Raw genomic sequence first — 60,948 nt, 5'->3', positions numbered from 1 at the left:
GATGAAGCTACCAGTTGACCAAATTGGCACAAAAAATGTGTTTTTAACCACGTTTAAGTACCCAAACAACTTGGCATTCTAATGGCTTCACTTGAGACCTTTAATATGGTTAAAACCTGCCTTGACACATCTATAAACATATAAACTACATCAAAATGTCACACAAGGAACATAGTTATGATTATAAGGCCATAAGTTATAGGCTTATACATGTCATGTTAAGGCTTTACAAAAATGAAATTCCAATTACAAAAGACGGCCAAAAATAGTCCTCTAATTCACCTAAGCTTGTGGTGGAACATAGTCTGCCACTTTTTTCTCATGACTTAAAAATAATGATGAAGGGGTGTGCACAACAGCTCAGTAGGAGGTGCCTAAGACACACCTCTTAATGACCCCATAAATCCAAACAAAACATAGAATATAAGGGGACGGGATCTGTAACGGCCTAAATCAGGGGTCCGGATCGCTAACCGGGTCCCAAACCCGAGGACACAGTATGGTTAAAATGGTCATTTTACAATATGAGAGGATAATCTATCCTTAAAATAGTCAAATGAGGTTTAAAACAACCATTTTAGTCGTTCCATGATGCTCGGTAAGGTTCTACGGTCATCGGATATGAACTCCCAAAAGCACCCTTACCGGTTCAAGGCAAATTCTGACATTGTTCCATTAAAACAACCATAACTCTCAACATGGATGGAATTTGAAGATAAGGTTGGTCTCATTAGAAAGCTAACTCAAAATAATTGAAAATGGACTCAAGAATGACCCTATTTGGGTTCAAAATGAAGAAGTTATGACCGTCCGAAATTAAATGATCAAAGCTGATAATTGAGAAGGCAATTTGTGCACACTGGAAGACTTGAACCGGTTTAAGAATCCTGAACTAGCTCAAGATGGGCAGTATGCCCACTCGAGAACCATTTTCCTTCCTTTGAATCGGTTCAGTGGGGTTGAACTGGTTCAACATGCCCAGAACCCTGAAAATGCCCTAGAAAGCTTAAAATCTTAGATTTTTGCATATAGGCACTACTTTGGTCCCTTTGTGACCTTACCCAAAGCCCAAACCTGCCCCAAATCTTTCATTCAACAGTATATAAAACATAATTAAAATCTTGTGCATTCAAATAATCCGAATACGAGTCCATTACATTGTTTAAAAACCGAGTTATACAAATATCATTTTATACAATTTCTAAAGAATTAAATACAAAAAATGAGGCCTCCACGGCCAAAATTACATACCTTTAATACAATTAAAATGAAATGAATTCCTAACTAGATCAATCACCACGGATGCATATCATTCACCGGCTCACCTCCGAATTCCTGAAAAATGTTAATAATAATAGGGTGAGCTCAACAGCTCAGTAGAGAAAGCCTAAAGTACTTTTCTATAAATCCCGTGAGCCACGACCAAAGAAAAGGGATCATGGGACTATAAGTCATTTCAACATACATGAATTTCACAAATTCATAAGCCATTCCATTACACATGAAATGCAAATGCTCCTTTCTTTATTTCCAACCAGCCTTATTAAGACCTTCCTAACCATCACCTTGGCTTACCACACAAAGCACCTTCTCATTTCCTAACCTTCTTTCCCACATCAACCTTTATCCTCTTAACTCACCCCCATGCCAAGAATATGCATGTCATACAACCATTATCATTGTACAAATCATGATATATATCATAATCATCTTATTAAAACATCCAAAACATGAAGTCAACCATACAAATCAAACTTTCACATTTCATCATAGAAAATTAGCATGCTTGGCACAAATAGAGAAACTATTATATTCTCAACCCATGTAATTAGATTAATACTATCTCATGCTTAACATCACAATAAAAAAAAAAATTACAAGCTAAGCAAGCTTCACAATATCAAGACTTTTATGTAAGGAAATACATAGAAACTCAATAAAACCATAGGAATTTGTAATTTAAACTTCCCCTACCTCAAGATAGCAAACCAAACAAGGCCTTAGCAAGCCTTAGATCCAACCCCCAAACTCAAATCCCACCAAAAGCGTGTAAGACCGGTACCAAAACGTAGCCCTTGCAACGATCTACAATTTGCTAACTCCGGCTTAAACCAAATCTTCTTCTAGCATGAAAAAATTTTAGAAAGAAGGGAGAGAGTAATATACAGAGAGAAAGAAAATAGAGAAAGAGAGAGCATGTGGTGTGTGGTCCGAAAATTAAAGGAACGAAAAGAGTGAGTCACAAATAAAGCCACGCTCTTGGTCTCTAGAATTTTCTAGGTTGGTCTATGAGTCCAAAATGACAAAAATGCCACTTAAACTTCTTTATAACTTCAACCATGCCATAAAATATCACCCTCCATTTAATACCACTAATACAACATACATACATGTAAATAAATACACACACACATGTGAAATGTCGATAATGCCCCTCACTTAAGATGAGAAAATCGGGAGAAGTTCCCGAGTCCAGAAATCGTTCCGACTTCCAAAAATTCTAAAAATAATACAATCACTTCTAATTGACTTAGAATGATTAAAAATACACTTCTAAAACCCTCGGCTAAAAAAAAATGACCAAAACACCCTTCGGGGCCCGCAAGGCACGCAAAAAGAGGCAAGGATTAAAATAATCCAGAAAAATCAAATAAATTCTCGAAATAAAAAATAGGGAAAATCGGTAACATTACAATCTCCCCAACTTCAAAAGATTTCGTCCTCAAAATCAACACACCTCACAAGAGAAAAACGAAAGGATACAAAAACGGAGTACGTCTCCGAGTACCCCACGAAACACGCTACGCCTCAAAATCCCAACATGAAAAATCCCACGTTCCATGTTACTCGCAAAACTATGCTTGTGACCCAACGCAATAATGACTAAACAGTGACCACAGTCACATGCGACCTTTCCCCCACGACAACTAACTGAACGAAAAAGGCATCGCAGTGCCAAACAAAACTCTCCACCGCCACCTACATGCACACGAGGCGCAAGCCTCCAACTAACTTCGTGACTCCACTGAGTCCTGACCACTGAGAACCATTAGGATTACCATCCTTCTAACCATAACATACCACTAGTCGATACTAAATTCACAAACAATGACTTCACTCAACTTACACGACAACACGCATCAGGAAAAGATTCCTTCAATCCAAGTCATCACGACACTCAACTATCTACTTCTGCACGTGAGATCAAGGGAAACACTCAACCCTGGTCAAAACCAACCCGATTCATAAAATTGTACTAACGCTGTCCACACAAGACATTCCACCAGAAAGCGGTTGGATGCCATACACAGTAGGTCCAACCAAAAGTGCCTCACACAATCCGCGCTAAACGTCTTAAGGCCCACAAAATAGTGGTTGCAAAATCGCTCAACGAGCCAATATGCGAGCTCAACCTGCGATTCCAAAGAAACTTTTAAAACCACTTCTGACAACTACTGCCTTCATTAACTACATCATAGCCGAACACCCACAACTGAAATCAAGAGAACCATTCAACTGATTAAATATACCATGGTACCTGAAAAAATAACCCATCAGCATAGCTCAAGGATCAACTGATCCAACAACTGAAACTCCTTGGACACGTAGGCCTATACCGAGTACACCACCATCCACGACAAATCGCCTGAACACGTACAAAGAAAACCATCATCCTCTAAGTGAGTCTCATTCTAGAATGAAATCATACTACCACATATATGCAACGCTCAACACCATACTCTGACTGTCACTAAGCATACTAAAATCAATGATCGTGATCTTTGACCCGGCATTGTGTTAAGGAAAGACTGACTCAGAGAAATGGTTGGCCAGGCCATTCCCATCATCGATTCGACCTCAACACCGACGTCGTTCTTGTCCTTAGGTCTAATCCTTAAGCACACACACACACATCATTCACTATGTCTACTCCAGACACACAGTTCACAACACACAGTCTAACCATTCCCAACACAAGAGTCACATCACAGTTACTAGATGCCACTGCTAGCTCTAAGACCCTAAAAAAATGTACACACCGGTAAACAAGTCATGCCACATGTCATGCCACACGTCACATCGGTCATAACCTTTTAGAACGAATCCCACAAAACCAAGGACTTCGCCTCCTACTATGGAGGTAAGTCGAACAATCAAGATCAAATCCTCACTCGGGATCCCTAATAAAAGAGGGAACTCTATAAAGTCCTTCCGTCCGCTAACACGCACAATCCCCTATGTGGAGACACGAAACTCACAGACAACAAAGTCCCTTGCCAGGTACCAAGACAATAAGGTGGAAGATCAAGTCCCTCTACTATAACAGAACTGAACACACACTAATCGACACCTCGCATACGAAATACCAAGAAAGAGGAACTATACGGAGGCGAAACAACTCGTTCTGCAACTCATACACCCAGCGTTCTTATGTAATACGGAATAGTGCCCATTTCCTAAAATGCTAGAGACTAGACAACGAATCCTAAGACATCATGTCCCATCCTACCCAAAAAAGAACCTAACAAGCGATAATCTACAGCTTCCATTCAGAGAAACAACTACGTAACGCCAACAACCACATTAAAAACCTTTAGAGTAGCATGGGTAAAAACCCTACTGTCACCAATCTATTAACAAAACTAATGCATAGGAGCTCAATTGCTCATGAAATACGCATCGTTATCCAATAAAACTGTCAGTGAATTCACATATAGTCTTACAAATATGTCATTGCTTTAATACATAGTGGTCACAACCGATACAACTTTACAACATGAAACCATTACAAAACATCTTAATCTATATCCTACCCCAAGAGCTCACACACTAACCATCATCAACATCACCCAGTTCAGAACCACACTACGGGATATGTCTACCATCCTGGCATAGATAAACCCGACACTGCATAAAGTGCACAGGCACCTATCTAAACTCACGGGTAGCCCCCGTTACCAGAACAACTATGTGCAGGCATCTCTTGTCACACCCAAACTCGCAGGTATCCCCTGCTACAGAACTCACAGGTATCCCTCGCTACAGAACTCGCAGGTATCCCTCGCTACAGAACTCTCAGGCATCCCCCGCTACAAAACTCGCAGGTATCCCCTGTTACACAGTCACATGTAACCCCCATTACTGTACTAGGCTCACAGGTATCCCCCGTTACGACAAGACATGACTCACAGGTAGCCCCCGTTATAACACGACACGATGCACTGACAACAACATGACAAGACGCACATATGATAATGCGATATGACTCCCAGGTAACTATGTAACACGATTGACAAACTACCATGCAACACGCGACTCACAAATAACCATGCATCGCAACTCACAAATGTCCCCCGCCACAACATGACATGACTCACAAGTAGCCCCCATTATAACACGACACGACTCACAAGTATCCCCATTACAACACGAGCCGGCTCATAGGTGTCCCCTGTTACAATCGACACGACTCACAGGTATCCCCCGTTACAACACATGTCGGCTCACAGGTGTCCCCAATTACAACCGACACGACTCACAGGTATCCTCCATTACAACACATGCTGGCTCATAGGTGTCCCCCGTTACAACCGACACGACTCACAGGTATCCCCTGTAACAACACAGTCATAGGTAACCCCCGTTATAAAACTCACAAGTAGCCCCCGTTACATCCAGCACAACTATGCACAGGCATCTACCTAATCTCACAGGTATCCCCTGTTACACAAGAATTAATCACAGAAATATCCTATCTCCTCTATGGACAATCCTTCTTCATGTGGCCCGGCTGACCACACCGAAAATAAACTCCGGAGCTAGGTCGATCAAGAGGACACTCCACCTTACGGTGTCCTGGCTACTTACAGTGATAACACACCAAACTCGTCCTAGAGGACTGTAATACCCCTAATTTTCAAAAGGATATAATTAGAATTTTAAATTTTTATTTCTTGTGCATTTTTACTTGATTATGTGGCTATATGTGTATTTGATTGATTGTTTATTTAATTATGTGATTTAATTATGTGTAAATTGTTTGTTTGATTGTGTGGTTAATTGATTGTTTATTTAATTATGTGATTTAACTGTGTGTAAATTACTTGTTTGATTATGTGGTTTAATTGTAATTAAGTTGTTAGGCTTAAATGATTAAGTTGTTAGGTTTAAATGATATATTGCTTTATGTTTTATTTTAATTTTATTTTAAAAAGGAGTTGGTTTTGGATAGTAGTAGTGGACCAACTAAATGGGTCACATGAACTACTTGGATGGACCTTCACGGATAGGGAGTATGACCCATGGGTACTGGAGGTGATTATTATTATTATTCTAATTAATAATGATAAGGAGGATTTAGTTATATATATATATATATATAACTATATTATATTTATAAATGGTTATATTTATATGTAAATACGTCATATGTAAGGGTAGTATTAGTATTACTATAGTAGGATTATTTGTTCCTCTTTTCTGTAAAAGCCGACTTAGGGTTAAACTAGGATTAAGGTTTTATGTTGTATGTGTATATTATTGCCTATATATATGTATTTAAGTCGGTAGAGGAGGAGGCTAGATTTATACAAGAGTTATTTTATACTTAGAAAAGAAAAGAGAAAAGAGAAAGAAAAAGAGAGAAATTGAGAGAGAAAGCTAGGGTTTTGGCCAAGGATTGTAGGCCGGACCAAAGAAGAAGGTTGAAGGTTGTTCAAGGGTTAGAACCAGAGCAGTAGGAGGCTTGGACAGCGGCCAAGGATCGCCAAAAAGAAATTAGGAAGACGACGTTAAGGTTTCAAAACTGAAATCAGAGGTAAGTTTTATTCTTACTCTCTCCCCTTGACTTGTGTTCTATGCATGCCTATGTAGTCTCTAGGATTTAAATCAACATTAAAATTGATCTTTTAATCATGTTTGAAGTGAATGGAATTGAACTGAATTGAATTGTATTAAAAACTGTGTTACGGTTAATTTATGTTCTTGATTCAATCTTGTTTTTCTTGAATATAAACTTGTTTTAATTCATGTTAGTGATGTATAATAAAGTTATATAATCTATGGGACATAGATTAAACTCTAGGAGTCGTAATAAAATAGTTATAGAGGGTTTAAACACCACCGGAGGCGAAGAAGAGGACCGGAAATAGGATGCAGCTCTCTGTGAGAGAGAGAGCCAGCTCCATGGAATTAGGGAGCTGGCTCCCTAAGCACAGAGCCGGCTCCCAAGGTTAGGGAGCTTGCTCCCTTGTGTAGGGAGTTTGCTCTCTCATTTTGAGAGCAAGCTCTCTTGCATAAACTTGCGGGATTTTTTTTAAAGTATGGTTTTAGTATTTTTTTTTGAGTTCTTGGACTGTTTTGGATTGTTAATAAGGATTCTAAACTATGTTTTATGATATATTAAAACTCAAATAGCATAATTAACATAAGTATGCTAGTGGATTTAACAGTATGGAAGTTTAAACAATTTTTGCATACTGTTAACGAATGTAAATGATTTAATCGTCTAGTCTTCTTTTAGCAATTTAAATGACTGGAATATGATTTTTAAATCTGTATTGGATGCATAATAGGGTCATATACTTATTAGATTTTATTATGCTTATTCTAGACTTTAATTGATGAACCATTAAATACTGTTCTATCAATTACATGGATGTTATTCTAGACTTTAATTGATGCACCATTAAATACTGTTCTATCACTTACAGGGATGTTATTCTGGATTTTGGTTGATGAATCATTAAATTCTGTTTCTATCAACTATATGGATTATGTGGATTTTATTTGATGTACTTTTTAAGTATTGCATCATTTATGGATCATATGCATTATATGCACCAGTATGGGACGGTGGCATATTATGGATGGATTAGATCAAAAAGTCAATTCCTACCTATTCATACATACGGAATGGATTAACTAAAACAGGTAAATCCTACATGGATTCAAGTCTTGTCAACTAAAACAGTTGAACGACATATTGGATATTTGTTTTATATTTCTGTATTAGGAAGGATTTATATATATATATATATATATATATATATATATATATATATATATATTTATTTATTTATGGTACCGTGATATGAGCTTGAGTCTCAGGATCATGGGTAGGGTGCGTATATCGCCTACGTTGAGTAACTAGACATAGTTGATGTTCCCTGGTAGGTCTAGGTATACATGCCACCGTGATGTGCGATTTAGATGTTACCTTCTATTCAGGCTGAGACAACGCTATAGGCTAGTGAGCGTCCTATAGTGTGTATTTATACATATATAGACTACTTTAGTTATTGCTGAGCTATCTAGGATATATCTGCGTATTGGGTCTCTGCTTGGATTGTAGTAGAGTATAACTTGCATGTGGGCCTGACCCACCTTCATTTTTCTGGTATTCGTCAGGAGGAAGGATTATTCATGCTGAGTAGGGATCGTCTATGTCATTCTTCTGGATTATGTTATTTAGGAGTTTCTTTATGTTTCAGCGTTCTGATGTAATCGCTTATTCAGTTGGGATTTTCTAGGGGTCCACATAGTATGGATTCCCGAGTTATATTAGTAATGGAGGATGGATGTATCAGAATATTTTCTTATTTATAAAAATTTATTCTGAGGATTTCATTAATGGATTATTGTTTTAGTTTTCTTTCAGCAATTTTATTTATTCTCATTTATCATGTTTGTATTTTGTGTTCGATAATTGCCATTTATTTTTGATATCCTCGGGTATTCGGGCGTGGGCCTGGCCAACCCGCATCCAGAAATCCGGGGGTATCACAACTACCCTGAAGAAACACCAACAATAGGAGTAGCACCTACCGTCCACTGCTCTTGAGAAAACGAAGCATCTCTGTACTTCTTTCTATCCTGGCTCCAGGAAGAAGTACCCACACTTATACCTCATCCCTGAGAACCCACAATACCACTCCTTTTTTTGCCAATCTTTGGCTTCTACTTCTGCCATCAGTGATTTCGTAACTGCTTCCGAATAATTCTCTAATCCCAAAAGTGTCACCCCCGGCCTAATATAATGATTTAGGCCGTACAAAAATCACCATGTCTTCTTTTCTTCATTCCCTAACACCTCTGTAGCAAAACGTGAAAGAGAAGTAAACTTATTCTCATACTCCATCACTGACATGTCACCTTGTTCGAGACTGTCAAACTGCGTCCTCAATTCTTATCTCTTGGTCTATGGGAAATACTTATCAAAGAAAAGATTCTTAAATGTATCCCAACTTATACTGTCAATATCATGCGCGCTAGTCATGGTCTTCCACCACGCTGCCGCGTTGCCAACAAACTTATACGTAGCTAAAGTGATCTTCAACCGATCATCAGGCACTGTTATTGCCTTGAAATGCTTTTCAACTTCATCTAACCAATCGTCTGCTACTAATGGGTCTGGACCTCCCTCAAATGCTACTTTCATGAGTTTGTTAAACTGAAGCAGATACCTAAGGTCCCGTTCCATCTCTGTCTCCTGTGGCTGAATAGCCAGTTGCTGTACCACTTGAGGAGTTGTAGTACTCGCTAAATTTTGAAAGGCTGAGGCTACAGCCCTTGCTAATGGAACATCGTCCTCCGATACTTATGAATTATCATCCACTTCTCTAACTCGGCCCTGTCCCAATGAAACCCTATCCGGTTGGGAGGGCCCTTCACCTGCTCGCTCCCCAACTTCATCCGGATCCATCACTTCGCGTAGTCTTTAAGTGTGGTACTACAAAAGCAACTAAACGATCAAGACAAAGATACATGATGTAGCTTAACCCTCGAGCTATGGTGCTCATACGATTCGTTCGATAAGAACTAAGACATTTACAAATGCATGAATGAACAAGCCCCTCACAAACGTGGGTCAAAACCCTTCGTAACCCAACACAACACTACCATGAAACCTCCAACTCGTCAACAACGGAATGCGCTAGTCATACATACATCCACTCCCTAGTGGATGGACGACCACAACGTAAACCTAAGCATGCAACTACGTCCTAAAACAAAATCATATCTATCATACTCGAATAAACGTCATCACGCCATATAATTCATGCTTTCATAGATAGTAAACACTTAACCATTAGGTGTGTAGTCAATCAAACATGTTTTCATTAACAGTAAACAATTAACAATTAACCACGTAGCAAGTTAAGCATGCTTTAAACAAATTTAATCATATAAGTAGTGGCACATATACATTTAACATTAAACAGTTGATCATGCTTTTAGATTCGACAATTAATAAACTCAATGAGTAATAAACACATAGACATATACTAAACATAGTAACATCTAAGCACATAAGCACATAGTAATAAGTCATGCTTTTGAATCAAAAAGTATTTAACCACATAAGCACGTAATGCCGTCAAACCCAATTCTAACTTTTCTAGGTCAACCCTACCCGTCGTCCTTAGGTTTTCAAACCTAAAGCTCTGATACCAATTTTGTAACGACCCAAACCGAGGGTCCGGATCGCTAAACGGGTCCTTACCCAGACCTTAGGACACACTAGGGTTAAAATGGTTATTTTACAATATGAAAGGATAATCTATCCTTCAAATAGTCAAATGAGGTTTCAAATAACCATTCTAGTCGTTCTATGATGCTCGGTGAGGTTCTACGGTCACCGGATATGAACTCCCAAAAGCGCCCTTATCGGTTCAAGGCAAATTATGGCACTATTCTACGAAAACAACCATAACTCCCAACATGGATGGAATTTGAAGATGAGGTTGGTCTCATTAGAAAGCTAACATCCTTGAAAATGGACTCAAGATTTAGGTTTGAAATGAAGAAGTTATGACCGTTCGAAATTAAGTGATCAAAGCTGATAAGTTGAGAAGGCAATTTGTGCACACTGGAGGACTTGAACTGGTTCAAGATGGGTAATATGCCCACTCGAGAACCATTTGCACCCCCTTGAACCGATTCAATGGGGCTGAACCGGTTCAAGATGCCCAGAACCCTGAAAATGCCCCAGAAAGCTTAAAATCTTGGATTTTTGCATATAGGCACTACTTTGGTCCCTTTGTGACCTTACCAAAGCCTAAACTTGCCCCAAATCTTTCATTTGACAGTATATAAAACATAATTAAACTCTCGTGCATTCAACCAGTCCATTACATCATTTAAAAATTGAGTTATACAAATCTCATTTTATACAATTTCCAAAGAATTAAATACAAAAAATGAGGCCTCAATGGCCAAAATTACATAGCTGTATAACAATTAAAATGAAATGAATTCCTAACTAGATCAATTCCTATGGATGCATATCATTCACCGACTCACCTCTGAATTCCTGAAAAATGTTAATAATAATAGGGTAAGCTCAACAGCTCAGTAGAGAAAGCCTAAAGTACTTTCCTACAAATCCCATGAGCCACAACCAAAGAAAGGGAATCAAAGAAAAGGGATCATGAGATTATAAGTCATTTCAACATACATGAATTTCACAAATTCACAAGCCATTCCATTACACATGAAATGCAAATGCTCCTTTCTTCCTTTCCTCACTAAGACCTTCCTAACCATCACCTTGACTTACCAACCACCCTCTCATTTCCTAACCTTCTTTCCCATATCAACCTTTATCCTCTCAACTCATCCCCATGCCAAGAATATGCATGTCATACAACCATTATCAATGTACAAATCATGATATACATCATAATCATCTTATTAAAACATCCAAAACATGAAGTCAACCATAAAAATCATACTTTCACATTTCATTATAGAAAATTAGCATGCTTGGCACAAATAGAGAAACCATTATATTCTCCACCCATGTAATTAGATCAATAATATCTCATGCTTAACATCACAATAAATAAAAAAAATATTACAAGCTAAGCAAGCTTCACAATATCAAGACTTTCATGTAAGGAAATACATAGAAACTCACTAAAACCATAGGAATTTGTAATTTAGACTTCCCCTACCTCAAGATAGCAAACCAAACAAGGCCTTAGCAAGCCCTAGCTCCAAGCCCCAAACTTAAATCCCACCAAAAGCTTGTAATATCGGTAACAAAATGTAGCCCTTGCAACGATCTACAATTTGCTAACTCCGGCTTAAACCAAATCTTCTTCTAGCATGAAGAAATTTTAGAAAGAAGAGAGAGAGTAATATAGAGAGAGAAAGAAAATAGAGAAAGAGAGAGCATGTGGTGTGTGGTCCAAAAATTGAAGGAAAGAAAAGAGTGAGTCAAAAACAAAGCCACCCTCTTGGCCTCTAGAATTTTCTAGGTTGGTCCATGAGTCCAAAATGACAAAAATGCCCCTTAAACTTCTTTATAACTTCAACCATGCCATAAAATATCACCCTCCATTTAATACCACTAATACAACATACATACATGTAAATAAATACACATACACATGTGAAATGTCGATAACGCCCCTCACTTAAGATGAAAAAACCGGGAGAAGTTCCCGAATGCGAAAATCTTCCCAACTTCCAAAAATTCTAAAAATAATACTGTCGCTTCTAATTGACTAAAATGATTAAAAATACACTTCTAAAACCCTCGGCTCAAAAAAATCACCAAAACGTCCCTCGGGGCCCTCATGGCACGCAAAATGAGGCAAGAATTAAAATAATTTAGAAAAATCAAATAAATTCCCGAAATAGAAAATAGAGAAAATCGGTAACATTACAGGATCATACCATTTTGGGGGAAAAAAAATACAATAACAATAACAACAACATCAGCCAAACCATAGGTAAACCATGCCATGCCAATGGAATGCATTGTCATGCAATATCGCTTCCCTTTTTCAAAATATTTTTGTTTTACCGTTCCAAACCATTAATGTAACTCGACCCATAACAGCTCTATAGCATCACAAGAAAAAGATTGGCTAACTATCCCTGACGCAGCTCCAGGGTGTCATTTCGGGCCTAGTTAGCTCAACCACGCTAGGGTATCTCTCTAATTCTCTCTAGATCACATTAACACCACGGACCACTAGGCAGCTCTTAGGCGCCCAGGTTTTCACAAAGCATTTCAAAACTTTTTTGCAAAATAATTTTTATTGCTGTTTAAAATATTTTTTCCCTTATTCATGCCCAATAGTAATGTATGAATTTTTGCAAGCCTTTCAATGCCATGATAATACAAACTTCTATACATAATATCAACATCATGCAAGCATGCTTAGAACATGAATTTTCACACAACATCACATTCTCATATTTATAAATCAGAGCATTTTAATAAGAAAGGCATATAATGATAATTCAATCAAGCTCATATATCTTTACCGCAACTCAACTAAACATGTAATTTAGCATATTCAACACATAGAATACCTCTTCATGCTTGATATACATACAAAATTATAATAGTCATAAAATAATTACACAATTTAGCATGCTTTTAGTCAAATTAAAAGGGAAATCCAAAAAGATGTGGCTTAGAAAACCCCTACCTCACAAATGGAGAGCAAACCAAGGAAAACCCCCAAAATTCGTAGATCTCAAGATGCTCCAAACGGAAGTTTGGTCCGATTAAAACGAAGCCTACGTCGTGCTGGTCAACTTTGCTTTCAGTGTCAAAGTCAAATTCACAATAGCTTGGTGTAGATCTAAGGTTAAATTGGTGGAAGAAAAAATAAAAATAAAAAAGAAACTATAATAACAGAGGGAAATGACATGGGATAGAGCCGATGAAAATGATCAACTAATGACCCTTTGGTCATTAGTTAAGGCTAAGGATGTTGGGTACGATGGCTTATATATATAAAAAATATATCTTCCTTAACATTAATATACATACACACACGCGCGCACACACACACACACACACACACATTAAACACTTGTAATCACATAATTAATCATACAACCAAGTAATCATACACAAAATAATAATGCATGAAATGCAACAAACCCGAAAAATAGTCCCCGTGCACTACAACTCCGGTTGTGGGTCCTGCCTAGGACCTCTCGGCCCGAAAATTAAAAAATGCCAACATGGCCAACAATGCATTTGTAAGAGTCTTGAACTCAAATAAATGCCCCAATCAACTCTCAAAACTCACTCGGCACACCCCCCGGTGGCCAACATGCAAAACGAGGCAGAGACTAAAATAATCCAGACAAATCAAAAAATCCCTGAAAAATGAAAAATAAGAAAAATGGGAAATATTACAAGGTGTGTGAGTACCAACTAGGGAAAAAAAATGACGGTGGTGATGGTGAAGCTAAAAGGCGGCGATAGTGTAAATAGTGATGTTGGAAAGCAGTGATGGTAGTAGTAGTGGAAGGCGGCAGTGGAGGCTGTGGTGGTAGTGGAAGATAGTAAAGGTGTAAGTGGTGGTGTAAAGTGGTGATGGTGTTGACGATAGCAGCAATGTAGGTGGAAGGTGAAGGCAGTGTTGGCGGTAACAGTGACGATGGTGGTGGGAATGACGATGGTAGAAGGCAGTGAAGGTGAAGGTGGCGGAAATTGATGTGGCAGTGGAGGTGGCGGTCAGGGCCGGCCTAGGGCCTCCAATTTGGGCAAAAAAAAAAAAAAAAAATACTAGGCCTAGGGCATCTCAAAATTTTGGGCCTCTCAAATTTAGGATATTAGCCTATGGCCTCCCAAAATATTGGGCCTCTCAGGGCCGACTCTGGTGGCGGTGGTATCGATGGCGAGAGAGGTTTGGTGATAGAAGAGAAAGGCGGCGACAATGGTTGTGGTGGCAATGACAATGGTAGAAATGGCGAATCGATGGTAGTGGAAAGTAGTGGAGGTGGCGATGGTAATTTTTATTCAACGGAAATGATCATTGCCCCTTTAAATTTCATATCAAACATAGAAATGATTAGAATGGTTCTCCAGTGTACACAACTGATAAGCGCCGAATATTGTATATTCAAGCGCCCTAAATTGCATTAGTAAAGTCCGTTGTATGTTAATTTATGTAGATTATCTTCATTTCTATGTTTTTATGCATTTTTAGGTTCATTGGCCAAAATGGAACAAGAATAAGGCCTTGTGGAATCTTGAGCAACAAAAGGTGCCAATGCTGAATTCTGGCAGCAGTAGAACCTGGACTTTGCTCGCCATTTTGACCTTCCAAACTCAAGAACTGGACTTCCCTCATAACATAAAATATTTAGAGCTCTGAATTAGCTTTCTAAATCTTCAAACGGTTCATCATTCGGAGTTCGGAGCGCAAAGTTATGGCTGTTTAACCAAAGTAGGTCTGGGCGGAGCAAGTGAAGCATGAAGCTTTTTACACTAAATTCGAGTGCTCGAGGCCTTGCTTAGAGTGCTCGAATTTTGGGCAGAATGCCCTTCGGAAATGGCTCATTTCAGCCCACTTGCACCTTGGTTTCTTCATTTTGTTTTCCTCTTTAATGAAGTGGTTGGAGATGTTGGTTGGTGGCATTTTGGGTGGTAGATAAGAGGGATAAGAGCCACACAATAGGGAGGAGCTACATTTTCTACAAGATTAGAGGAGAGAGAAGAGAGCAAAGGAAGGAGAGTTCTTGGAGCAAGAAAGGGGAGCTCGAAAATGGAAGGAGGATCCATGGTTCTTCTTCATTCTAAGGCTCCCATGTGTAACTAACTCCTCCTCTAGGGAGGTAATGGAACCCCTCATTGTAAGCATGCTTTACTTTTGATTCTAGTTTGGGAAAAATAATGTATTTTTGTGGTGATTCCATAATCTAGAACTCTTACTTGATGTAATGAATTGATTTTGATTTAATGATCATGTTGGACCTACTTTCTTGTCTTAGAATGTATGTTTTCATGGTTGTATGGTTTACATTTTCATGGTGACAATGAAGATGAGATTTTTGGAATGGTTTTAATGGCATGTTGTTGAGAGATTTGATAGGCCATAGCTTAGGTTCTTCCTTTGATGGCTTATTCTTAATTCTTAGCTTCATGTGCTCTTATCATGTGATTGATGGTTTGACAATTTCTAGCTTAGTGAACATGTCTTAAATTACACTTTAGTTTAGGTAATTGAGCATGTAAAATCTTTGATAAATTGTTCTTGCCTATTGATTCCATGAATCCTTTGAAGGTAATGTAGTAACCATGAGTAACTACTTATCATAGCCACATATTTATGTTGTTTTTCCCCGAATGAATCATATTCTAGCATGTTTATATTGTAGGTGGTGAAGTTACTTCCCTAGTCTCTTTTACCGACATTTTATCTCTTTTAAATTCTTGCAAGTTCTATTTTATGCATCTTAATTTCATAGCTTTAGTGACAAACCAAGCAAACACCCTATTCCCCCTTATCATTCTAAAACGATTCTAGACGCTTAGGTTGCCTTAAACTAGCGCAGTCCCAGTGGTTTGACTTACCCGACCAATAGCCCTATTTTACAATGATTCATGCTATTGCGAAGGTTGATGTTTAGTTGATCAACCGATCAATTTTTGGCGCCGTTGCCGGGGACTGCAAACGGTCTAGCGACCAAAGTTCTAAGGTTAAATTTAGTTTGATTTTGCATATTGTGTCTTGTGAATATTCCTTGTGTGTTTTGATCATCTTCGTGTTATAAGATTCTAGGGACTCGAAGCTCGCCGTGGGATTGCTAGCAAGTTGTAAGTCTAGAGGACCCCAGGTAAGTCTCGTGATTTCTAGTTTCAAATTGTGAATATCGTGCATGTGTTAAGCTTAGAAGTAGATAAATTGCAAGCCCTTGTCGAGGCTTTTTCAATTGTGTATTTTCAATTCCAAGCATCGGTCCTTGTCGTGACCATTTATTTCCTATCTTGTTGATAATTGAGGAGAAAGGGATCATTGTATGTGGAGTTGATGATAAAGAATTGTTGTGTTGATTATGTTGTGTGTTGTTGATATTTAAGTCCTAAATGGAGGGTAGTTATTTTCCAACTCAATTCTACACACCACATGCGTTTTGTGCTTTTTGCTCTAGTAATACACATCATACAAGAGATTGTCTTCCAACAAGACAATTCTCGGACTTCTATCTAGAGCAACCAAATGAAAATTTCCTTGAACCGGGTAGTGATCCATACTTCAATGGTTATAAATCGGGTTGGGGAGACCAACAAAACTTCTTGTGGCATGACATAGGAAATTCAACCCCACAATCTCATATGCAACCTTTTCAACCCAATGATCATCCTTTCCCGCCCTCTTTTCCTTTTCCACCGTCTCCATTGGATGAGCTAATTGCTGCCAATGAACAAATGATGGAGTCTTTCCACACACAAATGATGGAGTCCAACAAGCAAATGTTGGATGACATTGTTGGCATGCAATCCACTACTCATTCTCATTCCCAAGTTAGTGCAATGATAGATGACCAAATATCTCAAATTCAACAAAGGATTAATGCTAAAAATCATGAAGAGGAGGAAACATTTTCATTTGAATTTATGGCCAATCCAAAAGAAAATTCTATGAATGATGAGATTACTCCTAGTAACTTTCATCATGAGAATGATCAAGTGGTTATTACATGTGAAAATGATGAAATGGTGGTGGAAGATCAAATTGTTGCCCCACATCAAAATGAAGCAATTGTGGCTCAAAATGGGAAAAATAATGATGTAGAGATTGTCTACCCTACTCCAAAACAGCCCCTACATAATCCTTTGCTTGATACACCTCCTTCAATGGAGGATCCTCTAAAAGCTTGTTTGGCTCATTTCAATTGTGAGGATTTTAATGTTGACAATTCCATTTCGGAGGTGAATTCTTTGCTTAATATTCATCCACCTATTCATTCTCTTCCTTGGTCAACATCAAATGTATCTCTTTCTTGGGAGCTTGCATCTCATCCCATTCCCTCACTTGAGTTGTCTCAAGTTGTTGAGCCCGAACCGCCGGATAAGTGTGAGGAGGATGTTGAAATTTTGAAGGATAAGTTGTCGAGCATTCCCATGCTCAATATGACCCTTCAAAAGCCTTTGCTAGGTGCACTCTCACCTACTCCATCTTCCTATAATCCAAATAAGCCCCATAATCCAAAGTTTTTCATTGAGGATGAAGAGTGGATTGAGGTCTTTCCATTACCTCTTTCCAACTTTTGTCTTCAAGCTCTTTTGCTTCCGCTTCCAAAAGAACTTTCTTATTTAGGGAAGCTTGAATCTCTTGAGAGACATGGTATAGGGTGATGAGGACCAACTTGATCTCGGTGCGTCTAGCTACCGACGTTAAATTTAGCACTCATGGGAAGCAATTCTTCCAATTTCCATGCTTCCCTTGTCTTCAATTGCTCGTGCCTTGAAATTTTCTGGGAAACGGTTTAGAAAAGCCAAAAGTTTAATTTTTCTGGAAATATTTTTAGTTGTGTTCCACAATTTTAGACTGGCCTCTTAGATTATCTCAATTCTCACTTTCATTCCTGGAAGTTTCTATCTTAATGCATTAACATGATTCTTGCAAACTTTGAGAATTTTCTCAAAATCATCCATGTATTGGAGAGATTGTGTGCAATTTAAAAATTTTCTTAATTTCATCCAGGCATTAGAAGAGAGGTTAAGCAATTTAAAAATTTTTTCCAGAAATTTTCCATGCATGGCTTGAATTGAAGCTGCTGCTTGCAATGATTTTTCAATGCATGGGAATGACATGAAAAATTTTCGATGCATGGAATGGCATGCAAAGTTTTCAAAATTTTCCTAAAAATCTATCCATGCATTGGATTGGAATAGGATGCAAAGTTTCCAATGATTTTCCAATACAAAGTCTCCATTTCTTCCCATGCATGCCAAGCTTGAAAATTTCATTTTTGAGAAATTCATCCATTTTGCATCATGTTGCAATGTATCAAGCTTGGAAAATTTTCCATTGGCATAATGTTGCAATTGTTCAAAAATCCTTCCCAGTGATTTCATCCGCCTAGCATGCTCACTGCCTCCAGTTCGAGGGCTCTAGCACCCATTCCGAGTGCTCAGCATTTCATCTCATAAGCCTCCTCATTTTCCCGAGCTTACTGATCCAATTTCGAGCAATCTACCTTCCCTGTCGAGTGCTCGTTGCTGCCTCCAATCTTGCATGCACCACTGTCCTAATTTCGAGCATTCAAGATCCAAGTTAGAGTGCTCGCAGCTGCACACCAATTTCAGCCCATCATTCGCAGCTACTGCCTCTATTTCGAGCCCTCGAATCCCAATTTTGAGTGCTCGAACCTCCTCCACATCTTGCCAATCTCTCTGCCCCAAGCTCGAGCACTCTAGCTCCCATTTGGAGTGCTCGAGCCTAGCCAACATGCCCACCATGCAACAAACCAAGCAACCTTCCAATCATCAACCAACCTCTTCACCCCATCCTCTCCACCAACCTCCAACCAACCCACAACCCCTTCACCTCACCATCTCTCCCATTCTCGGCAACCCAGCAACCGCCACGCATCCATCTTCACCCTCCACCATCAGCCCCATGTAACACACCACCCAACTCCAACCTCACCACTGAACACTTCTCTCTCTCGGCATCCCTCCACCAAACCACCACCCCTCAACCTTAAACCTTCTCTCTCTCTCAAACCAAGTTTCCACCATGCAGCTTCCCTCCCTCACTCACTGCATGTCCTTCGAGCACTCGAAGAACCCATTTCGAGTGCTCGAATTTCTTACCACCCATCTCCTCAACCTCCAACCCACCTCACCATGCCACCCACCAACCCCACACACCCCCACCATCTTGGCTTCACCCATTCCCACCCCTTCACCCAACCACCACCTTCTCTCTTTCTCTCCTCAACCCACACCCTGCATGCCCACAAACCAACCAACACCATTCCCTCAACCTCATGCCTGCCCAAAACCATCTCTTTCTCTCGGCACTTTCATGCAACTTGCATGCACCTCACAACCAACTCCAACCACCATGCAACCCAACCTCCATCAACCATGTTCCCACGTCCTCCATGCATAACCACCACACCTCCTTCATTCTCGACCTTTCTCACACCAAACATCCCGAGCTCACTGCCTTCCATTCGAGCTCTCTCACTCCCCTGCCGAGTGCTCGAAACACCACCTACCATCACACACATCTCCCAACCCATGTAAACCTCTCCTCTCGGAAACTCCACCATCTTCTATCCTCCTCACCTCACCATTCTTCCCTCTCACAACCAACCAACCAACCTCCTCAAGCTTCACCACCTACCTCAACTCCTCTCTCATCTCCAACCAAACAACCCACTTCATACAACCCAACCTCACTCTCCCATGCCACCCTCTCGGCACATCAACCTCCCATCATGCACGCCAACCTTGCCAACCATGCAACCACCCTACCCAAACCAACCAACCTCGGCTTCTATCCCCTTCACCCTCGGCATCCACCCTCACCAACCTCACCTTCTCACTCACCACAAACTCATGCATGCCATTCATTCCAAAAAAAAAAAAAAACATAATACTATATATATATAATAATAATATTATAAATATATATATATATATATATATATATATATATATATAAAAATAAATAAGTCATGTTTTTCTTATTATTTATGTTTTGATTTTTACCTGTGTACATTAGTTGTGTTTTGATAGGTCTTCATGTCCAAGTTTGGGGGACGCATTTGCACACTTACATGGCCGAACATCTACGTCGTCGTCACTCCACTTGGTATTATTGTTCTTTAACCCTCTCTGTTCTTATTTTCATTTGCTTGTCTTCTCACATTGAGGACAATGTGACATTCAAGTTTGGGGGTGCAATAGGACATTTTTGGTTTCATATTTTGACATTTTTGGTTTTATAATTTTTGCTAAGCAATGATAGTGTAACTTGGAACTTGTCGGAGACGAAGCATATGTTTAATACCTTGTGTATAGAAGCAATTGACATTTTTGAAAATAAAGAAAAATTTGAGTTGAAATGATCATGTAGATTCAAATTAGTCTGTATAAATGTCTCAATTAAATTCTCGCTGGATTTGACACTCTTTTAAGCTTCACAATGCACAGATGCACATTGGAAACTTAACTGTGAGGCATGCAACTTGATCGACCTTGACCTTGGCCTAGTTAATTTGATTTGATGAACCTGATAGATGAATATCTTTGGCATGATTTAAGTTGTCTAAAAAAAAAAAAAAAAAAAAAAAAAAAAAACTGAAAAGGAAAGAAAATAATGACCAGTTGACGTTCGTATCCTTTCCAACTCGAGCTATTAAGCCCTAGGAGTGTCTCTACACTTAACACCCTAAAGCCATCTGGTTTGGGAGTTGTTGGCCTAACGCTTGCTACAAGGGTTGGTTAGAAAGCTTAAGGGACTTAAACATTGCACGGTCATTTAAAAAATAAACTGGTAATAAACATGCTTCGTTGGAGTTCGTAGCCTTTCCAACTTGAGCTATTAAGCCCTATGGAGTGTCTCTACACTTAACACCCTAAAGCCATCTGGTTTGGGAGTTGTTGGCCTAACGCTTGCTACATAGGTTGGTTAGAAAGCTTAAGGGACTTCAGCATTGCACAACTATTCTATGTTTTGCTTATGAGTTACAATAAATTGTCAATAAGCAACAAAAGTTGTCTTGTAAATAAAATCATGCCTTAGGGACCTCATTTAAAGGGGAATTCAATGATTTGAAAACTTGTGCTTTGGAATTGGAAAAGAAAGTAAAAGCCGCATGTTGAGAATCCAATTCACTTTCACTGAAGCTAGAGTTGATTTCCATTCAAGAGATGATAATTGAGTTATTTATATAGACTTTGATGTTGATGCATGTATGTGGAAATGTATTTAGCCAATTTTTGTATCAATGCTTCATATATGCAAGGTAGTCTTCCCAATGACCCCATCTCCAGCTCTTTTTCTATTTCAAGTTATTTTTGAGCAATGTATATATCTTATTTTACCATGGATGATATTTTTGTAGTAGCAAGCCCATGGTTGTCTTTTCATTAAGTTTTTCATTGTAGTTTTGCTAAGGGACTAGCAAAATGTAAGTTTGGGGGTGTGATAAGCGCCGAATATTGTATATTCAAGCGCCCTAAATTGCATTAGTAAAGTCCGTTGTATGTTAATTTATGTAGATTATCTTCATTTCTATGTTTTTATGCATTTTCAGGTTCATTGGCCAAAATGGAACAAGAATAAGGCCTTGTGGAATCTTGAGCAACAAAAGGTGCCAATGCTGAATTCTGGCAGCAGTAGAACCTGGACTTTGCTCGCCATTTTGACCTTCCAAACTCAAGAACTGGACTTCCCTCATAACATAAAATATTTAGAGCTCTGAATTAGCTTTCTAAATCTTCAAACGGTTCATCATACGGAGTTCGGAGCGCAAAGTTATGGCTGTTTAACCAAAGTAGGTCTGGGCGGAGCAAGTGAAGCATGGAGCTTTTTACACTAAATTCGAGTACTCGAGGCCTTGCTTAGAGTGCTCGAATTTTGGGCAGAATGCCCTTCGGAAATGGCTCATTTCAGCCCACTTGCACCTTGGTTTCTTCATTTTGTTTTCCTCTTTAATGAAGTGGTTGGAGATGTTGGTTGGTGGCATTTTGGGTGGTAGATAAGAGGGATAAGAGCCACACAATAGGGATGAGCTACATTTTCTACAAGATTAGAGGAGAGAGAAGAGAGCAAAGGAAGGAGAGTTCTTGGAGCAAGAAAGGGGAGCTCGAAAATGGAAGGAGGATCCATGGTTCTTCTTCATTCTAAGGCTCCCATGTGTAACTAACTCCTCCTCTAGGGAGGTAATGGAACCCCTCATTGTAAGCATGCTTTACTTTTGATTCTAGTTTGGGAAAAATAATGTATTTTTGTGGTGATTCCATAATCTAGAACTCTTACTTGATGTAATGAATTGATTTTGATTTAATGATCATGTTGGACCTACTTTCTTGTCTTAGAATGTATGTTTTCATGGTTGTATGGTTTACATTTTCATGGTGACAATGAAGATGAGATTTTTGGAATGGTTTTAATGGCATGTTGTTGAGAGATTTGATAGGCCATAGCTTAGGTTCTTCCTTTGATGGCTTATTCTTAATTCTTAGCTTCATGTGCTCTTATCATGTGATTGATGGTTTGACAATTTCTAGCTTAGTGAACATGTCTTAAATTATACTTTAGTTTAGGTAATTGAGCATGTAAAATCTTTGATAAATTGTTCTTGCCTATTGATTCCATGAATCCTTTGAAGGTAATGTAGTAACCATGAGTAACTACTTATCATAGCCACATATTTATGTTGTTTTTCCCCGAATGAATCATATTCTAGCATGTTTATATTGTAGGTGGTGAAGTTACTTCCCTAGTCTCTTTTACCGACATTTTATCTCTTTTAAATTCTTGCAAGTTCTATTTTATGCATCTTAATTTCATAGCTTTAGTGACAAACCAAGCAAACACCCTATTCCCCCTTATCATTCTAAAACGATTCTAGACGCTTAGGTTGCCTTAAACTAGCGCAGTCCCAGTGGTTCGACTTACCCGACCAATAGCCCTATTTTACAATGATTCGTGCTATTGCGAAGGTTGATGTTTAGTTGATCAACCGATCAACAACATAAGACTACTATTTATTATCCTCAAAGTTACTGTAGTTAGGTAAAAAAAAAATCTTATATTTGTATAGTGGAGAAGAAAAGAGAGAATAACAATAGTCATGAAAAAAAAATGAAGTATATGATAATATTAACTACTTATGGTGTTTATGAAGGAAAAGAAATGAAATAATAATAATCATAGAAAGAAAGGAAAGTAAATTATTTTCATAAATTTACAACCATACCCTTTTTTCATAGAGTTCGGCTTTTATAAAAATAATCAAAAATTTGGTATTAATAAAATTTTATTAAAAATACTACTTGAAAATTCCATTAATTTCCTCCCATTTTTTAGAGATAGCAAAAATTACCATTCATATCTTATTATATCCCTCCAAATCTTTCATTCTCCTTCTAATATTTCATATCAAACACAATTTCGCATCACCCTCCATTACCAATCTTTTCATTTCCTTCCATTTCTATTGTACCAAACTTTTCAATTTGTGCTTTAATGCCTTTATAGTTGGGGGCTTTTTTGGTCTTCTATTTTAATTTTAATTTTTAGTTTTTTATTATTCAATTTGTATCCACGTCTTCTACTTTTTTTCTTTCATTTTTTTTTTTTTTTTTTTTTTTTTTTTTTTTTTTTTTTCACTTTATAAAATAATAATTACTACACATGCTGGTTAAGCCGCAAAACTCGCTGTTATCAGACAGAAATCATACGACATCGTATATCCAGCATCTTTCTTACACTTCAAATCAGCATTTGCCTCCTTCCTTAAACCCTCCACCAGTTTCATTCAGTTCAAAGAAGACCAAAATTCCTCGGAAAAGCTGTTAGTCTTCTGTTGTCCTTCAACACACAAAACTCTCTCTCTCTCTCACACACGCACAGTTTCATCGATTCTCATGCAATCCACCTTATACACTGCTTCGAACTTTACTCCTCATTTCCAGTATCCATGGAAACCACACAAAACCCACATTCTAATTCCCCAAAAAATCATACCCATTCATTCCAAGTCTTCTCTTATGCCCTTAACTCTCTCAAACTCCATAAAAACTGAAGAAGAAAAGCTTCACATAGAAGATAATGCCGCCATTCCGGCACTCATCCCTGTCGTAATTTGACATTCCAGTGGTGTTTCTCGGTGTTTTGGGGATGGAAAGTAGTTCAAGTTGGTTTCTGTTGATGGAAATGCATTTTCTTTGCGGTATTCCGGTTCGCATTTTAAAGATGAGTTTCGAAAATTGTCGAGGGTTTGTAGTTCTGCAATTAGGAATTTTTTTCTCCCAAGGGAAATTAGTGGGAATTACTTGGAGTATGTGAAGTGGAAATTCTTGCATAGGGATAGGGTCTTCAGTTATGCATTTTAAGTTCTTGCTACTCAGGTAATATTTTGTCCATGATTGAGGTTAAATTTCAGTGCAATAAGTGTGTGTATGTATATAGTACTAGTTTTTGTGTTAAAGAACAGTTTTGGTGTTTTTGATTGCTTTACAATTTGTGAAAGGTTAATGATTAGTTGCAATTTTAAAGATATTTTTTTCTTTTTCCTGAATAATTATAAAGATACTTTTCCATTAAATGTTTAATAATATGGACTTTTTTTTTTCATCCTTCTTTCAGAAGTCCTTTTGATGGAAAAAAAAAATGGTATACGTCTAGGCATTGTTTTGAGCAATTGGAATTGGGTACTCCCATTCACTTCCATCAGCTGCCCTGAATTGGGTCTTGAAGGATGGGCTAGGACGGCTAAGCAGGTGCATCTTACTGCCAGCCTAGCATCAGCTTTTGATACCAATTTGAAGGTATGGCTTCTATTCCCACCAAAATGTGAGTCACATACTCTGCTATTACAGTTTACTAGCACATGTTGCAATTGCCAATCACTGCAATTCGTTGTTCTGTTTGGATGATAATCTTGTTATGCAAAAGAAAATACTTGAAAAACCATTCACTTCCATCAGCTGCCCGGAATTGGGTCTTGAAGGATGGGCTCGGAAGGCTAAGCAGGTGCATCTTACTGCCAGCCTAGCATCAGCTTTTGATACCAATTTGAAGGTGTGGCTTCTATTCCCACCAAAATGTGAGTCACATACTCTGCTATTACAGTTTACTAGCACGCACTTGTTGCAATTGCCAATCACTGCAATTCGTTGTTCTGTTTGGATGATAATCTTGTTATGTCAAAGAAAATATTTGAAAAACTCATTAATGATGGTGTAAATGATAATTGCAGAAGAATTGGATGGAAAGACATTGCAAAGTATGTGCCCTAGGAGGCTAGGATATGATGTCTAAAGCTTTTGTAACTAATTGCTTTCTGTTATCTTATTTAAAGAGAGTTGGGTTCTAGACATCCTCAGTTTGAGCATTGGAATTGAGTTGCTGACTCTTGGGTTTTGTTAGAGTGTTTCTCGATTTCATCATAGCGCTTTATTGAGGTGGAGAAATCTTCAGTTAAGGTGGAGCTATGAGGAGATTCCTATTCGAGGTGGAGTTACGGTGGAGCACGTGAACAAATAGTCTGATCACGTGATTGATTATGTGAATGATTTGGGAGATTAAAGTTGCCTATGGACTTTGGCTATTGCCAAAGTTGAACCGGTTCAAATGGGGCTAAAGCTAAACCGGTTCAACTTGGACAGTGAGTTTTGGAAGCTGTGGGAAACAATTTCCTAATCAGTTTTGGAAGCCAGATGACTGGGAAAAGGCTGAAGATTTGGGAAAGAAGTTATAATTACTATTTTACAGTTAAAGACTGATATGATAATTCCTTGTAAGCAAGTTGGGGAATACTTGTCCAACAAGGAATTGAGTTTTGAAGACTCTATAAATAGAGATGGGTATGAGGGGTTTAGAGAAAGAGAGAAAAAAGATGTAAGGGGTTTAGGGTGAGTGTTGTGAAGAGAGGAGTGAGTATATGTAACTCCAAGTATATAGATGTAGCCTCATAAGAGATGATAAGTGAGTGAGTGAGGTTTTGACATGCTGTTGTATATTCTTTCTTGATTCATAATAGTGAAATCTCTCTCTCCCATGGACGTAACCCTAGAGTTGGGTGAACCATGTAAAATATTATGTTGTTCATAGATGTGTATAATTGTTATCTCCATATATGCCTGTGTTGATATGATGTGATGATGTTTCCACTGTGTATGATAAAGGAGGGATTTAACTCTCAACAACAGCCAACCGTCGAGTAGGTTGGAAGGAGTTAATTTTATCCCCAACAACTGGTATTAAAGCCGATGGTTAGAGCCGGTTCTGAAGATCAGTTGAAGAAGATTGTTGCAAATTTTGTCAGAGCAGAAGATGATCGTGAGGTGCTATGGAGATTCAATCAGAGTTGATGATGACACGAAGGTATGAAGAAGGTGATGGTGTGAAGCCCATGAGGAATAAGTCTTGGGAAAACCCGGATAATGCTCGTTTTCAAGATGGAGCAAAGGTGATAGAGTTGAAGCCCACGAGGAACAAGTTTTGGGTACAATCTAAGAGTGAGTGCTAGTTCTCAAGTGGGGGCAAGGGGTGTGAAGAATGAAGGAGTTTGCACTAAGCCCGATAAAGAGCAAAGGGGAATATGAAGAGTGAAGATAAGAGGTTTGTTGCTTTGAGCTAGAAAAACAATTGATGAAGATGAGTTAAAAATTGGTGGGTTGGCATGCGTGAGCAATTGAAACACCAATAGGGTGGCTAGAGAAAAAGAAGAATGATAAAATTTGAGAAAATGTGGAGATTGTTAGAGTGTTTCTCAATTCATCATAGTGCTTTATTTGAGGTGGATAAATCTTCAGTTAAGGTGGAGCTATGAAGAGATCCTTGTTCAAGGTAAAGTTATGGTGGAGCACGTGAAGACATAGTCTGATCACGTGATTGATTACGTGAATGATATGGGATATTAAAGTTGTTGATTCTTGCTATAGACTTTGGCTACTGCCAAAGTTAAACTGGTTCAAGTGGGGTGAACTGGTTACACCTGGGCGTGTAGTTTTTTGGCTTTGGCTACTGCCAAAGTTGAATCAGTTCAACTTGGATAGTGAGTTTTGGAAGCTGCAGGAAACAGTTTCCTAATCAATTTTGGAAGCCAGAAGACTTGGGGGAAAGGCTGAAGATTTGGGGTAGAAGTTGTACCTACTATTTTAGAGTTGAAGACTGATATGGTAACTCCTTGTAGGCAAGTTGGGGAATACTTGTCCAACAAGAAATTAAGTTTTGAAGACTCTATAAATAAAGATGGGTATGAGGAGTTTAGTAAGAGAGAAGAGAGAAAAGATGTAAGGGGTTTAAGGGTGAGTGTAGTGAGGAGATGAGTGAGTATATGTAATTCTCGAGTGTATAAATGTAGCCTCATTAAAGATGATGAGTGAGTGAGTGGGATTTTGACGTGTGGTTGTATATTCTCTTCCTTAATTCATAATAGTGAAATCTCTCTCTCTCATGGACGTAACCTTAGAGTTGGGTGAACCATGTAAAATATTGTGTTGTATATAGATATGTATGATTGTTATCTTCATATATGCTTTTGTTGATATGATGTGATGATGTTTCCACCGTGTGTGATGAAAGAGGGATTTAACTCTCAACAACAGTTGACCGAGTGGGTTGGAAGGAGTTAATTTTATCCCCAACAAGTTTCCCCAATACTTCTTGCTTCTTCATTTGTAGCCAATATTGCTTCCGAATTATTTTCTGGAAATTAGATTATTCATTAGACATGACATAAACTGGGCACTGGGCAGTACTTTATATCTTAGAATTGATGAAAGATGATGCTTCTCTATATTATTCATTGCATTTTCTTGTGATGTCAAAGAGTTCAAATGCTAAAAGAAGGCAATTACTTAGTGCTATGACCCACCTATGTGATTGGTGCGTGAGAGATTGGAGGCATGCTAAACCTTTGTCATTATATTTTGTTTATGAAGTGGTTATTCTCAGACAAAAACCTGTGTACTTGTGTTTATTAGCCTGAGCTTTTATTATCCACCGAGTAGTGCCCCCTAATTTAAGTTGCTAAATGCTATTATAGTGCACATAAGCTTTTAGATGAGAAGCGCTACTCCTTGCCTACATGGCTACTTTGTCAATTTCATATAGCATTTAGCTTCTGTTGCTTGATTTTGTCAAATACAGATTGAATCTTAAATTGTGGTTTGGACAGACTTGGATGGTGGATGTATCTTAGTGCATGGTCATCTGCCAACCCTGCTAATGATAACTAAAGGGTTTATTTTCTATAGACTTTTGGTTCTACTTGTGTATTATTTTCTATAGACTTTTGGTTCTACTTGTGTATTATTTTCTATGGACTTTTGGTTCTACTTGTGTATCTGAATGAATTTTCCTGATTTACCTTCACAATTTTTCATTCAAAATGATTTGAGGTTCAGTAAAAATATTGTATTGCTGATGAATAAATTAGGTTGGGATATATATATATATATATATATATATATATATATATATGTATGTATATATAATTAGGTTCAACTTTTCATATGGAGTTTGAGTTATCACATTGGTGTTAACAGTCAGCTGTTCATCGGAGTTTTGCAATAGCTAATAACCTTGGTGTAGTATCTGCAAAGGCATAGGTTCATTATGATTTTTACTAGCATGTTCCTTTTTATCGTGCTTAATTAATTACTATGTACATCATAAAATGATCTTTGGTTCTGGTTTCAGATTCAAGCAGTCTGCTTCGATAATGTTGGTGTAACGACCCGAACCCGGAGGTCCGAATCGTTTATTGGGTCCTTACTCGAACCCGAGGTCATCTAAGGCATTACCGTCCTTTCTATATCAAAGCATAAAATATATACGTTATCCCAAGACTCATAGTACATCATGTCACTAACATCACAGAAAACTCACAAATGCAGGTAGAATGGCAGCGGCTTCCAAGTCCATGGATACAAGTCATACGTCCATACTCCTCCAGTTTCCTGAAAATGTTAAGATAAGGGTTGAGCTCAACAGCTCAGTAGGTAATGCCTAAAACATCGGTTTTGGACTCCCTTGAGCCAACAACTAAAGAACGGGAAAAAAAGATGTTGGGATCATCCACGGGGAATTATCAAAATCACAATCCACGTCATTCAATTTAAAAGATTATCATCACATAATTAGTTATAATCATAGGTTTCAAAATGCCATGAAATGCAATGCTTTGCATAACCGTTCTTGAGCTTAGTCTTAAACCAACCCCAAATCCCCACCTATGCTAACTGACTTTACCGAGCCAGGATTGGCACTTTTAGTATCAACTTTTTCACGCCCTACACTGGACTGCGCCCATTCTAAGTCAAGTTAGCCCAGGGCTCGCGATACCCGGTTCGTTTCTAAATCCTTTCCTCACAATCCTTTCCAAACACATTTCTTTAAAAAGAAACATTCCAACCTCACTTTTCCCAGACCATGCCCATGCCATGAATGGAATCATGTATGAATGAAAGTGATGCAAACATGCCTGCACTTTATCAATTTAGCTATACATATTCATCATCATATATATGTGATCTCAAGAAATAAATTCAACGCAAGGCATGTTCATTAAATAACTTTGCAAATAAGCACATATATAAATATATGAAATTAATATCATTTAGGTCATGCTTCGTCACATAAACAAGTAAATATATTATCAACATTAAATCCCCGACATTTATCATTTTAAGCATTGTTAGCAAGAAATCAAATAAACGAACTCAACTATAGTCAAAATGTGATGGTTAAGACATCCCTACCTCAAAAGTAGCCAAAATGCATCCTCGAGCGGAAAAGTCAACGCGGTCAACGCCAGTCAACGGCAGCGGAACAAAAAACTGTTCATTGGGAACGTAGCCATCGACGAGGAGATTCTACTGTTCCAAAGGCTCGGCTCTGGAATCCAACTCCAAGTGGCCCAAAACCCCCTCTGTAGCCTTAGATCCAAAAATTTTAAAAATTTGTAAAATAATCACCGTTCCTCTGAAAAATAAACCCTTTGACGATATGATAGAGAACGACGATAGGAACATTTTCCGTCCAGGAACCAAGACCAAAAATCCGATCGATTGGCCAAAAAATGGAGGAGAATTTTTTAGGCTTAAAAAAAAAAAAAATGAAAAGGAAATGAGAAGAGAGAATTTGACGGGAGAGGGAGAATTAGTGGTTGTGTAATGACCTTATGGCCATTATAATAGTTGTAAACCAGTGGGTCCAACAAAAGAAAATAATATCTCTTTTAATAATATAATATATATACACCATCACTTACCACATATTAATCCTTTAGTCATATAAATATGCACAATAAAACAATGCATGAAATGCAATGGACCCATGACACAACCCCGTGCACAACAACCCGGGTAGCGGGTCCCACCCGGGACTTCCCGGTCTGAAAAACGAAAAAATGTCGAAATGACAACCCTTATATTCCCAAGAGTCCTGAACTCAAGGAAATGCTCCAACCAATTCCCAAACACACCCAGCACACCCACGGTGTCCGGCACGCATATGGAGACAAAACGGAATTAACCTAGAAAATTGAAAAAATCCCAGAAAATGAAAAATGGTAAAAATGAGGATCATTACAGTTGGCCTTATGCTTGCTGCAGGCTTGAACATTTTGTTGAAAAACAGTCCAAGGTTCTTGTTTTCATTCTCTTAATTTTGAATTATTGCCATGGCTACTTTTAATGTTCTCAGAATTTATTCTTACTAATTTTCATCTAATTTGCTATTATTGACCAGACAATCTGATGCATCTTATTGTTGCAGTCCGATCAGATTTTAGTGTCTTTTTCCTCCCGATCTAAACTTCATTATAATTTGTTAATATAGCAATTCCTGTAGGTACTCTGCAAAACTTCTGTTGATATATACTATTATTTTCTTTTGCCACATTATTATTTATAATTATGTGATCATTGTGACGGCCCAAGTTTTACAACCCGGTGCGTCAGTGATAAACCGAAAGTTGATCCGATAACGGATCCGAAATGCGGAAGCAAAAGTTAAAACCAAAGTCTACAGAGATATAAATTATCCCCAAGACACCAATGTGATCTTCCATGAAATCAGGGAACTCAAATGAAACGAAAGCAGAAATAAAGGTCAAAATGGGCAAAATCCATTAACCAAGGGGCAAAATGGTCAATTCACAATTAAGAAGAGAAGCTTGACTCTAAACAAGTCAAACAAGGTGAATACAACCTAATCTAGTCATTTCACAACATTCCAAGAGGTTCCGAGAACATTGGACAAGAATCCCACAAAATACCCTTTCCCTGTTTAAGCGAAAACTGACCCTACCTTACTAAAAATATGAATAACTCCCACTGTAATTTGAATATGAGAATGGCATTGGTACCATTGGAAATCTGACTCAAAATCCATGAATTTAGGCTCAAGAATCACCCCATTTGGGTTAGGAGTGAAGGAGATATGACCGTTTGAAGTAGGAACAACAATGCTGAAACAAAACTGAAGAAGCTGGAGTATGGAAGCTATTTAGGTCGATTGAAATGACCAGAAATTTTCCTGAAATCCTAAAGGTGAAGAAAAATCCCTTCGGTCGACCGAAATGGACCTGAAACTCGAATTTGGCTACTGGAATGCATGTTTTACTGTACAAATGAAGTCCCAAAAGGGTTTGGTCGACTGAAATGGCATTTCGGTCAGCCGAAATGACTCGAGAAAGAACTGAAACACTTGCAAAATGCCAAAAATGAAGGAAACTTCTCAAGTCTCAAATGAATTCCCCATGGCATGATCAAACTGAATTATATGCAAGTGTGTGATGATGTGAACATGCACGCAAGTGTAAAATGACATTTTGAATATGTTACAATGGCCTACGGCCTCATTACATTTCATTTACAAAATTTGACATGCTAACTATCCAAAGTTAGAAAAGTTATATTTCAAAGGCAAAACTTGAAGTTTAAATACATACACTTGAACTTAAAGGTTTGTGGCCCTTGGCCTCATGTCATACATATCAAATAGGTCTAAACAGCGTATCCAAGTACACTTTACATGTTATAAGGCAAAAATGACATAATTGAACCTAAGTAAGTATTACATCTTTAGAAGTAAAACTTAAACATGCTAACACTTGCATGTGAACAAGAATACTTTAAAACAAGCTTCAAATCTACGAATCACCCAAGGCAAGTGCAAATCTCCAATCTTGAATCCTGTACCTGAACAAATCTCCCAGTAACTTCGGGGTGAGTAAATAAGTTTACTCGTAGAGAATGAGCATGCATCGACTCAATTTCTTATAGATTTTTACATTAACATAAAACAATGTAAAAAGGTCATGCCACCTAACATCTATGTCAAAGGTTAGACTCAGGGAGCATCCTAAACTACCTTAAATCATTTCTAACATAAAACACACCCTTTATGCAATTTAAACCATATAGAAGCATGCTATACGAAGCAACACAATATAGATTCTCAAAGTCACCAACTTGAAATCTAAAATGCAATAACAACTAAATATAACAATTTAGTACAATTAGAATTTCTAAACCACACATCAATACATAGATTCTCTAAGTTATCAACTTGAAATCTAAAAGTGTGAAAACAATTAAATATAACAATTTAGTACAATTAGGATTTCTAAAACCACACATCAATACATAGATTCTCTAAGTTATCAACTTGAAATCTAAAAGTGTGAAAACAATTAAATATAACAATTTAGTATAGATGTACTTAACAACATCAAATCGCCAATAGCCAAAACCACAAGACACAATTAAACATGATTGTCAACTTGGAATTGAATGCTAAATCAACTAGTGGAAGACTTGGACATCACGTCTCGGACTAAATCAAAAACAAAATGGTTATTCCGGGCATTAACCTGGTGGGAAGACCACCCTAGTGCGCACTATCTCAATTGGGGAAAACTCATACCTCCCGCACTAGAGCCAAACTCTAGCCATGTCACTTGTAACAATGTCCCAAGACTCCAAAATAAACCAAAAAAGTTCACAACTTATACATAATTTATACAATGCATGAAAACCATCTTTCATGCACAAGTAGGTTGAAACCACACAATTCATGCCTTGAAGTTTAAATTCTAAAATGGCATATATAATGTCAAACACAAAGTGTACAACTCATTACACAAGTCAATCATATATTCAACATTGGAAACAAGTCCTCATTAATATAATTTTAACAACAATGTACTCAATGCTTAAAACATAACCAAGTGACTACACAACAAGTCCAAATCCATGCTTTAAATATAGAAACAACTTCTACAACATAATTAAAATCCATGGAACAATGAGATAGAATTTAATTAAATTAAGATAATTAAATCTCTAATTTCCAAATCAACTCGAAATGATCCCAAATCAATATATGCTAGTACATAAGTCCTAGTCATCACAAATATTAAATTAAAACTTAATTAAGCCAATAGAACCACTAATTAGATTTTAATTAACCCATTTAATTAAAATTTCTAAATTTTCAAACTCATCTAAATACTCTCAAATTAAAGTATGTTAAAGAACAAGCCAAAACTTAATTTAATAGCATATCACAAGTTAATTTCATGCAAGGTACGTCCATGAGAATTAAAATTTCACAAAAGATAATTATTAAATAAAAAGTGCAATTCTTATTCAAATTATCCAAATTTAATATATGTTAACAAACACATCAAAACTTAATTTCCTAGCATGCCACAATTTAATTCTAAGTTGAATACCATCATGAGAATTAAATCTTAACCATAAAAAATAATTAAATTAAATTCTAGATTCTTAACAAAAGTATGCATTCAAGTTGTATAAGCATCAAAAACATGCAAGACAACTAAAATATGAAATTATAACACCCCCTACCTCCATTTGAGATGAAATCTCAAATCCCCACCAAAATGAAACCGCTCCGAATCCGACGAAACTTCTAGGTTTTGTCAGGGACAACTCGATGAACATAACCCCCAGGGAAGCCCCATCAAAATCACAACTTGACTTCAAATCCGAACTAAAGAATTGGCCAAAAACAAATTCTAATAAGGGGAAAAGGTAGAGCATGGCAAGGCACGTATAAAACACTAAGGCACTACACCTTTTTACCTAAGGGAAGTGGCCGGAAGAGAAGAGAGAAGGGTGGCAGCCCCTTGGCTGCCATGGCTGCCGGCCAAGAAAGAGGAGAGAGAGAGAAAAATCTGAATTTTTCTCTTAAGACCTCCTATTTATAGAAAACCCTAAAAGTGTCCCGAACGGGCCCTACCGGGTCCGGAAAAGTGGAATTTGAGCAGACGCGCTCAAACGGTAAAACACTGTGAACGAAAAAGAACCAAAATGAGAAAATATGAACAACGGAAGAAACGGCCTCAAAAACCGAGTTCCGAGTAGAGAGATATGCCCCGAACAAATTCGACGACAACTAAGGCTAGAAACCCTGAAACTGGAGAAAAACAAGCAGAAGAAAATTCCATGAGAACACGACTCAACGAAAAGTGAAAATTAAACCTGTACGAGGATTCAAGCTCAAAACAAGACATTTATCAATAACTTTCATTAATTGCACAATGGCCCATCTAGAAAGTGAAAACTACACAATTGGCCCAGAATGAAAATATCTTCCAAAAATATTATTTTAAAAACCCCTGAAATAAAATATCTTCAAAAGATATTTACGAAAAATATCCCTAGAAAAGAAAAAGATTCTGAAAAACTATGCATCTATGCCCCTATGAACACCGGGAGCAACTAGAGTACTTTTTTACAAAAGAAAAGATACGTATTTCGTGAAAACCACTTAAAATGAAGATACGTGAAGTCAAAAACCAACTCCGAACACAAGAAGTGAGGTTACGCCAACAAAGTGACAAACGGGGAAAAGACAGAATAGGGAAAATGATAAAAAATGAATAGTGTCCAAAAAGTGAAAATATGGAAATGACTCGATCCTCAAAGGAAGTTGTCAATTCAAAGAAAAGAGTCTCAGAAACTATTTATGAGCACCCGAGACGACACTATGTGATGAGAAACTGAATTTAGAAAGGAAAAGATCAACGGGAAAAAAAAATATCCGTGAAAATCTGAGAAAAGGAAAGGAAGGAAAATGACCAGGTTATTACAATCATTTTAAAGATTTTTAACTCACCGACTGAAATGATAAATTTGCTGACAGACAGTAGGAATGTGTTTGGAAAATTCTCTAATTTTTTAATAATTTGAAAGATTGCAAGCAGGTTTACCCTTTGTTGTATACCCAATCTACTCGGCAATTGACCTTTTTGGAATTTAGAAGGGCTGAAGCACATCCATCTGCAAACACTAACTAAGGTGGGTCTTTTCTTCTTGTACTGATATATTCAGTAGATTTAGTGGTATTTAAGAACTTTTAATTACAAAATTTCACATCTTAAGATAAATTTTCACTGTAGAGGTACACGGATTTTGTCTTTCATCTGTTCGTTGTGCCGCCATCTGATGGTGTGCCCCCCCTCACCAAATTACTTAGCTTTTTTGTTTGCTAATCATTCTCACAAGAAAGGATTATTTTGGAACACAATGTATATTTCATTCCGAATTAAATCATAAGCCGCCTGGATCCCACGAGTGAATCAAAAGTATAATTTTTGAAAACACTAGGAAGGTCCATGTAATTTTGCTTAACAATAGGGGAGGTCAATATAATTTACCCTACATTTTGAATTCCCTTTCACTTGCCACATTTTAGCAAGTCAAGTCACTGTTGACTCAATTTAGATCCTTAGCGAAAATTTTCTTTTTAATTGATAGCTAATTCTGAGTTATCAAACCTGATAGATTAAGCACTGAAATTTTTTAGTGTTATTGCTAAGCACTTAATTAGATTATCAAATGACACCTAAGTATCAGACAGTCATATAGCTGAGCTGAGTTCCCATTACCTTAAGTCATATGGTACGAGCATAAAATAGTGATTACTTGTGTAAAATGGTGGCTCTGTTTGCAAGACCCTATATATGAAACTGGATTGTTACTTAAGGAGTTTCTAAACATTTTATAATCTGTTGATAAATAAGGCCTCTAAGCAAACTACTTTAGTTTTATTTTTCTACATTCCATGATATTCCTTTTCAAGAATATCAAGAAAGCGAAACTTTTATTAATTTCTTTGTCTCTGTTGTGAATTATATGCCTCCAACTTGCACAATCGGTCATGCTCTCCTATTAGAGGAAGACATTTTATATGCAAATCGTGTAGTAGAATGGGAATCACTCGACGCAAATTAATGAAAGTTGTGTTCTGCTGTTCGGGGCTCTATTTCTTTTGTTTATTCATTTATTTTGTATCCTATCAAATTATATTTCAATAAAATTACCCTTCCTTCAGTTGCTAGTTCCAATGTTTGGATTTCCAGAGATACAGATTAAAAACATAGCTCATTAAGCTAACCCTCATTGAGGTTTTGTTCGCTATGGTCCCAAATCTTTGACCTATAATATTTAATTTCTTTCCTTTTCCTGAATTTTCTGAGCCACAAATCCAAACGGGAGCAGCTCTTTCATTGAAGAGAAACAGGCCAATATTTATTCTTTCCTACTTTCTTATTAAAAAAATTGGGCCTGCGTGATCGTGAAAATTAGAATGTTAAGCAGAAAATTTTCCTAGTTGCAGTTTAATAGTTTATCTGCTCTTTGAATATGTAACTAGTAAAGTTAAATATCTCATTTTTGCAGCGTGTACCACCAGATTTTATCAAGCATTTTAATGGAACAATACCGTCTAAGGCCATCCTTAAAGATCCCAGTGGGAAATTTTGGCATGTGGAGATGGAAGATGTTGAAAATGGTTTCCTTTTGACATAATTTTAGGGATTGCTATCCCACGCTATATTATTGAGTGTGTGTATGTGTGTCTGGTTTTTTATTTATTTTTATTTTTTATTTTTTAATAAAAAAATATAAAGATTATTGCAGGGAATTCCAGACTTCTTCTCATCTTGGCTGAGATTGCTCTTATCTTTAATGTTTTTCAGTAGATGTGAAACCATTTCATCTGTATCTTAACGAACCCTATTGTTGACATTATGCCCTTCTCTATTTTGATGTAATGTACATCAAAGGCTCAAACCCCTGAGATATTACGGAATAGTGTTGATTATTAGTTGAATTCCAATCATATCATGCTGCTTATTTGGATTGTTAATTTGTAGTGTAGATTATGTTTCAAGGAGCTTGAACAATAGTTGCTTTAATAATAAGTTGTGGACACCAAAGTATCCCCTTAATGATTGCATTGATCTATCTTTAAATTACAAAGTAGTTTCCCTTTTTAGACAGAAGATTCTGTTGCTCAACCAAGTAGAGTTGATTGAATTTTGTTTCTGTGGTAGAACACCTATTAGGAGGTTTCAGTTATGAATTTGAAATTACAACGATCAGTTATGAATTTGGTAGTTTTCTTTGTCTGTGACTTTGATATGGTATTTTTCTTGTGCTTGTCTAAACAAGATTTACTTATTATTACATTTATCTGTGGCTGCAGATAATTCCTAAACGCATAGTGACCAATAATGATATCAAAATCGAGCCACAAATGGTGTTGCGTGATCAGAATCGGAATTCATGGCCTCTGAATATTGGTCCAAGGAAGGATGCTTGGCTGGATTTCTCCCAAGGGCTGAGGAATTTTTGAATAATTACAGTATTGGGTTAAATGACTAGTGCATATTTGAGTTTGTCCCTAGCAGAGGAAGAAGCAGAAGCAGAAGCAGAAGCAAAGATATACAGGTACAAATTATCCGTGCAGGGTCAAGAACCCGAAGAAAAAAAAACCATAACAAGAAGAATGCCGTGAATTTGGGGCATGAATGCGAAAATTTGAACTTATATTTTCACTTGAATTGCTTTAACTCCTTGTAATTAGATCACTTTGCGAAATCTATTTCATGATCAGGATTTGGTTTTTGGACTTGAATCCTCCTTGCATGATATGTTTATATTTCTCTTTTGCAATCACTCTACAGAACTTACTAAATCTCATCTTTGGTCCAGATTAGGAACAGCTTTTAGTCTCTCTTGAAATATAGTTTCTCAATTCCCAAACTTTGAAGTATAGTTGATGGGGGGCTTTGGTAGGCGTAGCCAATATTATTAATGTATGTTGACTTGCAACATGGCAAAGCCATACTTTGGTTGCTAGAGTCAGCTAATCTAAATTGTGTGCTTAAAAAGTCTTTAAATAAAGCACTGTGACTCTAGCAACAATTGTTTGGTTGCTAGAGTCAGCTAATCTTATCTTTCAAAGAAAATGAAAGACTTGAGAACTATAATAAGGCTAGATATGTGGAGGTCAGCTTAGACATACTGAACCTCATCTGCTACTGCCTCACTACCAACTCTGATGGATCCTCTTCTCCTATACCTCATAACTTTGGTCTCTGGCCTCCTTGCTCTGCTAGTCTTTGGGTACAGAAAGAAACAATCTACTTGTGCAAGGAAGAGCTGTGGTGTGCGTCAAGCTGGTGGTGCTTTGCCTATTATTGGTCACTTGCATCTCCTTGTTGGTGGTCAACTGACACATAAATTGTTTGGAGCCCTGGCAGATAAGTACGGACCAGCCTTCACTCTAAGGCTCAGTTCACATGAAAGTCTGGTTATCAGCAGTTGGGAAATGGCCAGAGAGTGTTTTACTGTCCATGACAGGGTTTTCTCCACCCGGCCAAGCATATCTGCATCGAAGCTATTAGGTTATGACTTTGCTATGTTTGGCTTTGCTCCTTATGGTCCTTGCTGGCGCGAGATGCGCAAGATAGCCACGCTGGAGCTTCTATCTAATCGACGGATTGATATGATCAAACACATAAGAGCTTCAGAAGTTGAGACTTCAATAAGAGAACTGTATGAGTTGTGGGCTGATAAGGGAAGTGCCAAAGGTGGAGTTTTGGTTGATATGAAGCAATGGTTCGGCGACTTGACACACAACACAATAGTGCAAGCGATACTTTGGAAATAGTGATGAGTGCGACGAAGGGGAGAGACGAAGGTACAAGAAGGTTATGAGGAATTTTGGTTATCTGTTTGGGGTTTTTGTGTTATCAGATGAAATTCCATTTCTTGGGTGGTTGGATTGGGGAGGATACAAGAAAGCTATGAAGAGTACTGCGAAAGGAACTCGACGCTCTGATTGGGGGGTGGCTGGAGGAACGCAAACAGAAGAGGCTGCTGAGAGAAAAAGGCATAGGAGAGCAGGATTTCATGGATGTGATGCTGAACATTCTTGATACTGATACCATCTGAACCATCAACAAGGCTACATGCCTGGTAAGTGATGTCCCAACTGAACGTACTCTAGTGGTATTGTTTTGGATATAACTCAAAGTAATTGCTCTGAGATTGGAGAACATGCAATTCACGCATGTAAATTTGCTCCATTGTAATTTGGAGGCAGGGACAGACCTACCATCTATTCCGTGTGGGAAATCCCTCTCCCCCTAAAATCACCAAAAAATCTCACTATTGCCCCCCTCAATACAATTTCTTAGGTCCGTCCTTGCCTAGAGGTCACGGATTCGAAACTAAAAACAGACTCTCCATGAGGTAAGACTCTGTACGTCTAATCCTCCCCAGACCTAGCAATGGCAGGAGTCTCATGCACTGGCTTAGTCTCTATTTTTTTTAATTATTATTTTTTCTTTTTTATTACAAGTAAATATAGCTGGACAACTTTAGATTAGATTACTGTGGAATAGAATTGTCAAAGCCATGTCCCTTTCAATTGAATCAAACCTCTTTCAATTTCATCTTTAAGTAGAATATTATGGTGGATTTAGGACAATGAGCCTCAAAGTCAAGATTGTCCTTTTGTATATTTTTGTTCTTGGTTCATTGGCCTGACCCTATCAAGATAGAGAAAGCCACCGAATTTTATTTTTCATGCATGTTATTAAGTTTTTGTTTCTTGTAGAATTTAATCTTAGCAGGAAGCGACACCACAATGGTTACTCTCACGTGGGCCCTAGCTCTACTACTAAACAATCGACACTTGTTGGAAAAGGCCCAAGATGAGTTGGACACCCACGTAGGCAAGGACGACACGTGGACGAATCAGACATCAAGGACCTTGTCTTCCTCCAAGCCATTGTTAAGTAAACCCTGCGCCTGTACCCAACTGTCCAAATCATTGGTCTTCGTGCTGCAATGGAAGAGTGCACCTTATCATCCGGCTATCAAGTCCCCGGAACATGCCTAATGGTGAATGCATGGAAGATCCACCGGGATGAGCACGTGTGGTCTGAGCCACACCAGTTCAGACCAGAACTTTGAGCGCCTTCCTTTTGGCTTGGGGAGGCGCTCATGCCCGGGAATATGGCTTGCACTCCAGACAGTGCATCTCACACTGGCTAGCTTGCTGCATTGTTATGATATAGCCAAGTCATCCCACAACGATGCGGATATGACTGAGAGCTCAGGCCTCACAAACCTGAAGGCAACCCCACTTGAAGTTTTACTTACTGCACGTCTTCATTCCAAGCTCTATGGACATTCAAGTTGAATAATTTACATTTACAAAACCACCAATCTTGTTTAAAAATAATTATAAAGGTCTTGTTGGATTGACATGTTCATTGGGTTTTTTAATACTTGCAATTCGATGTGGAAGCAAATGTGTTAGTTTTATTCAACTTGTTTTGTTTGCGTGTCAGATTGTGATTCAAATTTCTCCAAGTACAAACATTCTCCGAAATTGAGTGATTGTGAAGTGATTTTAACTGAGTGGTTGTGATGTTTGTCCCTGTTCAAGATAATTCCATGGCAACAATTAGTAGGAAGGGTCTTATACTCCAAAGCATACGAAGAATTGGACTCAATCCAGGAAATTTTTTTGATAAATAACTAGGGGTAGAGCAAGAAGAAGAAATTTTAGAGTGGACATTCTTATAAACTTATTGGTCTAATTTTTATTTTGGTTCGTTTAAAAAGTAGTAATCAAGATCCAGAACAATTTTTGTGTGCGTACATGTGACTCTTTTTAAATTCTGCAATAGGTTTTGGACATTTTTTACGGGTTTTTTAATTCATTATTGTTTGCATTGATTTTGTTGAAATGTTCAATATGAAGAGTTAACTTAGGTTATAGACCTTTCTTTTTTATAAATCATTTTGACTCGAGAATACTTACTGTGATCGGAAATGACCCAATAAATAAAATCCACAAACTTTAACTATTAATTCATGACATTTTTTTGCCACATCTTTTCATTTGGAGCCCCAAAGTTGCGTTTTTTTATAATCCTACAAGATTGCATTGAATATTCAAGGATTTTTGTGGGAGATTTAAACCAACTCGAATTATTTTGATTACACACACAAGTGACACAATTCACCATTTTAATAAAATCAAATTTAGTTCCTTAACTTTATGATTCAAAATTGTCATTCTATTATTTTATGAACATATTTAGCTTCCACTTCGTCATTATTAAACAATCGTGCATATAACCCAAAGGTTCAATTTGTGCATTTATGCCCATATACTAGATCTTCTTTTTTCTTTTTTCTTTTTTTTTTTCTTTTTCTAATTTAATCTTAATTTTTAGTTTTTCATTATTCAATTTGTATTTATATCTTTTTATTAATTTGTTTTTCACTCTATAAATAATTACAAACCAAGCTGGTTTAGCTGCAAAACTCTGCAGTTATCCAAAAAGAAGTCAAACGACATCGTATATCCACCATCTTTCTTACATTGCAAACCAGCATTTGCCTCCTTCCTCAAACCCTACCAATATTCAGTTCAAAGATGACCAAAATTCCGCGGAAAAGCTGTTAGTCTTCTGTTGTCCTTCAACGCAGAGCTTTCTCTCTCTCTCTCTCACACACACACACAAATATAGAGAGAGAATTTGGTCGATTCTCATGCAATCCACCTTATACACTTCGTCCAATGTTGCTCCTCATTTCCAATATCCATGGAAACCACACAAAACCCACATTCTAGTTCCCCAAAAAATCATACCCATTAATCCCAAATCTTCTCTTAAGCCCCTAACTCTCTCAAACTCCTTAAAAACCTTATTAAGTTTTGAATTCGAAGAAGAAAAGCTTCACGAAGAAGATAAACCCGTCGTTCCGGCATGCCTCCCTGTCGTAATTCGACGGTCGGGTAGCATTTCTCGGTACTTTTGGGATGGAAAGGAGCTAAATTTGGTTTCTGAATAATTTCTTAATTGTATTCCATAAGGCTACATTTGGTATGCATGAAAGAAATGGAATAAAACTTGAAATGGAATGAGAATGAGAATGGAATGAAATGACTATTACCATTTTAATGTTTGGTGTGACACGGTGAATCGTTATGGAATAGAATAATTATTACCATTCTGTTGTTTGGTTGAGCATCATTAAATTTGGAAGGGAATGCCTTTTCTCAAAAATGTCCTTTTCATTGGAGGAAAGAAAAATAAAAAAATTATAACTAAAAAAATAAAAATAAAAAATAAAAAATAATAAAATTATAACTAAAAAAAATAAAAAAATTATAACAAAAAAAACATTTAAATAATAAATAATAAAAATGAAAAAGTAATATACTCCGAAGATAAAAGAGATTTAATACCTACATATCAAAAATAAATAAATAAAGAAATTAATACCTGCAATTTGGTTGAAAATCCTGTAACTTTTTGTTAATGGCAGCTCTGGGTATATTAGAAGAGAGAGAAGATGAAAAACTTTTACGACGTCTAATAAAGAAGCCGATAAATATGAAAAATGGAATGTTCCAGATTTTTGGTGAATGCAAAATATTTTTGCCATATTACAATGAGATTAAGGGTTTATTGGGAATATTACAAAAATATTTTATCTTACTAATGGAATGGATTTTCATTCCATTGGAATGGTCATTCTATTTCATTCATGCACACCAAACAACTGAATGGTTGGAATGAGCATTCTATTCCATTCTATTCCTGCACACCAAACGTAGTACAATAGTTTACATCTCTTTACACATGTATTTATATACATCAGTACTTGATTTACTAATAAAGCTAGAAAAGATATAATTCCATTCAATAAGGAATTGATATAAATGAGGAAGTAAATTAGACTTTAAAGGAATCTAAATATTTGGTGATAAAGAAAAGATCCCTAATTAGTAGTGATTTGGGATTCTTGCCTAATACTCCCCCGCAAACTGGATGTTGGTAGAGAGACCAGTTTGGAAGCAAGAAAAGAAAATCGATGCTTCGAAAGACCTTTTGTGAAGATGTCAGCTAGTTGATCTTGAAAGGGAATAAATTGAACACGGTGACTGCCACTTGTAACACGTTCACGCACAAAATGATAATCTAGTTCAATGTGTTTTGTGCGTGCATGAAACACAGGATTAACTGGCATATAAGTTGCACTAAGATTATCACAATAGAGAGTAGTAGGAGCGGGGATTATAACACCAAGATCTTGAAGAAGATACTGGATCCAAATAGTCTTAGCACATGCATAGGCAAGAGCACGATATTTTGACTCGGCACTGGACCTAGAAACAGTAGGTTGTTTCTTGGCACACCAACCCAAGAAAACAAAATATCCAGTAGTTGATCAACGATTGTCGGGACAACCTGCCCAATCAGCATCGGAGAAGGCAATAAGATGAATAGCACCGGGTGAATATTGAAAGGATATCCCGTGCCCAAAAGACCATTTCAAGTAGCGAAGTATACTTTTTACAGCAGCCAAATGTGGTTCTTGAGGGTGACTCATAAACTGAGCTGCATGATTCACGGCGAAGGAAATTTCTAGCCATGTAAGAGTGAGATATTGTAATGCACTGACCAAACGATGATACTCAGACGGATCTGACAAAGAAGCCCCATCAAAAGCAGACATGTGCATACGAGCAGAGATCGGCGTAGTGCATGGTTTACAATCAATCATATTACTACGGCAAAGTAAGTCTAATGTGTCGTAACGACCCTAAACTGATACCATTTAAAAAAAATTTCGGCATGACTTCCCCTAAAAAATGGGCCTACCACAGCGTGTTTAAATGCATTTTTAACCTGTCCCAGCACCATAAACATATAATACATTCCAACATCCCTTTCATCCATTCACCATGCCTTAACTTAGTTCATTCCATAGTGGTACAACTACATGCTATATCATCCGAATATCATAATTACAGTCCCAAAATATAAGATTTATATCAAATATCCATATTTTACAACATTTAGACAGCTCATACAAAAGTTACATCCCATAGGTATAATTATAATAACAAGAGTCCACAAACCTCTATACCAAATATAACAGACTAAGCTTTTACAAAAATATGGGACTTAATACAAATATAGCAAAAAGAAGTCTTCTAATCCAAATTAGGCTTGTGGTGGAATGTCATCCGCCACTTCTTTTCCGTTTCTTGAAAAAAATTATTAAATAATAGGGTAAGCATAAAGCTCAGTAGGTAGCACTTAAGACACGCATCTTGTGTCCTTGTGAATCCATAAAAAGAATAGATCAATAGGAATGGAGATCATACAATGTCGGGATAATACAACATTTCAACCAAACTCAAGTGAAAACAATACAATGCCATGGAATGCAAATACATGCCAATGTCGCTCCCCATTTTCACATTTCAAACCATCACTTTCAAACTGTTAATACAACCCGCCCTTTGGTGACCCCGCAGCGGCATGAGAGGAGGATTGGCTACTATCCCTAGACCTTTGGTAACCTCGTAGCGTCATCGAGGGGCCAGATAGCTCAACCACGCTAGGGCGACTCCCTAGTCCCCTCTAGGCTATATTAACACTCCGGCCCTTTGGTACCCCCGCGGCGACCGAGTTTTCATAAAACCATTTCGTAAAAAAAAAAAAAAAAAAAACTCTTTTCCCAAAATTCCCCTTTTTGTTTCAAGCAAATTCTCCCATTTCATGCAAACCCAATGGTATGTATATGTATATATGTCCCATGCTTCCAATGTTATGGCATTTAGAATTTTACACCACACAATTAAGTATACATCATATTTAACATCTCCAAATGAATTATCAACACATTAAACACAACAAGACAACATCTAAGCATGCTTTCCAACTCATATTCATAATCATGAATTTTCCTAAATATCATTTATATAATCATTGAAACAATTAACTTCCAAATTAAACATGCTTATCACAACAAGAGAGATATAATTCACAATAGAACAAGAAAAACATGGATTAAGAGCCCTTACCTCTAAATTGAACAAAACCCTTGAAAGTGGGTCTCTAAACTCGAATGCACAAATGAACACCAAAACTGAAATTGTTGGTACAACCGCATAGAGCTCGTCGTGGGCTTCGTTTTGCCTCAAACGGCACTTAAAAACACTAAGAGATGAGGGAGCAATCAAGCCTTGAAATTGGTAAAAGAAAAAAAGAAAAAGAGAATGCCGAGAGGAAGAAGGTCTGGCAGCGAGAGAGAGAGAGTGAGATTACAGGGAACAAAAAAACAAACGTGGTCTTATGACCATTTTACAAAAGCTGTGGGTCCCTCCATTTTCCTTTTTCTTTTTGTTTTAAATTATACCACACATACATAAATATATACACACATATATATATATTAGACACAGACATTACATGTGTATCGTGTCTGCGATAGAAGCAAATGATCAGGATGACGCACTACTTCAACACCCAAAAAATAATATAAAGGGCCAAGATCCTTGATTTCAAACTCCTGAGCTAACCTTTTACGATACACAAACATTGAAGAATCTGCCTGACTTTGAATGAAACCATAAGCAAGGAAAAACGAACTAATTTCTTGGAACCAGGCAGGTGGTGCTTGTTTGAGACCGTAGATGGCTTTATGTAACTTGAAGATATGATTAGGATGAGTCGGATCAATGAAACTAGAAGGTTGAACCATGTAGATTTCTTTAAAGAGTGACCCGTGAATAAAAGCATTTTTAATGTCTAGTTGACGAATAGACCAGCCAGAATTCATAGCAATACTGACGACTGTACGAATTGTCGTAGGCTTAACCACTGGACTAAACGTCTCATCATAATTGAGACCAAGTTGTTAATGAAATCCTTTAGCAACCAAGCGAGCTTTATAACGTTCAATGCAACCATCAGAGTGACGTTTAATTTTGAAAACGCATTTACAACCAACAGGAGTGTGAGAAGAAGAAGGTGGAACCAAAGACCATGTACCTTTCTTTAAAAGAGCATTAAATTCATCAATCATTGCCTGACGCCACTCTGGAGAGCAAGTTGCATTAGTATAACCTGTTGGCTCAATGTCTGCAGTGTGGAGAAGAGACGCAAAGGCTTGTGGTAATGGGTGTTTAGTGGTGACTATGCTTTGAATATTCTTTTCTTTTCGAGTACCATCACGAAGCCTTGTAACCATAGGATGTTGAGAAGTAGATGGTGGAGCTGAAGTAAATATATGCTTAGTTGGAGAAGGAGATCCACAGACCATTACAGAGGATGGTGGAGCAATAGGTGTAGGTTCCTGAGATATGGTAGAGTTTAGGGTTGGATCTATGAGTGCAGAAGGTGTATTTGGTGTTGTAGGTGATGGCAGTGTGGAGGATGATTGTGGAGAGAGAATCGGAACAAAGACAGTGTCATTCTCTAAAAGTTGCGATGGAGAAAACGCATTTAGCGGTGCAGTGGCATATGGAAATTTGGACTCATCAAATTTAACATGTCTAGAAATGCATAGTCTTCCAGTGTGCGAATTAAGGCAACGATATCCTTTGTGGTGCGTACTGTAGCCTAAAAAGACACATTCAACAGAACGAGCTTGTAATTTGTTAGTAGTATAGTCACTAAGAAAGGGGTAGCAAGCACAACCAAAAGAATGAAGTTCACCATAATTAGGTGGTGAACCAAATAAAGCTTCAAAAGGTGATGACCAATTATGAGCACTGAAAAATGCGTATTCAAACCCCTTAAGCTTAGGCATTCTAGTCCTTTGTCTATCTTACTTTACCGTTTTAGATTGATTTCGTATTATTTCCATTTTCAGGCGCTTATCCCGAAAATAAGCTAACTCAGCCAAATAAGAGCTTAATTAAAGCAATTCTGAGATTAAACAAAAAAGGAGCAAAGTGGAGGAAGAAAGAAGTAAAATGAAGTAAAGCAGTAAGTTCGATCGATCCAAGTCCAAGGTTCGATCTATCGAACATTGATCGATCTCAGCACTTCAAGATAGATCCAAGCCTTGACCCAAAGCACTTAAGTCCAAAAGTTCGATCGATCCAACATCATTCTTCGATCGATCGAACACCTTTGTCCTTATCTAAATGATTGATCCTATCCACAGCTGTACCACCCACCAACCACTTTTGTCCTTTTCCCATAAATATCTCCCACAAATATCTCGGATTTGTCTTTTTCCAAAAAGCTCAGCTAGATGGATCGATCCAGCCTAAGTTCGATTGATCTCACTTACTTTCAATCGATCGAACTTCCTCCAGTGCGAAAAAGTTAAAATTTCATCTCATTGAAAGTTGTCCTTTATCTAATCATTAGGGAATATTGTGTGCACGACCCTAGCTCATTTTGGGTGTCATTTTGACCTACCTATATAAGGATAAGGATTGCATTTTGAAGAAAAGGAGGAAGAAAAAAAAGAAAAAAGGGGAACATTACTTTTCATATCATCTCTTGGAGAGAAAGTTTAGAGAAGGAGGAGGCTAGAGACACCATTGGAGATCTTCATCAACAAGGAGCAAACCTCTTCCATGGAGTCAGCCCTTGAGGGTTGGAGCATCATCACCATGAGTGGCTAGACATCCTCTTGGGGCTAGAGTTAGCCCCAAGCATGCTTTCTATATCTTAATCTTGTGTATTATTGAAGGATTAGTGTTGTAATTGATGTTTTGACACTTTGATATAAATAGATCTTGTTTATTCAATGATTTATGTGGTTTAATGCTTCCAATTGGTCATTTCATTCTATCCATATGTCTATGTATGCTAGAATAGATGTTCATGTGTTTATCTCTAGATTTTGTGTTATTGATGCATGTCTATGTGTATTGATGCTATTGTGACGACCCTGATTTTTTAGGCCAGCGCGTCCTGTGATGAACCGAAGATTGACCCGATAACGGATCTGAATGTGGAAGCGAAAACAGAAAACAAGACTCTAAGAAGTCAAAGTGACCTTCCATGAGGTCGTGGAACTCAACAAGAACTGATGCGAGAACAAAAGATCGAAAACATGACAAATAAGCCCCCAGGGGCAAAATAGTCATTTCTGAAAACCATAGATTCCGGTGCCATCGAGCACGCTGCTGGAAGGACAACGAAAAACTAATCAAGATGGACTCAAGAATTGCATGATTCGGAGTCCGGACGAAGGAGAAACGGCATGACGAAGAAAAACGAGCACTTAAGGCAAAAGGGTAAACTGGTAATTATTTAGGAAGAACCGGGTGCAACTGAGCATACCGTTGGAAAGACAGCGAAAAATTAGTCAAGTTCAAAAAAAAATTCACTTGAATCAGAGTCCGGACGAAGGAGAAACGCCTAAAAGAAGAAATGACATTGCGACGGCCCGATGAGGGGCCATGACAGCCCCATGCGCACGCCCATGCGCGCGCCCATGCACGCCGCATGCGCGCTGGGTGCACCATGGCTGGCAACAGTAGCCATAAAGCTGCTATGGGGTAATTTTTCAGAAAAATTCAGAACAGAGGCTGAATTTGGAGGCCTAGATGAACTTTTTTGCAAACACACAAAGAAGAAACCCCCTTCAAAATCGAGTTTTCTATATGACACGCAAGAAAAATTGAAAAAAACTCACTGTAAAATGCCCAAAATGCCCTCCCAAGAAAACTGGTCCAGAAGGTCCAAAAAGCTGCTAAATTTAAAAACTGAGAGCTGAACTTCGGATGCGATTTCCGATGCCAAGATGGCTTTTTCTGGAAAAACACGGAAAAGAAACCCCCCTAAAATCATGTTTTCTATTCAACCATAGTGAAAGAAGAAAATAAAACCACCGTGAAAAGTCTTTAATGCCCCTAGATCAGAATATGCAAAAAAAATGCGAAATGAATTCACAAGAGGCTCAAAACACAAACGATAAGGTTTTTCCCGGAAACGACCATTCACGCAAACGTAACTTACCTATTTGGACGTGCTACAATGGTCCATGACTTAAAAATACCACCGATACAAAATCCGACCCCCCAACGGGCAAAAAGGCAAAAATGGAACTTGGAATGAAAACTCGGAATCCAAAAATACAAAACGGGATCAAATGACCGTTTGGCCCTTAGCCACACTTCAAACATGATTAATAAGACCCTATGAAAGAATGAAAATGGAATTCCCACACCCGATGCAACCATGGTGAAGCAATGACTTGCGATTTTTCAAGGTTTTCATAATATTTCATGAAGTTAAAAAGTTATATAGAATACAATACACATGTCATTGGCCTCCGGCCTCATCTCATACATATCAAATACATTGAAAGGAGTGCACTTATGTACACATTACATACATGGAATCAAATATACATATTTTGACATATAAGTCTACAAAATGACATTTTATGCTAACATTTGCATGAAATGGAAACTTGAAAGTTACACGACATCCAAGGAATGGTAGGCGTCACGAACCAAGTCTTCGTACCTGAAATATGCCCCAGTATCGTAGGGGTGAGTAACATAAAGCTACTCGTAGGAGATGAGCATGCATCGACCTAGCATTTTACAAATTTATCACCTTAAGGTGAAACATGTTAAAGGGGTTCATGCCACCTAACGTCTATATCGAAATGAGACTCAGGGAGCATCCTAAGCTACCTTAGAGTGTTTCTAGCATAAATCACATCACCTATGCCATTTAAACAATATGGAAGCACATTATACAAAGCAATAAGATATAGGTTCTTAAAGGTATTAACTTGCGGTCTCGAATACAAAAACAACTAAAGTGATCATGTCACCTAACGTCTATGTTCTAAATAAGTTTAAAGAATCATCCTAGGCCATGCTGAACAATCAAAACGCAATTTACAACTTCAATGCAATCTAACCACATAAAAGCATATTATACAAGGCAACAAAATACAATTTCTTAAAGCTATCAGCTTGAAATCTAAAGCACAAAAACAACAGAAGTGGGTCATGCCACCTAACGTCTAAGTTATAAATGAATCAATAGGATCAATCCTGAGCTTATTAGAACGTCAAAACACGATTTTCAATATCGATGCAATTTAACCAACATTGGAACTTCCAATACAACGCATAAAGCACAATTTCGCAAAGTTAACATCCTGTAACTTAAAATGGAACGACAAGTAAGAAACAACAAGTTACAACATCATCTAGTTATCAACTTGAAAATGAAAATCAAATAAAGTGGATACTCGGACGTCACGCCGGATCAGACCGACAACATAGTTACTTTAGGGTTAATAGCCCATGGGTAACCTCCCTATGTGCGCACTAGACCATATAGAGGGACTATGCCCCGTACTAGAACTACGTCCTAGCCATAGTCAAACAACGACATTCCCAAGTTTCCAAAATCAACAAGTTGTGCAACAACGCATATATCAATAGGAATATGCAAGATAATCAACTATCTACTAAGCACAACCAAATTTGGAAACCTATACAATACATGCTCTAAATCCACAGCTAATATGATATGATGAATATCGAATCTTCAGTGTGCGATTCGTTACACACTATGCATGAAAGATGTTAAACACGAAGTGTGCAAATTATTACACAAGGCAACAATATATTCAATAAGGAAAACATATTCTCGTGAATACAAACATAGCAACTATGTTATCCAATGTTCAAAACATAACCAAATGAATATACAACAAGTCTAAGTCTATGATTTGAATATAGAAACCACTTCTAAAACACAACTAGATCATGGAGCAAATTGATAGAATTTAAATAGATAAACACAATTAAATTCTATAGATTCCGATTCAATTTCAATTAACCTTAATTTAACACATGTTAAAGGACATGGTAAGGTCATCACCTATATCCATTCTAAAACTTAATTAGGTTGTTAGAACAACAAAGTAGAACTTTAATTAAATCATGTTAATTTAAATCCTAAGGTTCTAAAATAACTTCAAATAGTCTCAAATTAATATATACTAGTAAACAAGTCATGGCCAATACAAATATCCAGTTAAAACCTTAATTAAGCTAATGGGACTACAAAATAGATTTTAATTACTTCTTTTAATTAAAATCTCTTGATTTTCAAACTTAACCAAATGCTCTCAAATTAACCTATGTTGGAAAGCATGCCAAGAACTAATGTAATATTACATTACAAGTTTATTTCATTCAATTTAAGACCATGTGAATTAAACTTTCACTAAAGTTAAATATAAATTAAAAGTTCTAATTCTCATGCAATTAATCTCAATTTAATATATGTGAACAACTATACCTAAGCTTAATTTTCCAGCATGCCACAATACAATTCCAAGTTGTATATCACCATGAGGATTAAATCTTAAATATGGAATTTAATTAAATAAAAGGTTTCAAAACCTCACCGAATATTCTAAATCAAATATATGTGAAGCTATATGGCATGTAGATCAAGAATATCAAGTCAGAATTCAAATGGAGTGAATAGTGCACTCGGGGCAAATTAATTAATCAAATTAATTAATAATTACTAATTTTCAAAACACCTCCAATTACTTTCAAATTCAACTATGTTTAAGAGCATGCTGAGGCCTAATATAATATGCTAACACATATTAATTTCAAGCTAGTTAAGGCCATGTGAATTAATCTTTCACGTAAGATAAATATTAAATAAAATCTTTAATACTTATTCGAATGTTCCAATTTTAATACACGACAATGAGCATATCAAGGGGCAATATAAAATCATGCTACATGTTTAAACCAAGTCATGAGCAACCGGGAAAATTAGATCCCGTACAAGAAAAATAAATAATAAAATCTCTAGATTTTATATTTAATCATGCCAACAAGTTGTATAAGCATCACAAGCATGCTATATAACAAGAATTTAAACCTAGAACATCTCCTACCTCAATTTGAGATGAAAATCTCAAATCCCCACCGAAACGAAAGTGTTCCGAATCCGACAATACCGAGAGGTTTTGTCGGGGACTACCCCGGGAACAAGAATCCGCAAAAAGCCCCATGAAAATCTCAACTTGACTCCAAACCCGAACTCAAAAAATTGTCGGAAATGGATTCTAATAAGGGGGAATGGTAGAGCACGTCGAGGGGAGCGACAAACGTTAAGGCCGAAGACTTTCCATTAAGGAAAAGTGAAACAAAAGAGGAGAGAGAAGATGGCTGCACCCCTTGGGCTGCCATGGGAGCTCCAGGTCGTGCATGAAGAGGGGAAAAGATGAAAAATGAAATATCTCACCCCCCTTTTATAGAAATCTCAAAAAGTGCCCCGAACAGGCCCCGCCGGGTCCGAAAAAGTAAAATTTGAGCAGACGCACTCAAATGGAAAAACTTTGTGAATGAAAAAGATTCAAAATGATAAAATATGAATAACAGAAGAAACAACGTCAAAAATTGAGTCCCGAATAGAAAGTTATGCCTAAAATAAGTTTGGCAAAAACTAGGGCCAGAAACCCTGAAACTGGAAAACATCGACCAGGAGGAAATTCCAAGAGTACACAACTCGACGAAATGTGAAAATGAATCTCGTACGAGGATCCGGGCTCAAAACAAGACATTTTGCAATAACTTTCATTAATTGCACAATGGCACCTCCAAAAGTGAAAACTGCATTTATGGCCCAGAATGAAAATATCTTCTAAAAATATTTTCTTAAAAACCCCGGAAATAAAATATCTTCAAAAGATATTTATGAAAAATACCCCAAGAAAAGAAAATAGTTTCAAAGAACTTTGTATCCATGCCCCTATGGACACCGGGAGCAACCAGAGTACTTTCTTACAAAAGTAAAGATACGTATTTCGAGGAAACCACTCAAGATGAAGGCACATGAAGTCAAAAACCAACTCTGAGCATGAGAAGTGAGGTTGTGTCAACAATGTGACAAATGGGGAAAAGACAGAATAGTGAAAAAGACGAAACAGGGAAAAGGACGAAAGACGCATAGTATCCGAAAAGTGAAAATGCAGGAATGACTTGGTCCTCAAAGGAAGTTGTTAAGTCACATGAAAGAGTCTCAGACACCAATTCTGAGCACTCGAGATGACACTAAGCGACACGAAACACAGCTCAGAAAAGAAAATTAAACGAAAAAAATTCATTCGTAAAATTTCAAGAAAAAGGAAAGGGAGGCAAATGACCGGGTCCTTACAGCTATAGATTTAGAGATTGTCAAAACATTGTGCTTAAAAGAATGATTTTGTGATTCTCTTGATAGTTCATGCTTACCTCTTGATGGATTATGCCTCTCCCCTAGTTTATTTTCATGCTAGTAGTGTAGATGTAGTGTAGTTGTAGTGTAGTGTTAAATGAGAGAACAATCTATGCTTGTTGTTTGATGATCCAAGCTTTTGAATGCAATTAGCATATATCTCTATCCTTGTGCTGTATTTGGATTATGAGCTTAATGAAAGGATTAATAACTTGTTTTGATTTATTGTGCCTTTTACATGTTGTTTAGACAATATATGCTTCATAGCTTAGATATATTGTGCCTTTCACATGATGTTTAGACAATACATACTTAACTAGTCATCCTTACTTATTGAATCAACCAAATACACACACACCAATATTGCAACCCACTATTTGCCCTCATTAATCACTTGTCAATGATATAGAAATGCATTGCTTGGTGGTAATCTCTAAACCTCAAGATCTCTCTCTCCCTTACTTACTCTCTTTAGCATTGCATTCTTACATAATTTAATTTAGTTGCTCTCTAGTTTAAACAACCAACCAATCATTTGTTTGATCATTCGACTTACTAACCCTAATAGCGATTCCACAATCAACTCTGACTCCAATCCCTTGGGACGATCCCTACTCGCCCTAGCTATATTTATAGTGAAAGGTAGTAGTGGCTTTTACAAATGTAAAACTCTTGGCCTTCGCCTTAATACACACTCTCAAACGTATGGTACGGCGACACACCCATCAGTTTTTTGCGCCGTTGCCGGGGATTAGGCAACGTCGTATTTGTGGAATTCATTAGGAATTAGTATTCTTTTGATCGTGTCTTTTCTTTACTTTGATTTCACTTTTCTTTTTGGTTACTTATTATGTTCAAGCAACGGAGCATACAACCTAAGGAGCAAAGCAAAGCAAAGCAAAATAAGGGAAAAAGCTAAAAATTCTGAAAAATTGCTAAGCTAAGCTAAATTTGGAGTTGAAGTGCTATAGGACCTTTGTGAGACTTTCTTGACTCAATCTCCTTAGTTAAATCGTGAGCCCGCGTGGAGGCATTTTTCTTGTCATTGCATTATTATTGTTTCAAACATGGGAATTGTGTTTGTGGAGGAAGTTTAATTGTATTGTTGTGAAGGCAAAGTATTTGTTCATTTGTTGTGCTTGCTTATTTATTATTGTGCATGCATGGTCGTCGTTCATTGAAACCAACTCTTGTCCCTTTTGATTTGCATCTCGAATCCATCGTTAGAAATCCTAGGGGAAGGGGAAGTTCAAAGAGAACCTGCCTATCAATGGATGACCATAATGATGATCATGTTGAGGACCTTGGTCACATAGACCAACAAGGCATCCTTCATCCAAATATGCACGATGAGAACATTCAGGTACCATTAAGGCATGCTTAAGCCATACATTCACCTACCACCACAACAATAAGGCCAAGTTCCATTCGAAATGCCAAGGCCAATGTATGCTCCACAACTTCCTATTGTCAATCGAGGAATTCAAAATCAAGGTGGTCATGTTGCACCTCAAGTTACTAACCCACCACTTGCTTTGAAAGTCCATTATGTGCCAAATGAATATAATGCACCCACATGCATTCAATTGCCACCATTTCGAGCACACCATTATGAAATTAAAGCACAAACCATTCAAATGCTTCCTAACTTTCATGGACTTCTAAGTGAAGAACCCTATAAGCATTTGGATGAGTTTCTTGAAGTTTGTTCTACTGTGAAATACACGGACATGCCGGAAGAAGTCTTAAGGCTTAAACTTTTTCCATTCACCCTTAAGGACAAAGCAAAGTATTGGTTTAACAATCTTAGGCCTTTTTCAATCACTTCTTGGGCAGAAATGCAACAAGAATTTTTGAAGAAGTACTTTCCGGTTTCTAAGACTAATGCCATGAGGACGTCAATTCGAGAATTTACATATGGGGATGGGGAGACATTCCATAAGGCATGGGAACGCTTCAATGAATTGCTAAGGAAGTGTCCACACCATGACATGCCCAAATGGCAATTAGTTCAATATTTTTTTGAGAGCTTACCGGATAATTATAAGGGCATGGTTGATGCTTCTATGGGTGGCTCTTACATTGATAGGCATGAGGATGACGTATGGCGTCTCTATGAAAGCATGAGTGAAAATTCTTTGCATAAAACATTGTCATCAAAGAATGGTAGAAATACACAAGGTGTGATACCCCTCGAATCCGAGACACGGGTTGATCAGGCCCAGGCCCGAGCCCGAGGGAATATCAAACAATTAAAGTATTTATAATGAACACGGAATACAAAATGAATTAAGAAATGAAATTAAAGCTGAAAAGAACTAAAAATAGAATCCGCAAAATATTATAATTATTAAAATCCATCAAACCAAACTCCAAAACTCCATCAGTTTACAACTCGGGAATCCATCCATTGGACCCCTTATTTAAATTCTCCAAATGATACTGAAATAATAAAAATAAATCCAAAGCTAACATAGAGAAAATTCCTACATAATCGGAGGAGTGAATAGCTGTATTTGCTCTACACGTCCAAACTCTAACCCTGGAACTGACGAGCATCTGAAAAATAAAGAAGTGGGTCAGGCCCACATGCAAGTCCTGATCTACTACAATCCAAACAGTAATCCGATACGCAGATACATCCTAGGAAGACTCAACAATATCTAGAGTAGTCAATATATGTATATAGTACACACTATAGGACGCTCGCTAGTCCAGTAGGTTTGTCTCAGCCTGAATAGAAGGCAACATGCGAATACGCACCCTAGGGTGGGCATGAGTACCTAGACCTACCAGGGAATAACACCTATGTCCAGTTATCTATCCTAGGCGATATACGCGCCCTAACCATGGTCCTGAGACTCAAGCTCATACCATGGCACATATAATAAATATATAAAGTCCATACTCCTCCTAATACATAATACCATCCATCTGTGTGGTGGTCTGGTATATGTATATCCATCCGTCCTGAAACCATATTAAGTCATTCAACTATTTTGTTGACATGACACAAGTAGGTGATGGACTTAACTCATAGGGTTAATCCATACCTTAATCCAAAGTAGGTAGGATTTAGTGTTTGACTAATCCATACCTAGTATGTCACTGTCCCATACCGGTACAAACAATCCTCCAATTAACGAAGTTGACAAAAACAAAAAAATAATTATTTATCAACCATACTCCAGAATTAGCATAAATATAGTTTAACATGTATATAACCAACTTATGCATTCAATATAAGATTTAGAATCCCAATTACAGTCCGTTAAATTGATAGAGTAGAATTACACAATCTACCTCTCCAAACAGTACCATAACTGATGCAATGTAAAATAGATTTTAACATCAGTTGATCCCAACTAAGCATACATATAACTATACAACAGTATACTTATAACACAGCTGCAAAACATGATTTATAAATCCAAGTCATGCAGAGAAATAAAATTCCAAAAATAGTAGACAATATAAATTAATTTTCAAATCATCCACCCACGGGTTCACTATTTAATCTTAGCTTAATTCCGTTCTTAGTTCCTATTTGTAATCATACTTCCCAACATTTTTACAAGTCTTAAACATTAAATTACAACATCCAGTAGCCTTTAAATAATTTTAGAAAATCCAATTTCAGCCAAAAAAGTCCCTAAAACTCAGTTCTGTGCGTTTTAATATGGAGCAGGCTCTTTAAAAACTTTGAGCCTTTAGAGCCTGCTCTAAATCACTTAGAGCCGGCTCCAACTCTTTGGGAGCCGGCTCTAAGGGTTTTGGGAGCCTGCTCTCCCTCCCTTAGCAGCCGTTGTCCGTTCCAGCTTCGTTTTCTCTGATTCCGGTGATTACCAGAGCCTCTGTAACATGTTTTAATTTTTATTCTAGGTTGAATCTCAGTCCTAGGTACATATTTGAACCACTGATATTCAATGATAGCATGCATGGAACATAGGTTTAGAAACAACGATCACAGAACCTTAGTCTGAAATTTTAAGCAACTCACGACAGATTAATTTGGTGACATTCAATACTGTGTTAATTACTTATACAAGGGTTCATTTAATGTCTTAGACTAATTCTCAAGCATAAATATATATTTACAACAAGAATTTAACACAAGATTCAAAAATAATCCGCAGCAAAATCAAGTAGCAGAAAATCAACAATTCTTGCAAAGCAGTTAATTCATGAGAGTAAATGAAATTCATACATGCATATAAAACTTGTTATAAAGTTTATTTAAGTCCATTTTATCCTTGTTTTAATCCCTGGAGTCTTAACTAAGTATGCACAAAACACAGATTAAAGGAATAGAGTGGAACAGAGACTTGCCTTTGAATTTCAGATTTGAAATTCTAATTCACCGTCTCTGTGTGATATGTTTGTGTCCTACACTGTAGTTCCCCACTACCACGCTCCTTCCTCCTTGAGTTGCTTTGCTAATCACCCAAGTTCACTCTGTGTTTTACTTAAATCTTTCTCTCTGTAACGTACGCAAACTCCCTCTCTGTTACTCTGCCCCCACAACTCTCTGTATCACTGTATACCTGAATATGGTGAATAGGGTTTTCAGAAACCCTCAGCAGACGTATACCCATATATTTATAGAGTTATACCAAAACCCTAAATTAATTAAAGCCCTAACTAAATCCTAACCGACCCATAGAAGTTAAATAAAACCTGTGTCGGCTAATACGTGAATATACAGAAAACACAATCCTACTTTAAACCAATTTAATTAAATAAACCCCATTATCAATTAAGTCAAATAAAACATCATAAAACAATTTAATTTAAAACAATGTAATAAAAGAAAACCAAACAATTTAATCAATTAATTAAAAAAAAACAAATTTAAATAACCATGGAAGAAACACACAATTAAAATAATTTAAATAAAAGATTAAACAATTAAATAAATGCCAGGACTATCTTTTTAAAATTAGGGGTATTACACAAGGTAGGAAGAGTGTTGGCTTACATCAAGTAGAATATTCAAATGAAATAGTCGCCGAAATGAAGTCTTTGTCTCAAAGGTTTGATCAATTTTTTATTAACCAAAACTCGGCGAACCAAGTAACTTCCTTCCCTAACCATTCTCATCGTGCATCAAATGAAACATGTATGACTTGTTCTAGTGTTCTTCATTCTACTTCTCATTGTTCTCATGGACAAATGCAAAGTGAACCTAATGAACAAGTCAATGCGGCTTTTGTGAACCAAGGGAACAATCCTTATGGTACTCATTACAATCCAAGTTGGAGAAATCATCCGAACTTCTCATGGAAAACCAAGGGGAAGGCTCAAACCTTCTTCAAGGCGGTTTTCAAGGGAAGTATATTCCACCTCCAATGCAAAACCAAGGATCCCAAGGTTATAGGCCATACCAATCACAAGGGAATCAATTCTCTAAATCTCATTTTCCAAACCAATCATATTCCCAAGGTAATTCTCGAAGTCCCGCTTTTGAAGAGAAAGTTTTAAATGCTTTGGGTACTTTAGAGGCTAACACACAATTACTTCATTCTCACTCACAATCTATTTCAAAGCTAGAAACCTAAGTACGTCAAATAGCTAGCACTCTTAATGCTAGAGAGAAGGGAAAGATGCCTATTAATGCCCCGCCTAAGCAACAGTGTGTTGTGGAAACCCAATCCTTACCGAAGGGGTATACCATAGAACATGTTAATGCGGTGACCACTTTGCGGAGTGGTAGAGTTGTAGATAATCAAGTAGAAATGACCAATGAAGAGAGTGAACCGGTGCAACCACAAGTTGTCACCCGTCCCGTTTCACATTCTATTCCTCCTTCATTGCATGTGCATGATCTTATAAATGAGAAAGCTGAAAAATGTGATTTGAAAAGCGATCTTGAAAATGATCCATTCAAGAAAGTTTTGAAAAATGATGTCGAGAAAATTTTGTTGAAAAGTGAATTGAAACCTAATTTGAAAGCTTCTTATGTTGAAGAGGCTTTAAAAGAAAATTCTCAAAATGTTTTCGAGCCAAGAGCTCCATTTCCGGACGCCTTGAAAGGGTCCATTTCGAAAGAAAAGCAAAAAGTCAAGACCAATTAGATTTTGGAAATGTTTAGGCAAGTAAAAGTTAATCTCCCACTTTTGGATGCAATCAAGCAAATACCGGTTTATGCCAAGTTTTTAAAAGATCTTTGCACCTAAAAGCGAAAGAACAAAAGCCAAGCACCAAAAAAAGTAGTTTTGACCAAGCTAGTAAGCTCAATTTTGCAACATAACACTTTTTCAAAGTTTAAGGACCCCGGTTCACCCACTACATCATGCATCATTGGTGAACATATCATTAATAGGGCGCTTCTTGACTTAGGAGCAAATGTTAACCTTCTTCCTTACTCGGTCTATGTCAAATTAGGCTTAGGTGAATTGAAACCGACGTCGGTAGTTTTACAACTTGCCGATCGATCCATTAAAAAGCTTAGAGGTGTCATTAAAGATGTTTTGATTAAGATTGATAAATTCTTCTTTCCCGTTGATTTCGTTGTCATAGACACGGAACCGGTTTCCAATCCTAAGAGCCAAATACCTGTTATCCTTGGCCTTCCTTTCTTGGCAACCGCAAATGCCAACATCAATTGTAGGACGGGGATAATGAAGATCTCTTTTGGCCACATGAAGGTGAAATTGAACATATTCAATCCAACACCCAATTCATTTAACAAGTATGAAGGAGAGGTCAATGCTGTGGAAAAATGTCATGAATTCAATAGTGAAGGAAATGAGTTTTTATGTGACTCAAGAATTTCTAAAGCTTCATCTTTAACCTTGCATTCTAAAAGTCTTGTTTCAAATTCTTGTTTTGAAAGGGCGTGGAAGCCCAAAGGTTGTAATTGCATAGACAAAGGATCAAAAACTTCTTTTGAGTTTGATCCAACAAGTTTTTCCAAGAACAATTTGTTGGGTGGGGCTTAAGATATTCATCACCCAACAAGGAGGGGATGCATTATAAGATCTTCGATCCAGGCTAAAAGAGCCTAATGTCTTACTAAAGACGTTAAAGACTAGCAAAAACATTCGTAGGGTGTCAAAACTCTATTTCTCTCTCATTTCTATCTTACATTTCATTTCTTGC

General features: G+C 37.4%; 1 protein-coding gene and 2 pseudogenes across 1 annotated transcript; 2 read left to right on the top strand and 1 right to left on the bottom strand.

Moving 5' to 3' along the window:
• Positions 1-14,596: 14,596 nt before the first annotated feature.
• Positions 14,597-38,135, top strand: LOC132316425 (protein root UVB sensitive 4-like; annotated as a pseudogene).
• A 708-nt stretch (positions 38,136-38,843) lies between these two features.
• Positions 38,844-41,001, top strand: LOC132267578 (cytochrome P450 CYP82D47-like; annotated as a pseudogene).
• Positions 41,002-44,044: 3,043 nt separating this feature from the next.
• Positions 44,045-46,447, bottom strand: LOC132316424 (uncharacterized mitochondrial protein AtMg00810-like). Its single transcript, XM_059814900.1, has 3 exons — positions 46,078-46,447; positions 45,690-45,850; positions 44,045-44,419 (listed from the first exon to the last, which is right to left on the bottom strand). The coding sequence occupies exons 1-3, from the start codon at positions 46,445-46,447 to the stop codon at positions 44,045-44,047; spliced, it is 906 nt and encodes a 301-aa protein (XP_059670883.1).
• Positions 46,448-60,948: the final 14,501 nt, after the last annotated feature.

This window comes from Cornus florida, unplaced genomic scaffold, assembly GCF_030987335.1.
Source record: "Cornus florida cultivar Cherokee Brave unplaced genomic scaffold, ASM3098733v1 CherokeeBrave_3.0.0_Hap2_Chr07, whole genome shotgun sequence".
Lineage (NCBI taxonomy): Eukaryota > Viridiplantae > Streptophyta > Magnoliopsida > Cornales > Cornaceae > Cornus > Cornus florida.
Note: the sequence above shows the minus strand (reverse complement) of the source record. Positions and strands in the feature narration are given on the sequence as shown.

Bases quoted from the DNA above. Each gene is read 5' to 3' on its own strand.
- LOC132316424 (XM_059814900.1), bottom strand. From the start codon at position 46,447: ATGAATTCTGGCTGGTCTATTCGTCAACTAGACATTAAAAATGCTTTT. The intron at 45,851-46,077 runs GTAATGTCTGTG...ACCAATTTCAAG, and splicing joins ATCGCAGACACGATACACAT to GCTTGATTGCTCCCTCATCT. The intron at 44,420-45,689 runs GTAAGGGCTCTT...GTATCAGTTTAG, and splicing joins GGGTTTTGTTCAATTTAGAG to GGTCGTTACGACACATTAGA.